At 60.3% G+C, this 66,962-nt stretch overlaps 4 protein-coding genes across 8 annotated transcripts; 1 reads left to right on the forward strand and 3 right to left on the reverse strand.

The window, feature by feature from the left end:
- Window positions 1-744: 744 nt before the first annotated feature.
- On the reverse strand, window positions 745-23,890 carry OCRL (OCRL inositol polyphosphate-5-phosphatase). 4 transcript variants are annotated; one of them, XM_072877451.1, is made up of 24 exons: window positions 23,735-23,890; window positions 23,537-23,616; window positions 22,681-22,760; window positions 21,719-21,757; window positions 20,923-21,030; window positions 20,751-20,846; window positions 20,231-20,351; window positions 19,981-20,142; window positions 19,307-19,408; window positions 18,722-18,836; window positions 16,719-16,835; window positions 16,380-16,567; window positions 14,701-14,812; window positions 13,490-13,599; window positions 12,362-12,497; window positions 11,315-11,425; window positions 10,843-11,008; window positions 10,389-10,624; window positions 6,950-6,973; window positions 4,340-4,459; window positions 4,032-4,116; window positions 3,356-3,483; window positions 2,414-2,525; window positions 745-2,296 (listed from the first exon to the last, which is right to left on the reverse strand). In XM_072877451.1, exons 1-24 carry the CDS (start codon window positions 23,765-23,767, stop codon window positions 2,172-2,174), a joined length of 2,706 nt encoding a protein of 901 aa, XP_072733552.1. In that variant the 5' UTR covers window positions 23,768-23,890; the 3' UTR covers window positions 745-2,171. The 4 variants fall into 4 exon arrangements, with proteins under 4 accessions (XP_072733552.1, XP_072733555.1, XP_072733551.1 ...); XM_072877454.1 differs by having other exon boundaries at window positions 20,775-20,846; window positions 20,923-21,033; XM_072877450.1 differs by having other exon boundaries at window positions 20,923-21,033.
- ERCC6L (ERCC excision repair 6 like, spindle assembly checkpoint helicase) lies at window positions 23,766-28,544 on the forward strand. Its single transcript, XM_072877447.1, has 2 exons — window positions 23,766-24,349; window positions 24,494-28,544. The coding sequence occupies exons 1-2, from the start codon at window positions 23,766-23,768 to the stop codon at window positions 28,329-28,331; spliced, it is 4,422 nt and encodes a 1,473-aa protein (XP_072733548.1). The 3' UTR covers window positions 28,332-28,544.
- A 2,497-nt stretch (window positions 28,545-31,041) lies between these two features.
- On the reverse strand, window positions 31,042-32,461 carry PIN4 (peptidylprolyl cis/trans isomerase, NIMA-interacting 4). The gene is made up of 4 exons (XM_072877455.1): window positions 32,215-32,461; window positions 32,037-32,101; window positions 31,775-31,894; window positions 31,042-31,241 (listed from the first exon to the last, which is right to left on the reverse strand). Exons 1-4 carry the CDS (start codon window positions 32,252-32,254, stop codon window positions 31,083-31,085), a joined length of 384 nt encoding a protein of 127 aa, XP_072733556.1. The 5' UTR covers window positions 32,255-32,461; the 3' UTR covers window positions 31,042-31,082.
- A 1,038-nt stretch (window positions 32,462-33,499) lies between these two features.
- On the reverse strand, window positions 33,500-53,927 carry NHSL2 (NHS like 2). Of its 2 annotated transcripts, XM_072877448.1 has the most exons (8): window positions 53,792-53,927; window positions 42,803-42,955; window positions 41,815-41,951; window positions 41,458-41,662; window positions 40,321-40,452; window positions 36,769-38,967; window positions 36,532-36,664; window positions 33,500-36,074 (listed from the first exon to the last, which is right to left on the reverse strand). In XM_072877448.1, exons 1-8 carry the CDS (start codon window positions 53,853-53,855, stop codon window positions 35,762-35,764), a joined length of 3,336 nt encoding a protein of 1,111 aa, XP_072733549.1. In that variant the 5' UTR covers window positions 53,856-53,927; the 3' UTR covers window positions 33,500-35,761. The 2 variants fall into 2 exon arrangements, with proteins under 2 accessions (XP_072733549.1, XP_072733550.1); XM_072877449.1 differs by lacking the exon at window positions 40,321-40,452.
- Between the last annotated feature and the right edge of the window lie 13,035 nt (window positions 53,928-66,962).

Genomic DNA, 66,962 nt, shown 5'->3' on the forward strand with positions numbered 1-66,962 from the left:
CGCCGGCAATGACAGGAATGTGGTGGCCGCGGGAACAATGCCGGCACCTTGCACCGGTCCCCTCCGTGACAGCGCTGGGAGCAGCTGCCCAGGCACAGCCCTGCTCTCAAGGAGCCGGCAGGAAGCAGATGGAGATGACACCGGCGGCCGTTTCCTGTGGCAGGACGCGCTGGCTTTCTCCAGTGCTGCCCCGGTTGCCAAGCCAGCAGGGCCGGAGGGGCCCGGGGTCCACAGGCATCGCTGCCCAGGCCTGCAAAAGCTCTGTGCCACACGCTGGCACCAGCACCCTGCTGCGCCCGCTCTCCGCAGGCCCTGCTCCGTGCCGACTCCCCTGGCTGCACCATCCCCGGCGTGGCGTGTGCCAGGCCACTCCGCCGAAGAGGCGACCGGCGCTGGGCTGCACGTTGCCTGCATCTCGGGAGCCTGCAAGCTGCTGCCCAGGAGCAGGAGCTAAGCCAGCAGGAACGGGGATCGCTGCCGCCGTCCCCCGGCTCTGCCCGGCGTGCTGCCAGGGTGGCGGTGGGAGAGCCCGAGGAAGGACTCGGCTGCCTTTGGAAGGCTCCAGCCCCCCAGGCAGAGCCCCGGAGCCCCGGGCAGGGAGGACGGCGGAGCTGAGTCGCAGCTCTGCATCACGGGATGCTGCAGCCCGGCAGCAGCCACCCCCCAGCCACACGGCGTGGAGCTACGTGAGGGACAGCAGGCTCAGTGGGAGCACCCAGCGCAGCCCTGCAAAACCTTGCACAACAGAGGTTTATTTGGAATGAACAGTTTCCCAATAAATTATGTAATTTAAAAATTTTAAAGAAAAGGAAAAAAAAAAAAAAAAAAAGAGCCACAAGGTAGGGGAGCCCCCAGCAGCTCAGCCAGTGCGCAGGGACCACGGAGCCACACGGACACCCGTGGGCTGAGCACAGGCACCGGTGGGGGCTCCGGGACCACAGCCTCCCTCAGCCAAGGCCTCGCAGCCCCTGGCCCAAGCTGGCAGGACTCTGCTTAGTGTTTCAGTGGGACACTGACCTCCCTCTTGCACCCATCAGTCGCCAGCCCCCAGGGCTGCCCCCTCCCCAGCTGCCTGTGACCCTGGCACTACGGCCCCCGCCTCAGCACAACACCCCCACACGCCGTCCAGCCGCCCCTCTGGGCCTTGAGGTGGATTTCTGGCTCATTTCCCCCCCTCACCTTCTCTCCCCAGCCCGTACCCTCTGGCAGCACCTGGGGGAGGAGGGGAAGGACAGCATCCATCGCCACCCCGGTCACCCAGCCCCGCTCCTACCCCCGCGGCTCTGCCAGCAGGGCTGGGAGGAACAGGACGTCCTGCTCCACGCCACGCACAGGGAGAGCCCTGGAGAAGCCGAGCGCAGCTCCCTGCCCTACCTGACCTGGGCCCCTCCGAGCCACCCCCCATCCCTTGCATCCCAGAAGGAAGCTGGGGCACAGGGGAAGGGAGAGAGGAGAGCAAGGCCCAGGTGACAGTGGCAGAGGGCTGGGAGTGCACAGAGCGAGCTGCGTGTCAGAGCCTTACACGCCAGGAGGGAGGGGAGAGGACAACGCGCGGCTGAAGGGAAGAGGCCAAACGTCCAGATAACCCTCCTGGGACAGCCACGGTCCAGCTTTCGTAGCACAGTGATGGGGCATCAGGGTTGGCTTGGTCTGCTGTGTGGCAGAGGGTGACACGTGCCCAACGCCAGTCTGGGGCAGAGCGCAGGGCTCTCACCGGTACAGTCAGTACACACCAGCACGCAGAGCACAGCGCGCGGGCCGAGCACCGGCCAGCCGTGCCACGGCCCTCCAAGAGCACCGGCAGTCTCCACCCTTCCCCGCAACAGCTCCAGGGAGATGGGGGCGAAAAGGAGAGAGAAGCGTGACTCGGGAAACTGGTGACACTGTCATGGGACGATCAGGCTGCTGGCACAGTGCTTGGGTATCAACAGGTCCACCCAGCTCCCAGGGAGAAAGCAGGAGGTTCCTGTCGTGGATGGCAGTGCAATGAGCGTGCAGGTCCTCTGCAGCGTAGGGTACAGCAGCGGGAAGGAGAGGGGAACACGTCCCTTCCAACTGTAAACACGGCACTTGGAGTAGCTTAGAGCCTTTTACCCTTCTGGAGCTGTCAGAGGCCCGGCCTCAGTGCAAGGCTGGCGGCACGGGCCTCAGCTTTGGCACACGGGCAGGAGTCACTCATCATCCCCGGCGAGTAGGAAGCTGTAGAGGAAATTGATGGCACGCTGACGGTCCTGCTGAGTCTGCTTTACCATCAGATTGGGTGGAGGGCGCAGGAGGAGGCTGGAGAACAAGGCGGCTGCAGAGGCAGGCAAAATTAAGTTATTGGTCAGGAATGGAGACCTTGAAAGGTGCCGGGAAGGGGTTATGTTTCGGTGAGGGCAGCAGGAGCGGAGCAGAGAAACAACACGCTTACCAATCATGGCGACACTGACGTTGTTGTCTTCTGAGTATTTGAGCAGCTCTCGGAGGAACAACATCAGGTACCGAAACACGCTGCGATGGCAACGAGGCAGCTGAAAAATCACCTGGAAAGAAAACAGAGACGGGAAGCTCTCCGAGCTCACATCGCTGCAGCCTGGGCACGCTGTGGCACGCTGGACTCCAGACGGGCAACCTTCCCCCTTCCGCTGCCTGGAGGCTTCTGCGTGACCACTGGCGCGAGCCACGGGCCCAGAAAGAAAGCAACAAGCCACCAGCTGTAGCCTAGTGCTGATGGCTCTCATGGGCTTTGGCTCCTGGTAACGCTGCCTCTAGGATAACGGTGTCACCAGGCAAAACCTACTGCTGCCCTGGGGATGCTTCCTGCTCGTTTCCAGTCGGATCCCAGCTCTCACCCCCCGGCACAGCAGCAGCACGAGGACCAGGACAAGAGGTTTCCTGACACCACTACTGAAAACGTGCCCCAAAACTTCTTCCTCTGCCCAAGGACATGCTTGGCCTTGCTTGCTGGCCCACCAGATATTTTTAAGAGCCACTCAGTCATAGTCCTGAAGGGAAGCACAGGAACTGCAGCTCTGAGCTCTCAAGCCCTCAAGACCAGTGGAGGCTCTTCCACTCCCCGGGGCCACTATTCCCCATGTGCTCAGGGTGACACAGGGCACACTTGGGGCCTCTTTGGAAGCCACCAGGACTGCTAGGAGACACTGCAGTGCCGACCCTGGGGCAGGAAAGCACTGCCAGAGCACCCAGGTCATCCTGCCCACAGCAAAGAACCTCCAAGTGCCTGCTCCCAAAGCCCATCACCAGCTCACGGGAAGAGAGCGGGACCCGGCAAGCCCCAGGACCAAGGCAGAGCTCACAGCAGCCGGGGGAGCTGCCCTGAGCCTGCGGCGAGCGGACAGGGGCAGCACGGCACCTGTCGGCACAGCCGGCTGTTGTGCGACCAGTCGAGGCACCGCTGATACAGCTCGTAGCAGATCACTGGCTCTGGCAGAGCCTCCAGGAAGATGAGGAGTGCTTCAGCCACAGAGTGGTTACTGCCCGCTGGACCGGTGGGAATCAAGGGGCATGCAGAGCAGAGGGACCACCTCCCTCCCCAGTCTGCTCCCTGCCTCTCCTCCTTCCCAGGTGCTTCCTTGCAGGTCTCTGCTTCCTCCTTGCAGGTCTTGCAAGTTCTCTGCCTGCCTAACCGCTCCCTGACACCAAAGCCCTCCTCCTCCTCCGCTGTCCCCCATCCACGGCAAATGCTGTTCCATCCACCCTGTGCTGCATTTGCCCACCCTCCAGCCCCCCAGAAGTCCTCTGCTCCGTTAGCCCCTTCTCCAGATCATGCTCCCCAGTGTTCACCCTCATCAGCTCTTGCGCTTGGCACAGCCTTGCAGAAGCTTCCAGAGCTCTGGCCCTGTGGCTGCTTTAGCCAGCATACATTCAGCTTCAAGAGCGGTTATCTCTGGGGGGACAGAGGGGAGCCAACCCCCCAGCAGGGACCCTGCCAGCTAACGGTCGCAGACAAGCTCTGCGGAGAGTAAGCTCTCCCAGGAGAGCTGAGATCCAGCAGGCTCCTGGGAAAGTCACAGGCACAGCAAGGATACGGATTGTCTCGGGGATACTGGTGTCCAGGCAGTCGATGATCTGCTCCAACTCTTCTTGCATGCCTGGAGTCTGGAACAGGTCCTCCTGCCAAAAGCAGCACAGGGATGGACAAAGTCACCTTCCTCACAAAGGCCGAGGCACATAGCAACAGCGGGGTGAAAGCTGGTACCCCCAGCCAGTGCCGCAAGCACAGGGAAAAGCCCTGCCCTATAAATACCAAATTGGAGTTGACCTCCAGGTGCTAGCGATGAATCAGGTCACCAAGCTCTCCAGAGCTTTCTGGCATGGCAGAGGCCCTCTCCCTCACCTGGTGGCAGGCATGCTTGAACAAGTGGTCCACCAAGAGCCAGATCTCCTTTGGCACCTGCAGCGGCATCCCGCTTGCCTCCTCGCTGTCCGGGGAGCCCAACGGCAGAACAGATTTCTCCTGGTGGCAAAGAGCACACAAGGTTTCAGGGAAACCTCCGTCCCTCTGGAAGGGCCTTGGTAAAGAAAGCCTGGAGAGGGGAAGAAGCAGGACCCAGCACCCATCTGGCCCTTCCTTGCTTTTCCAGCACAGAGCCATCGCTCCGTAGGTCCCAGCTCCGCTCCCTCCTGCTGCCCCACAGAACAACCTTGCCCGGTCCACCGTGAAACTGCAGAAGACAGCCTCGGCCACACCAGCTCCCACAGGATGGGTCTCTCGCTGGCCAAGGTGGCCTGTCCAAATCACAGCTCCCACCCCGCACCCCACACTCCGGAGGACCGGGGCATGACGAGTCCTTCTGCCGCATCAGCTTCCACGTTTTAGGTTAAATCCAGCCGCCGCGCCCCGCTCATCCAGCCGATCTCCTCTGCACGCAGAGTCAAGGACGTGCCTTTCCTGACTCCTGTGTGCTCTGACCACGTCTGCCCTCTGGGCTCTCAAACGGTCCCGTTTTCTAAGGTTTCTTTCCTCATTTTCCTAAGGAGAGGCCTCTGCTGAACACGGACTACCCTGACACCATTGTCACATTTTCCCACTTACTCATGCAAAGCAGCTGACAAGCTCAACTGCTCAGAAATCTCCATCACACCAATCTTCAACGGGATCAAGGTTTTTTGCTTGGTTTTACTCTCACTTTATGATCGTTCATGTTCCTGTGTGCTCCCAAGGAGGACGCCATGCACAGCTCTCCCAAAGCACATTCAGCAGAAGCACCCAGAAGAGACCAGCACAAGCAGGAACACAACCCGAGGACGCCAGCAGAGAGGAGTGCCATAAGCCAAACGCAAAGCACTTCATTTCAGCTGTCAGCTTACGTGACAACCGCGATCGCTGTCCCTCTGCAGCACGCACAATCACTCACAGCCAGCTGGGGCTGGGTTCGGCTTCCCCCGGTGCACCCAGAGACACCTCAGGTTGGCACGAGCCCCGCTGGCACAGACAATAGCCACGCTTGCCACACAGCACAGTATAGCTTTGCTCCGCACACCACTAGATTTTACGCAGCTGGCAGACGCTGGGTCACGGCTACACGTCTGCCTCGCTCATCCAAGCACACAGGGAAGGTTTGGAAGCAGCATGTTAGGCAAGCGCGTTACAACTTTCCTCTAAGGGAAAAGGTGAGAGCTGTGGACCCCCTCTGAGAGCTAAGGGCTCTTCAACAGAAAATCCCCACGCCAGGACATCGCAGCACTGCAGCAAATGCCAGAGCAGCACTTGACTCGGCCAGGCTGCCCTTGGCATGACTTGGAGAGCTGCGGAGACCCCCAAGGTAGGAGACCCCAGCTGCTTAGAGCAGAGGAGGAGAAGGAGGAGAAGGAGGAGAAGGAGGAGAAGGAGGAGAAGGAGGAGAAGGAGGAGAAGGAGGAGAAGGAGGAGAAGGAGGAGAAGGAGGAGAAGGAGGAGAAGGAGGAGAAGGAGGAGAAGGAGGAGAAGGAGGAGGCGGTGGCGCTGGGCCCTCGGTGTTCCTTGTGCCTTGGCCAGGCACCGAGCGCCCTCTCCTGCCCTGTGCAAGGAAGGCAGGGCACGTCCGTGTGCTCCCCGAGGGAAGGAAGATGCTCTGCAAAAGGATGTTCCCAGGAGGCAGGCACCAAACTCCTCCCTTCCCCGCTGCTAGGAGGGAGCCTGGAAGCTTTAGCTGGTCCAGCACCCGAGTTCGATCCCCTCCTGGAGAGGGGACATCCATTCCCTCTCCTGTTTTGCCCTGTCACTGCACTGACAGCCTGCAGAGGGACCAGTCACCCAGCCCAGGGAGCCTGCACAGCTCAAACAAGTTACCAAACGTCCGAGCCGGCGCAGGGAGAGCAGGAACAACGCTGCCACACGCACACCAGCATCTCCCTCTTGCTCTCGGAATGATGGATGTGACTCGCTTGGCCTCCAGTGCAGAGCACGAGTGCAAAGTAAAGCAGCGATCCTGCTCAGGCATCGGGGGCTAAGAGAGCCAGCAGCCCAAGCTCTGCGGCTCAAGGAGGCAGAGGAACGTCGGTCTCCCATGCGAGGCCCTCCCTCAGCCCCCATAAGGACACACCAAGATGGAAAGAGCAAAAGACTTCAGTTTTCTAATTCAGCCCGTTCCCCACATGTCTGAAGAGGGTGCTGTGGGGAACCCCATCTTAGGTGCATGGTTAGAGCTAATTCAGATATGTCAAAGGTTGCCAATGTTTTCTGGAAATATCTATCATTGCTCCTAGGACCAGGAGAGTATTTTTTTTCCCCAAAGCAAATTTGGTGAGCTTTAAGCAGCTCAGCTGGGCTGGCCCATCTTGGCTACAGGGTCACTTTGTGCTCCTACACATTCTCATCTAGCCCACAGCTGTGCTAAGAGGCTTTGCTGGAAGAAGTGCTCCCTCTGGACCCACCTCCCCTTCCCTCCAGCAGAAAACAAGGGGAAAATTCTCATTCTTTACAGACAAGTCATCGAGAAGCAGACTTCCCCAGCAATTGTGTTACCTTTTCTAAGAAGCTGTCTTCTCCCTGAGAGCAGTGGGAAAGAGAGAAGAGGAAAAAGTATCGTTAAGAGAATGCACTCTCAGATTAAGCAGAAACCTAATTTGCATTACAAGAACCCACTGAATGCCAGGTCCTTCACACATTTTGCTGACATGGCCAAAGTTAAACCTGGGGTGAGAGATTTGCGGGCCAATTAGCAAAAATCCTGCTCACATGATGCACAACCTTGTCAGGATTTCTACAAACTCCTCAAAGGGGCCTTGCAGCAGCACTGTTCACGATCTAGCTAACAGTCAGGCCAGAGGCAGATGAGAGTTGTCTGTCAGGGAGAAGTTCCCCTTCTTGAATCCTCCTGGTCAGAAATAAATATCCCTGTATTATTTCAGCCATCTTCCCTTGTGACCAGGCCAGAGATAAAACATTCACTAGGCTAAATCTGTATTTCTGAGTGTGTGGCAGCTGTGGAGCTAACAGGCCCCCTAAGCAGCTTTGTGTATAGTCAGGGAAATGAGTGTTTGCGCTCAAAACCCCAGGCTGCTCGTCTGTCTCAACCTAATAGCATTAACACACTGCAAGGAGGAGCATGCCAAAGCCCCCTCCAGGCTGCATGTCCAATCCCTCAAGCGATCCCGAAACACAGCATCCGTTTACCAGCACAGTGCAGGCTGGCAGCGTAAGACACTCTTTAGAGGAGTTTGCAGGAGGAAATAGAAGCAGGTTGCCCAAGCTGAGTTTCGGCAGATTGACCTTTCAGGGTGGGAGCAACCAAAATGCATTCAAGGGCTGAGCTGGAAACATAGCTGCAGCCGCCACGGCACAGGGCATGCCTGGGAGGGAGCAGCATCTCGGGCTCCCCTGCGACTTCTGCAGTGCCTGCTTCCTTTGGAGGCTCACTGAGTTTTAACACAGCCACGACAGACCGGCCTCTTGCAGAGAACAGCTTGCTCCAAACGCGAGCTGGCGCGGGTCCTTCTTCCGAGGCACAGGGGGAGGGACCGCAGTCACAGGTTTGGGATGCCAGATAGCCACGCTGCACAGGAGAGAGGCTCGTTTCGTAACTGGGTGAGTCATCTCAACAGTCTCACTGCCACCTACCTGACTGCTTGCCCTGCTGTTCACCTCTCTTCCTGTAGCGTTCAGCACGATTAGCTCCGTGAGACTAACCTGCTCCTGACAAAGATTCTTCAAGAGGCTTTTTAAAGCCCGCAGTAGGATCCCAGGAAAAAACAGAATGAGACACTAATACTGAAATCCCAAAGGCGAGATGCTCAAGTGTCAGCAGCTTCTCCCAGAAGTAGGAGAGCCATTTTCAAACAAGCTCCCGCCTACACTTTGCTATCCTGCATCAAACTGCCTCTCAGACCCTTACTGACCTGCATTCTCCAGACCTCCCTCTGCTGAAGACAACAGATACAGTCTAGCCAGGCTGAGAAAAACGCTTGATGCAGTGAATGACAAGCCCTAACGCTACGTAAGTGCAGGAGGGAAAATGATTCTTCATACGCAAACACACTGCCTTCCTCGCACACAGCCTGCACATCAGCTAAATACACATAACTAGACCAAAACGCTTCGGGGCTGCAGAGCGGTTAGCACGTGCACCACTCTCCCTTGCAGAAAGCACTCAGCTTGTCCTGTCTCCAAGAATTTCTCAACTCACAGGTATGATCAAAACCAACAGACCTAAAATAGCTCTAACATGACAGTAGCTTTATAATCCAAGTGACTAAATTTTGCTTTGGGCCGTTACACATTGTGTATTCCTTGAGCTTGCTTAACATGCTCCAGTTGAAGTACTGCAGTCGCACTGACCTCACTGACACAAGAGACTGTTCCTTTGCTGCAGATACTGGGACAGGGTGCTCTTCTCCGATTGTTTTGCTTCTACCTCTATATGTTTCACTGAATAACAGAAGAAGGAAACCTATAGCTAAAGGAAGCAGAAAAAGCCTCAAAGTACACTTAGAAAAGCAGTAGTGTGTGTCTGTGAGGGCAGAAGCTAAAAGTCTAGGCCCGAGTTCCCATCTATCAAGCAAGAAGTCAGTGCTGAGCACTGAGCAGGAAAAAGCAGGTGGAAAAGCCACCAAGACTGATGAAACGCTCCAGACCAAGTTCAACACATTTCTAGAACAAGACTGACTTTCAGTTGAATCCTGAAAAGTATGAGGAGCCTGAGGCCTGGATTAGCTGCTTGAAGTGAGGAGGCAAACACTGTATCTTGCCACCTGGATTCTGCTTAGCCTGATCTTGTGGTTACAAAATCAAAATTCTGGTATAAAAATGGCCTTTCTGTATGTTGGGCCTGTGAGAAAAGTAGACACCTACAACAAAAGGTGGGAACTGGGAGAGGCAGCAAGAGGCATGTTGCAACTGCTAAAGGGAAGAGAAAGAAGTGTAAGCGGATGGGAGTGGAAGCTGTCAAATCTACAGATGTGAAAAAGCAGCAGCTCGCTGGACAAAAAAAATGCATGTAAGGATGAGACTGCAAGATATGAGAAGAGAGGAAAGGTATCATATGTCAGAGAGACTAAAAGAACTGGGCTAGTCTTTCAGGTGAACAAAAAGAAAAGGCTTTCCTGGCTAAACAAGAATGGGTAAATAGACTAAAACTCAGGAACTGCTAAACCTCACTGAAGCAAGGCCAGGAAAGGCCATCAGAAGAGAGGAATGAACGCAGGCCGAAAACAAGAATTAAGATCCCCAAAATAGGGCTTAATCTCAGAAACAGCCATGAGATGCCAAAAAGACAAAAGGTGACTAGGGCACGATCGCACCCCCTCACTTGCACACAAGTGGCTTCAGAAGGATGAACATTGATGCTAGGGGCCGGTGAAGCTTGGGGAGAGGAACAGTTATCTCTGCACCACGGAAGAGCTTGCTCACTGTGGTCAGCGTGAGAGGAACTGGCCAGAGAGGCTGTGAGACTGGCCATTTGCTGAGCTGTACTCATCGGTACACCTAACAGCATCAAAGTCCTTTCTTCGGTCCTCCTGTTCCTGCTTGTTCCTTCCCCTGAGCAGTGCGAATGCCACACGCGTCCAGAAGGAAAAGGATCCTGGAGGCCTCGTCACTGCAGAAGCAGCCTAGGCAGCTTGGAGGAGAGCATTTCAACCACACCTCTTACGACACACCAGTGGCACCCAGCGGAGCCCACCAGCACCAACATGACAGTAACACAAAACACAAGGTGCTGGGATCATTTTTTTGTCCCACCAAACAATATTTATCCCCTATTTCTGAGTAGGTTCTAAAGTACAGGCTGTCAAAAGCCATTGGCTGTGGTGAAGGGAAATAATAAAAGAGCTCTAAAAAAAGTGAATCAGCTCAGAGCCTGCACAGCTGACCCAAGCTGAAGGCATTACTCCTGCTTTTAGGAGTAAGCAGAAGGGAATATGCTCTCTCCCTTTTAAGAGAGCTGCTCCAGAACACTGCTACTCACCAGGTCAATGAGTTTGGTGACTGGAACTTCTCGGATCGGTCGTCTCATTCGGCATAAGGCCTCCAGGGAGGTGCCAAAGCAGCTGGGCAGGTAGGTCCCACTGATGGTAAGGAAATAGTCCTTCCCTCGGTCCAAGTGAAGGACAAGAATATCCTCAATTTTATCCTCGCCAGAGTTCAGAAGGGTTACTGAGTCCTTACTGACGTACACGTCCAGGGAGATGTCCATGCTCTCATCTGCAACAGACAGGAGCTCTCAAGAACACACAGACACTCTCCAAAAGGGATGACAAGGACAAACAAACAGTGGCAGGGACAAAGGCCACAAAACTGAGAAGACAAAAGACAAGGATGATGGCAAGAAAGGTGAGACACAGGAAAGATGGGAAGGACTGAATGGAGATGGGGTGACAGTCTACACCAGTACACACCCTAGAAACTGCGGTAAAGCTCACCTGGCTCCAGGTAACCTTCACAAGGCTCGGCCCGAAGCCATGGCTTACAGTAGTGGCTATCGTTGAGCTTTGGGATGAAGGAGAAGTGACAGGTGACCTGCCCGTTATTGGTGATCTGGAACTTCTGCTTCTGCAGCTGACGGAACTTCACATTCTCAAATTCAAACTGCAGAGAAAAGAGAAAACACAAATCACATTAGTGGCCACGATGGGACACACAGCTAGGCACCCAGACCCTGCAGTGGCAACCCATGACTGAGAAGTGCCCATACAATGCAGAACTCCTAACAGAAGGCCTGCCGAGAAGCCAAGACAAGATGTCCCTTCTAATCCAATTCCTGATCAATAGATAATGGATGAAGTTCAATTTCCTATAATCCTGTTTACTGAATCAAAGTCTTTAAAAGTAGTTCTAGCACTTCTAAGGCTGCCGTGTTTGGGAAGTGGACAATGATTCAGGTTTCATCCTCACTTCTCTCCTGCTTAGCTCCAGCGAAGGAAGGAAGTCATTCTCCATTCTGTCCATTATACGAACGATGTCTTCAAACAACTTCCGATACTTCTGCTCATCCACAACCTTTACCTGTGGAAGATCAGAAAACACTTAGCAAAGTTTCTGACCAGCTTCACAAGAACTCTTTTGATCATGAGTAAACGGCAGAAGTGAAATATTTCTCTAAGCACTTGCTATGCGCAGCTGAAAGGCTAAGAGAATTTGCACACGTGGGTGCACCTCCAAGCTGCACATGCAACTTTACACATATTTTACCCCTACAGATGTTACTAGGGTCTTTCTGGCCACTGATCACACTACTGGGAGATTACTGGGGGTGATCTCTGTGGGACAGCATTGGCATCCCATAGCGTTACTCGTGATTCTCCAGAGGAAGAGGAGAAGGGCTCTCCTTTAAGGAGACTTGAGGTACCTAGGCAGCAGGAGGTAGCAAAAATGGACATGGACTGTCTCTATTCAGTACGCTAGGAAACCCAAATCTGCTGCCAGCCATTCACCACCAAAGAAATTCAGATGTGAACCAGTGACACACTCTCTTAACACATCAGAGGCAACATTGCAACAGCAGGCACAACTATTGACAGGTTCCTGCTGTGTCTCCTTGCGGAGGAGAGAGAACAGTAGCTCACCCATTCTAGTACTAGATACCATGGGTTATACCCCAGGAGCTAAGCAGCATCATTAAAGCAGTCAGTGGGAATGCCTTTCTGTTCACTACATGACCGCGCCTGCTCGGGTAAACTCTTGCATTACTGTGGCATAACACCGTCCAGTGCTACACAGCTCAGCTGCATTGCACACGAAGACCACGGCTGCCGAGTTGTTTGCTGAGCAGAGGCTGCACGGCTGCCAAACAGCAGCACACCTACACAGTGGACACACCTTATTTTTATTTACTCTGTCCTCTTGCAACAGCTTTAGCAGAGGTGCCTTGACTATACAACCACCTCTCAAAGGAATGCATGACAACATTGTGATCCTACCCTAGCATATAAAAAAAGTTACCCCGATGCGGAAAAGTGCGCTGACTGGCTTGTGGTCACTAGTCTTCAGGTCCATATGACTGCAATACCGGAGCTGATTTATGTTCCCTCCTCTCCAAAGGATTCGATCACACCATGCTGGCACACGACACTTTCCACTACAAAGAATAACAGGTTACCAGGGAAGTCCAACGATCCCAATAAACCATTCAAGCTGTTCCTCTTCCCAGCCAGGCAGCTCCCTCCACCCCCACTGTCAATGACTGCATCAGCAGGGATGGGATGAACTCCTATTGCTTCCCTCAACTTGAATACTATGTCATTTCTTCTGCTCTCTTCACTTCTCCCTATACAGTAGCTAAAATTCCTGTCCTTTCCAGCATCAGGGAACAAAATAAACTCAAACAAGACTGTTTCCACAGCCTGAAGCCATGTGTACTGTGACCCAAGCTGCACTAGTTTCTTTTGCTGCCAGATCTTTCTGCGCATTACAATCTGATCCATCTCTTATTGTTTCCACTACGGAAAGTCTACTCAGCTATTACTATTATGTTAGGAAGTCTGAATCCTGGGTTATCCTCCAGATTAACTACTGTGCTGATTCATAAATACAGGCAGAGTAAAATCCAAGCGCTGTATGGTTTGAAACTCCTTCTTGGGAGTTCCTCCATTTAGAGCAAGCTTCTGCAGCAGATGCATAAATGTCTGTGGGAGGCACCAAGCAAAGAGCAGCAAGCAGGAACCACTGCTGCTATCGCAGCATAGCCACCCCTGTGGGTGTGCAAGTCAGGGGACAGGATGACTCAGAGACAACATTTCCTTATCTCTTCAATCCCTTTTATACCGTTTGTCTGTCCCTGGTAGCAGAGAAAACCCTCCAGTGCAGGGCCACCTGCGAGTCCACGCTTTACCCACCTTCATCTGTTGGAGTCAGCAGCAACCCAGGTTTAAGGCATGTGCCTGGTCAACCTATACAGGGTCTGCTTATTTCAGAAAGTAGGGGAAACAAAGGAGTACAAACTTGTCTGTGCACTCCAGCCATCACCATAACACTGAGAGGTACTTCCAGCTCTAGGAAGCAGGAAATCAAGTTTTGTGAGAAAATGCTTTTTATGTCATAGGTAAATATGTCCATTGGCAGCTGATTTACCTGGAGTCCCAGCGATCTGTTTTAGAGTCATATTTATATGTGGGGATGAATTTAATCTCTCCCTCGGTGAAATCTGCAAATGCTTTCTTCTGAGTGCGTTGAATATTCAGCTAAAGTAGGAAAAGAACACTTTTTTTCAAAAAAGGCAAAACCAACAAACCACCCCAAACATCCCCCCCCGCCCCCCAGCAGAGTGTCAGAGAGCAGATCTATAGGCAGAGCAACTGCAACCGGTGGCCCTGGGATTCACCAGACATCCCCCAAACTGCCTCTCAGACCTTATACCTTTAACTAAGGTAGAAATTCAATACATCAGTGGAATGTTTTCTAAACAGACTGAATATAAATTGCCACAACGCTGCTTACCAGACCATGCAGACAGCATAAAACAATAGTTAAGGGAAACACTAATTGCTCCACTTGTGCTAAATGCCTTCATCAGTTTTCAGGCTTAAGCATCAATATCATTAATTCTTCACTGCCAATCATTTGAGCAAAAGCCTCCAGGAGCGTGCTTGGTTGACAACCTGACACTACTTTCTTTTTCTCATTTACTCTTCCGAAAAATTTCGTAGTAGTTTTCTTCACAAAAATCTAAGCTATAGTTGTTTTCTGCATGAAGCTCCGCAGTACAGTGAAAATGAGCTACAGAACAGAATCAATCAGATTTACTGTTAAATTGTGTGTCAGAGATGATATTACACTATTTCTGTTCGTGTTTCACAGGTACAATCCTTCATCTTAAAAGGCACATCTGGTGCTGTCTCGGTTTTCAGTGTGCTGCAAGGAAATGCTGAGCGGGGAAGACCACAGCACAGAATTTAGGTCAAACTGGCTGAGCAGAGAGCCTTGGCTACAAGCGCTGGTCTCTAAATCAATACCTCTTCCAGAACACTGATTACAGCAGCCTTTGTTGCTGTTACAAACTCCTGTGTTCTAGCTTGTAGTTTGTCTGTAAGAGAGAACTCCTCCAATGAGATGCAAAGACACTTCTACCGTGACTGCCCGAGTCATCCAATTAACCCCGGTATCACGTACAATCTATTTTTGTTTAGGGGGTTGATGTCACCAGGACACCCGGAGCTCTGTCTAGGCGTCTATGTCTATAGACACTTATCGCAGAGTGTCTGCCAGCTCCTCTCAAGCATAGGCACATCTTAAACCAAGATGACCTCACAAGTACGGAGCAAACGTAAGCGGAGTTCACTGACCTGGTCGTACGTCAGCAATTTCTGAAGCTCATTCTTACTGATAAGACTTTTCACCTCACTGGCATCAGGGAGACAGAGCCTGTAGTTCAAGTCTCCTAGCCAGATGACAACACTGAAAACAAAGACAAACATGGAAAAGAAGAGGCAGTGGTTAGTATCGCAGGCCACACGGGGAAGAAGGGGCGCAGGAGAATAGATGGTTGGTTGCTGGTGATTAAGGTTGAGACACATGGAAGACAAAAGGAGACATGAAAGACTGAGTCTAACAGCAGAAATTTCTAGTGGCAGCAGGTACTACAGTCCTAAGTCCATCTCCTTTGGAATCCCACATAGGAATGAAGACAGCTTAATGGGAGATACTTGAGTTTGCCTCAGTCTGAAAAAAACCTGAGAACACTACCAACTCTTTAATGAGGTGAAACCAGTGTATCTCACCAAGCTGCATAACCTCTCAAGCTGCACAAAATCCATCTAATCCATTCCAGCTCTTCTTGTGTACAGAAGAGGGCAACGGAGAGGGAAACGGCAGAGCTCGTTAAGCAGAGCCTGCTTGTCAACCAGTTTGGCAGGCTGATGCGCGTGTATCTGCACGCTCATACCTCCTGTGATACCATGGTCTTACCAGTGCGTTTTCCACTGCCTTTCTTTCAGCCAGATCAGGCCGCTACTGTATCATCTACCTAGCAAAGACTGACTGATGCAAAATTGGCAAAAGCAGAGTTAGGTCCCTGTTGAGTTTATGACCTCCAGAACGTTGTTGTCCTGTCTCACCCATCAGCCACACCTCATCAGCACCTGCTCTTACTCTGCTCCTCTCTGGGCTTTCAAACAGACCTACAACCTTCTCATTACCAGCAGCTAAAGAAACGCTTGTGGCATTCACTCTTTACTCCATAAAGGTTTAATTTAAAGATTAAAATCTAAACCCCTCTCTAGTATCAAACCTCCTCCTGTTTATAGCCAAACCTCAAAACTTCCATTAATGGATTACCAAGGATACTCTAATATTTGAAGTTCTTTCTGTACTAATCCACTCTACATTTTATTTTCAGTTTTTAAATGGTTTAAATATTAACTACAGAAGTATTAATCATTTGTATCAGGTTTAAGAAAACTTAATTTACATGCTTTGTTGTACACATGTTTGAGTTTGAGTTGGAATATTCAGCACCAGTGTCACCTCATTAAAAATAATAATAGTTAAAAAAAGAAAATCAAGTATTGCCTGCGTATCATACAACTCATTTAAAAAGAAACTGAAACAGCAATCGTAAGCACTTGTTACTCAAAAAAGCCTAAACAGCATAGCCTCTGCCTATCCTGCTATCCCTTTTCGTCCCCTACTCAAACTCACATTTCCCATCACAAAAACCCCCTCAGTTTCTTCCAGCCCCGTAACATTCAGCCATTGACTCAGGAACGGTGCCTGCTGAAATGGAAGTATTATACACGACATGCAACGAAAGGGCCGTTAGAGACAGGCTGCACAAGTCACCGCAGTGAGAAGGTGACCACGTATTTTGACTGCAGGAGCTCTAGCACACCAGAGGCCTTGGCATTTTCAGTTATATTATTAAGCCAGAAAAGTTATCTGCACAAAATCTCCTGTTGCTGTGATTCTGACTTGATTTGGATTATCCAACACTACTTCAAAAGGGAAAACAGCAAAATAAACTTACTCGTGTTTCATGATGTTGAGCTGAGGTAGGCTATCATCAGGGGTTACAAAACTCATCCGAGCACAGATATCCTTATAATCCTGATTTCGCCGCTCGAAGTCCTCCACGTGAGCAGCGAGGTGAGAATTGACAATGCAGAAGGTCGTGTTGTGGAACACGAACCTCACCGCCACACCGCCCTTGTTGCCCTGGGGAGAGCAGGTATCAGCGGTCGTTAGAGAAGGCCGCAGATGAGGCACCAGGGAGGAGACGGGGATGGCACGGACAGGTGAACAGAACCAGACTGTGCCGTTTCTTGCATGGATACACGGAAGCAACAAATTGGCCTAGGTGACTCACCATCTTTCCCATGATTCCCGTGCCCACAGACTCCGTCATGATCTCTCTGATATTGCTCAGCTGATCCTTCTTAGCAAATAAGAGCAACATCATCCCAACTAGACGGACCATCTGCACCTGCAAAAATAAAAGTGATCCTGAGTTCCCAGAAAGGCAGCGGAAGTGCAGTTCCGATTTGCCTGATCCACCTGGTGTCCTGCTTCTCTGGCTCTCCCCGTCCCTCATCATGTTTTGTACTCAATCCCTGCTTGCAACACCACCCAAAGGACCTCCTCTCCCAAAGCAAGCTTCTGGAGGACAATCTGTCATCCCCCAGTAGCCATCAGCTATGCTGAGCTCGCTACATTCCCCACTCTGGTGCTTCCCTACAAACAGGGCTGTCTTGTGAGGTAACAGAAATTTAATAAACACGTAGCAGATCTGCTTGTGAAGTCTCAGCCTTTTAGGCTAAGCTGTGCTCTAGTCAGCAAAACAACCAGAGGAAGATGCCAAGTGCTCTAGTCAGGCATGTCGCAGAGAGCTGCTGGCTACGGCTGTCTCCCAGGGCTGCAGGTCCAGCTGGGAGTCGGTGCTCACCTTTGCTTAGTCAGAACTACAGCGGAGCCAGTGACACGCACCAGAGGGGAATGGACAGAAAAGTTCCTATTTCCCGAGGCAAACGTGCCTGACACATGGGGTATCAAGAGGCAGCCACCTCCGAGCTATACCAACTGTTTGCTTTTCAGAAAACACTTGTCCTCTAGTGCAAAGAGTCTCTTTCTGGAGCTAAGAGGTTCTCCTCTGCTGCAGAGCTCAACCCACAGGTGTTAACACAGTGCTGACATGCACTGTCCCCGCAGGGATCTCGGGTCTGCCGCTGATTCTTTTACACATGCTAAGCCAAGGCACATCCCAGTCCATGACCTCCCTGTACCTTCAAAACGGTGGGGTCACAACTTTGAAAGCCAGCGACAAGGCCTAATCTTGTTGAGCACAGTCTGCACACTCACTTTAGAGGCATAAAAACATTAAGATGAGTTGGGATTAAGTCTACGTAGCGAGGGAAGAAGCTGAAATCAGAGAATTCAACTGGAAGAGCCCAAGTACTCAGTCCACTGTGCAGGAGTGGAAGTTGCATGCAACCGCAAGTCTTATCTACGGTTTCAGTCACTTCCCCCTGCCTGCGGCCATGCCCTGTTCTCTCCCTTTCATGAAGGTGGGAGGAATTCACCTAAAACTCAGGTAAAGCAAAGGGACAGAAACATGAGCCTCTCCGCAGTTCAGGTCATGACCCCTGGCTCCGTCTCGATGAATCTCAGTTCAACAAGGTGCTCTGATTTTCTGCTGTGATTACCTGTAACATGCCACTGAGCTCAACTCAAAGCAAGCAGGACAGGGGTGTGACAGCAAACACATGGGCTAAGGAGGAAGGGGAAACTAGTTAATGTATTTAGGGCTGGTATCTACAGCAGAAAGTTTTGCTACAGCAGTGATAAAAAACAACGGCTTGCTCTAAACCAGCCAGAATAAAGTTCTGCTATCACAACTGAAGCAATTCTGTCCCAAGGCAGCAGCCTCTGGAAGATTTTGCCTCATAGATTATCCCATTCCTTCAAGGAAAAGCTACTAATTTAATTTACCGGCTCAAGACACACCTTGCTTCTATAATACAAGGGTGAGAGGGTAACACAGATAAAGAATTTGAACCCGCTGCTATGATTTTATTGAGCATACTACTTCCCTGACACCTACCTCATATTTTATAAAGTTATTTTGATCCCTATCTTTATAAATTTATACTTCAAAGTACAATATCCCGCTACAACTGTGGGGCAGAAATAGACTCTCCAGATTTAGTTAGGCATACTTGACACATGCACAGGTACGCACATGCCAAGTATACATCCTTGGTTTCTCCAGTCACCGCTCCTTGGGGCAGGTGAGGAAAGGGGAAGCCCATTTCTCTTTTCCCCCCAGTCATGCCAACTCTATGACAAGACCCCACAACACCGAACAGAACTCACTTTCTTATACTTAGCCTGAGGGTGCAGGGACTTCTCCACAGCAGCCAGCCATTCTTGCTCCTTTGCAGAATCAAAGTAGAAAAAAGCCTCCGTGCTGAGGTCCAGCTCCTGAAACCTAAAAAACCAAGCCAACATAGCACATCCCACCTCTCCTGCAGATCACCCTCTTTCTACAGGAAGGTCCAACATGAAACCTCTAGCAACAGCTCTTCTTGGAAGAGAAGCTCCTTATTCCCACTTGCTAAATAAAGCAGCAGAATTTCACCACCGTGCCTCTGAGACCCTATTGCAATACACCCCAGCAACCATCTCTCTGAGAAGTATTACTTCAGGCGGAGGACAGCCGGAGAGCTCTGTGGGTGCCTCAAGGAAAATCTATTTTGTTATGTCATGCCAGCCTCGTTAACCTGATACTCTGCCTCTTCCAAATGGCTCCTTCCCCTCCGCTCTTCTGAGACCCAGCTCAGCTTTGTGGAACCTCAGAGAACATGACAGGAACTTAAAACAAATACAGCCCAGCAGTATCCAAGCAAGAGCAACAAGAAACCCAGCACCGTAAGTAAATACAAGGTCATTGCTATTCACCCGATGCAATAGAAGTCTGGAGGCTCTGTGTCGCACACCAGCCAGGGTTCCAAGCCGCTGTCTGGAGATTGCCCGTTCACATTCCACGTTCCCACAAAAAATCTACAACACAAAAGCAGCTGAACTGTTAGAAAACACAGTAACAACCGCACCAGCCCAGCCTCTCCAGCGCATGCACAGCAGTATTCAGGCTGGGAGCAGGCACAACACGTGAGCTGTCCACGTGCAGGGCCGTGCCAGCTATGGGGTAAATGAAAATTCTTCTAGGCTTGGCTCATTTTCAGCAACACTCATCTCGGGGATTTTGCAGAATGCTACGAAATTAAAGACATTTCACTGGGGCCAGCGAACATCTGGCTCTTTTAACATCAGGTCATGTGGGGCAACACTAAGACAGTGCGGTAGGACAGCTGCCTTTATCCTCTTTCTGCCCAACTGCTTCAGTCTTACTTGAGGGTCAAGAGATCTGACACACATATAGGGGAAAGACGCAAACGGAGAAGCTGCACCGCAGGCACTTATCGACTTTCAGTCTGCACCGATGCTCGCTGAGCCACCCAAGCTGGCCACACATCAGCACTCCTCAGATTTCAAACCTGGGCTAGATTTGAGTTCGCAGAAGAGATTAAACAGCTTTGTCTCTACGCACACTGTTCCGCAGTCACAGCTCTAACCTGAAGTTGTGAAGGTTGACGTATGCCTTCTCTCTCTTGGCAAGCACGTGTTTGATGAGGCCTTCTCTTTGTCCCGACTGGGTGCTGGGTAAAAACATTTTGCGCATGGTGTTGGTTACTTTTGGCTGGTCTCTTGATGTACCTTCTCTCTCTCGGTGAAATCTAGGAAGGAACCAAGAGTAGAATTAAAACTGGGTCTGCTGTCCAGGAAGAGAAAGAAAAAAGGGAACAGATTCACCACGTTACTTACTGCCTGCTTTGAGGCACAGGAGGAGGTGGGGGTTCCCGGCGAGATCCCGTTTGGTGGTTTTGCATGTTTCTTTTCTCTTCTAGGCTTAGAGAGTTGAAGTCATCCTCAAACCCCAGAGCTCCTATAATGAAAAAAACAAGCACAATGCCCTGAGAAACAATTTAAAACAGCTCAGATCAAGAAGGAAAAAATATAACTCCACAGAAAGTGAAAAAGCAAATGATAGCAATGTATCAACTCTGACGACACAGGGAACGAGAGAAAGGGGTAGAGTCAAGGCAGGAGGGAGCTTAACATACACAAAGCAAGGCACTAGGCAGACGACAGCTCTCAAGAACGAATGAACGGTCCAGGGCAACAGAACCCAAGGACCGAGATGTTTTACTTTGTGCAGGGTGACGAGAAGTGAGGAAATGGGGCAGAGGCCAGACTGCTGAGTGCAGGGTCAGACACAGCTCCCCATCCCCGAGCGCCCCATTGCAGACCACAGAGCATACAAAGGCGACAGTCCGTTCAGTACCCGAAGAAGAGGCCTGGGATAGACCTGGGAGGTTCTTCTCCACCTGGTGCCAGCTGGCTGAGTCCTTAGGTTCAGGAAGAGAAGCTTTCAGGTGGGCTGGAAAAAAAATCAGCCCCGTCAGAAACTGCTGGCAGTCAGAGGATTTCGCAAACACAACTATAGCTCTGCTTACCTTCCTGTATGCTCTGCACCTCTGAAAGGAATCCTAAGCAACGCTCCTCATCAGGGATTTCAAAGAGCCGCTCCGCTGTCTCGTCACCTTGTATCCGGACCTTACAGCCTGCTTCAGGCATAAACACAGACTCACAGAGTCAGTCAAGGCTGGTTCACAGATATTATGCCCTGAGAGTGACCAGGCTTTCTCGGTATCCTTTGAGCCCATCAACGAAAGCCAACTTCCAGCTACTGTTTCCGATGGAAATCTGCACCTAAGCTAGTTTCCCTGTGCTTCTGAGATCTGCCCCCCCCGCTTGGGGTATCATCAGTCGTGTTTTCCTGGTTTTAGGAATACTTCTCCCTACTGTGATCTCGCAGAGAAGAGCTCTAAAAGTAGTAAGAAAAATTTCTTGAAAGGGAAAACAGAATTGGTGACTAGACAGAGCGTTGTCAACGCTGAAAAAGGCAGATAGTAACCTAGGCTCAGGTACAGGTCAAAGAAACGGAAGGGAGATGAGAATGGTTCAGAGTGCAATGCAGGGCCTTGAGAAACGATTCAAGAAGTTAAAGTTTGACCGATTGCCAGTACTTCAATCTGGGCATCTAAGACCATGTCTGTCATGGCAACTGACTCTCTAAAAGAGACAGACAACAACGTTAGAGGAAATACAATCCCTGCGTGATCAAAGACAAACACAAAGTATGGAGGAAGGTTATGAAGTGGTAGGTAAAATAAGCATGCGTCCGTGCCCAACAGGGAGCCTGCTTCCCAAAAGGAGCTTTAGCCGCGTGACTGCAGTTATAAAACTTACTGTTTGTAGCTATATCAATCAGTAGAGTTTCTTCTGCCTCTGGAAAAGAGAAAAACAGGATCAAGAGTTCACAGTGAATGCTGCAGTAATTGAGTACTCAAAAAAGCACGCTGCCTGCTACTAGCCACAAAAAGAGTCCTGACAAAGGAACAAACAGCTTTAATTTACATCTGCACTATTAATAATGGCTGCACTATTAATAATGTGACCAGAAAGACTGGTCACGTCTGGCCAGCCTGGACAGTCATTTCCCACAATCAAAGTGCCACAGGGGAGACTCCTGATATTCAGAGTTCTCACACACCTGATGGTTCCACATCAGCGTAGCTCCTTTGGGAAAGACCAACCTGACAATGAACTTCAGAGCTTGTCTACACAGCAAAAATGATGGGCAGAACCACGCTGAATTACACAGAAGGGTATAAGCTAATCCAGGAAGAGGTGCTTTTATTCCTGAACAAGCATTCGCCCCAGGGACACACGCTGCTGTTTAAGCTCTTCCAAGACAAGGCCTAAAGCTCTTTCCTGTTCCATGGGTGGCTCTTCGGACCTGACAGCTTGCCAGACCTTACAGAAGTTTTGATCTAAACATGCAGGAATCAGACTAAAGCTCCCAACTCTTGCCCTTATGGAGAAGACAGACAGACAGACATCAGCAGCCACCAAACGTCAGCCATGGCAGACGAGCACTGAAGGTGCTGGCTCTGTATGACGTGAAGCCCCCCACCCATCTGAACCGGCCGAGTTCCTCACAACTGTATGCTGACACGGATAGACTACCCACTCGGACGAGGAAGAAGCAGGATTCCATAAACTGCGAGTTTTACTTTCACGGGAAAGCATTCAATCTATATGGGTGCTCAGGAGGCAGGTCAAGAAACGCCACAAAAATTCCAGTTTTGCCGACGAACAGCAGTGGATTGCTGCCAGCACAAGAGAGCCCGCTCCAGGAGAGTCAGTACCTTGTACGCATTTAAAGCGGCTGTTGATGGGAATATAATCCGGATCAGAGTTTTCTTTCTCCTGTGAATGGATAACTATCCTGGAGACAGAAAAAAAGGCTTATATAAACACAGAAACAAGTCCCTCCTCACACCCAGACAAACGTTAATATAGTCACAAGAGCTGTATTTACAGAGAAACGCAATGTTTGATTGCTATTGCCGTACCACGGGGATCGGAGACGAGAAAGGGAAAAAAAGCCCAGAGCCGTACAGGATGTGGGTGCAAACATACGAGCGTGCGGTGAGAAAGTAAGCGCCGCGCAGCTTTCACTGCTGCAGGGCAGATTCGGCGTCGGGGTGGCAGCGGCCGCGGCTGCCGGAGAAGGCCCGCGGAGCCGGGGAGCGCGGGGGGAAGCGCCCAAAGCTTCTCCCGCCCTGTTCGCAGGGTTCCGCCTCCCCCGCCGGAGGGAGAACGCCGGGGGCAGACGCGGCCGCCCGCGCCCGCTCTGCCTCCCGGCCCCCTCCCGCACGGCAGCCCCGCGGCTTTTCAGCTTCCCGAGGCGGTGGCGGCGGCCGCGGCCAGCTCGGTGCAGGCTCGGCGACCCGCGGCCTCGGCGGAAGAGAAACGAGCCGTTCCGGCACAAGGCGCCCGCACCCCCGAGCCCCCCTCAGCGGCAGCACCAGCCTGACTCACCGGCACAAGCGGCCAGACCGGCCTCGGCGCCGGCGCCTCCGCCCGGCAGGCAACCGGAGCCGGGCCGGGCCCTCGCGTCCCGCTACCGGGACGAGCGACCCAGACCCGAGCTGCCCCGGCCCCTCCCCGCGAGGCGCGGCCGCTAGCGGCCCCCAGCCCCCGCCGCGGCCCGGCACTCACCCGTAGCGGCCGCTCCGCCGGCCCAGGCTGAGCACGCACGGCTCCCGCCGCCCGGCCCGCACCTCCGTGCCGGCAACGCTCTGCGCCGCAGCTAAGGAAACCGCCGCGACTGCCCTCCTCCTCCTCCCCCCCACCGGCCCCCCCGCCTGCCCGGTCCCTCCCACCCCTCCCCGGCCCCGGGCAGGTCCCGGCGGATACGAGGAGGCCCCAGGCCGCGGCGGGCGGCTCCATGGCGGCGCCTCGGTCTCCCGGCGACTTCGCGCTGATCACCGGCGCGGCGCAGAGAGGCGCCCGCCGCCCGCCACACTGCCCCCTGCCGGCAGGCGGACTGCCCCCACGCGCGCCTGTGGCGGAGGAGGCGAGCCCGGGGCGGGGAAGGGGCGGGGCTGCACCGGGGGGCGGGGCTTCGTGGACTCGGGCGTGCACCGGCGGGGCCCTCGCGCGGGCGTGGGGGACCGCGGACCTGGCTGTGGGCCCGCCGCGCTCCGGGCAGGCTCCCCCCGGGGTGCCGCCGTCCCGGGCTGCCCGCGCCTCGTCTCCGGCCACGCGTGGGGGGCAGGGCCGGTGCTGGCCCCTTGTGTCCCCTTCGCTGCCGGCAAAAGGCAGGGGCGGAGCAGCGCGGCCCCGCCCCGCGCTGTCACTTGCCCCGAGGCCCCGCCCCTCCCACGCGCTGATTGGCTGTCGGCCGCGTTATTTGCATGTCCCCGGGGTAGCGCGGGGCAGGACGGGAAGGCTGGTGTTTGAAGCGCAGGGCGGCAGCGGCAGCGCGGGCGCCATGGCGGCCCCGGAGGAGGAGGAGCAGCGGTACCGGCGGTGAGCGGCGGGGCCGGGCCGGGGAGGGGGGGATCGGTGGGCCCGAGGGCGGAGTGGGGTGGCGGAGGCCCCGGGGGTGGCGGTGCGGGCCGGGCCGGGGGGAGGCAGCCCCGGCGTGGTCGGTGCTCACGGTGGCTCTTGCAGGCTGGTGAGCGGCGCGAAGGCGGCGGCGGGCGGCGGGGAGCTGGAGGAGGCGCTGCGGCTGTTCCGGCTGGCGGCCGCCATCCGCCCCAGCGAGAAGCTGCGGGGCCGCATGCAGCGGGTGGAGGAGGCGCTGGCCGCGGCGGCGGCGGCGGAGGAGGAGGAAGAGGAAGGCTTCGTGGACGTGTGCGGCAGCGGCCTGCTGATCTACGGGGAGATGCACGGGAAGCTCTTCCAGCACCAGCGGGAAGGCGTTGCCTTCCTGTACCGCCTGCACCGGGAGGGCAGGCCCGGCGGCATTCTGGCAGATGACATGGGCCTGGGTAAGACCGTCCAGGTCATCGCCTTTCTCTCGGGCATGTTCGACGCCGAGCTCATCCGGCACGTCCTGCTCATCATGCCCACCACCCTGGTCAGCAGCTGGCTGGCGGAGTTTGCTCGCTGGACCCCCGGCCTGCGCGTCAAGGAGTTCTACGGCGCCAGCAAGATGGAGCGCACCAGGAACCTGGACAGGGTCCAGAGGAAGAACGGCATCATCATCACGAGCTACCAGATGCTCATTAACAACTGGAAGCAGCTTGCCAGCAGCCATGAGCAGGAGTTTGTCTGGGACTACATCATTCTCGATGAAGCGCATAAAATCAAGTGCCCGTCTAACAAAACGACCAAGTGTGTCTATGCGATTCCTGCAAAGCATCGCCTCCTCCTCACGGGCACCCCAGTGCAGAACAACCTGCGGGAAATGTGGTCCCTATTTGACTTTGCATGCCAAGGCGCTCTCTTGGGAACAGCCAAAACTTTTAGAATGGAATATGAGAATCCTATTACTAGGGCAAGGGAGAAGGATGCAACTCCAGGCGAGAAAGCACTGGGGCTAAAGATATCTGAGAATCTAATGACAATTATAAAGCCATATTTCCTCAGAAGAACCAAACAAGATATCAAAAACAATCACGCTGACAAACCAGACGCTCCTCTTCCTGAGGATCCACGTGAGAACAGTGCTCCTGTCATGCCATCTCTCACTAGGAAAAATGACTTTGTTGTGTGGGTGTACTTGGCACCAGTGCAGGAAGAAATCTACAGGAACTTTCTCTCTCTGGATCATGTGAAAGAAGTGCTGATGACAACCCGATCCCCTTTGGCTGAGCTGACTGTCTTGAAGAAGCTGTGTGACCACCCCAGGCTTCTGTCCGCAAGAGCATGTATCCAGCTGGGCTTGGAAGAACAGGAGTACTCCGAGGCGGATCACGGGAGTGAAGCAGGTATGCTTTCAGGCACCAATAAAATAGATCATATCTCTGATGAGACTCTAATTCAGGAGTCTGGGAAAATCCTGTTCCTTGTAGGACTTCTAGAAAGACTGCGAGAGGAGGGACACCAAACCCTGGTGTTCTCGCAGTCGAGGAAGATGCTGGATATCATAGAGCATGTCTTGTCTCGCAGACAATTCAAGATCATGCGTATTGACGGAACGGTAACCCACCTAACAGAGCGGGAGAAGCGCATTAATGCCTTTCAGAGTAACAAGGACTACTCCGTCTTCCTGCTCACTACGCAAGTTGGTGGTGTTGGTATAACCTTAACAGCAGCCAGTCGAGTGGTGATCTTTGATCCCAGCTGGAACCCAGCTACAGATGCTCAGGCTGTAGACAGGGCTTATAGGATCGGGCAAAAAGAGAATGTCATAATTTATAGACTGATTACCTGCGGTACAGTGGAAGAGAAAATATACAGGCGACAAGTATTTAAGGATTCGTTAATAAGACAGACTACCGGTGACAAAAAGAACCCATTTAGATATTTCTCCAAACAGGAACTAAGGGAGCTTTTCACATTAGAAGATACTCGAACATCTGCAACTCAGATCCAGCTGCAGTCTTTGCACGCCACACAAAGAAAGACTGACCTGCAGCTGGATGAACATATTGCTTATTTGCACTCTCTGGAAATGTTTGGCATTTCTGATCATGACTTGATATATACGAGGGAAATGGCTCATGAGGAGCAGGTTGAGAGTGAAGAAGCCTATCAGTACATTCAACGGAGGGTACAGAAAGCCCACGAGCTAGTTCAGTTAGAGTCTCAGCTTAGAGACCAGAGGATGGAGGGGATCAGAAATGCTTGTGAAGAGATGTGGCAAAGACCACCAGAATTGGTTTCCGAGCCAAAGAAGTTGTCTCCAGGGCTGAACAATATAAATCACTTTGTTTCACCACCAGTAGCTGATAAACATGAAAATGATGAAGTTCTTGATCTTACAGAGGACAAGGAGGTCGAGGTTCTGAATGTCAGCTCCAAAATAACAAGTCTGACTATTGATGACTCGGATGAAGAGAAACTGGCACAAGATGTGCCTAGTATGGATACAGAGCTGCTTAATACCAGCAAGACAGTGAAACAATCCAACGTACAAGAATCTGAGCAAAATCTTGACTCCAGCATTATACCATTATCACCTGGACTTCATCCACCTGATAAAGAGCGTCAGAGTCTTGAACAGAAACAGTGTTCCCATGTAAATTCGGTTAGCTTGACTGAGGCAGGGAACAGCCTGTCTGGGCATCCTCAGCATTCCTCTAATGAGTCTGGTATGGCTGATGATCCCAGAAGGTTCGGAGATGCAGAAATGTCAGATCAGGTACTTGACCCACATGCTGCCTTGGGGACAGATAAGAATGACGTTCCTGAGCTAGCTTTGGCTGCTGCAGAGCCAAGTTTATCAAATGTTACACCAGAAATCCATGCTGGGCTCCAGAAGTCTCATGTGCTGGAAACCAGCTTGGAGGATATGTCTGTGTCTTCTCTCCAGGATCAAGTTGACTTCAATCTGGTCTTGGAAGAGTCTGAAGACAGATGGCAAGATGCCTCAAATAAGGAAAGATCACTGGAGCACCCAGAAAAGGAGGGCTTCCAACTAAAAGCAGAAAGTTTTTATGAATCTCCAACCAAAAAATCTCCAACAAAAACTCGGCTAAGTGAGAACGGTAACTGCGGAACACCCTGTCACACAGCTGAAGAAGAGCCAAATAACTCCCTGCATGGGAGTGAAGCATCAGAGGAAAGCATTGGTACCTTTGTTTCTGGTAGAAAGAAACACTTAAGAAGAATTGTTTCAGACAGTGAGGATGAAGACAATTCCATTATTATCTTGGAGGAAAACCAGTCTGAAAAAAGGCCCTCTGCCTTGGACAGCCCTCTGCATCAATTTCTGGAAGGAATTAGCGCATCCACTCCTAAATGTGACAGAAGTCTAGCAAAAGCCATCTTTTCTCCCCAACTAACTAACAGTGGTAACAGGTCTACTGCTTCCAGGCGATCTCTGATCAACAAGGTGGTAGATGAGGTTGAGGATATTGTAGAAATCATGGGAACCACTCATGAAGATGATGATGATGACAGTGATGAGGAGCAAGACGACCTTGTGGAGGAAGCTGAAGAGTGTAGTGAGGAATCTGCCAAGCCTGAAGAAGAACCTGCTGGAGAAACGCTTGACACAGCTGAAGAATCCTTCCATCTAGACAGTATGTCCTCTGAGCCGTCTGGAGCAGATGAGACTGAGTCATCTCAGGAGGAATCCACTGGTGATGCTGAGCTTCAGTCAGGTGAGCAGATAGACTACTTCACCCAGGAAAGCATCTCCGAAAAAGAGGTTGGCCAGAGTTCCTCTCCTGCCGTAGGTGATTACAATACGTTGGTAGACAGTGGGAAGAAACTTAAGGATGATGGAAAACTACAGGAGGCATTGAACTGTTTCCTGCAAGCTCTTGACATAAAAAGTGGAGATCCTGAAGTTATGCTTATGACGTTAAACTTGTATAGACAGCTAGCCCAGAAATGAAATGTATATACCTTTATTAAGTAGTGTCTTACTTTTTCCTCATTAAATGTTTGTCTGAACTACATCACTGTGATTTTTTTTTTTTAACTAGCTTAAGACTGATGGCTGCAATATACACTTCTTTCATCGTGACTGAAAACATTTATCATCTCCTGCGTGAGGAAACAGTGTTAAGAATCTAGTTGTTAGGTGCTGGGGAAGGGACTTCGCTGTGGACTCAGTTCACAAAGATGAAAACAGTTCATGCTCCTGTCTGATTATTTAATAAAAAAGTTGTCTTTATGTCTAAACCCCTCTCCAAGCTTGCAGCCCTGGCTTCATCTTTCTGCCCTTCAGATTCTGCCACTGCCTCTCTCCTGAGAGGATGCAGAGAGTGTGGTTCCATGGCAGCCGCATGCAGTCTAAACTCAAGCGGCTGTAGTTCCTCTCTCCTTGACTGGAAAGAAGCCGATTTGTTTGCCTGAACGTCACCTACCATTTGGGTGAGCTGGATGCTGGTGCAAAGGAGAGAACAGAACTACTGCAACCTGGTTTTAAGTTGGTATGAGAATGTACTTGCTGTGGAGGAGAGAAAAAGGTGGTTGCTGCTATAAATCCTCCAAGCAATGGAGGGCAACACACCATCTGCCTGGTGCCAGGTCTAACACCGAATGTGGTACTGCAGAAACCCTTCTGCTCAACTCCCTGCCAGGCTGCCCTTGCTGTAGAAGGGGCGTGTAGGTGGGGGGGTTGCAGAAGGACGGGAATAGCAATTAGATCTTGACTGCTGCAAGGTGCTGAACACCTCAAAGCTTTTGGTATTGCTGGAGGAGTCGAGGAATTCAAAGGAGTCTCTAGTCTGACCTTGTTTGCTGCCCCCCCCCCCCCCCCTTATTTCCCTCTGAGTAGTACAGTAGAAGCCTGCTCTTGCACAAAGGCAGCAGGAGGGGGAAATACTGGTTTTAAAGTTTTGAGCTGCTTTTCCTCTAGTAAGGAAGTCCTCTAACCCTCTTCACATACACAGTTTAGCTGTGGTAGATTAAATATTTCTCTCTGGTACTGTAGGCATGATGAACCGGGTTTGTAGTTCAGAACCATGCAAGCTTAAAGTCAGAAGAACCTTGTTCCAGCTCTTAGCAATGCTCTGCCTATCTGACTTGGCCCTCTGCCACCACACCGAGATAAACTTGGCTGGGCTACGCTCATCACTGTGACCATCTTCTGTATGGTCTTTCCTTGTGACAATATGGCAGCGAATTTTGATGCTTTCCTCATGCTGTGTCCATGTTTAGTGCCTAGCAAGTTTGCCTGCTATATTACAGTGTGCTAGCAAGGGACACTTTCACACCTTGCTGAGTTTTGCAGTTTTTGGAGAAGAACCAGGTCTGCTGAATTTGAATCCTTTGTACTAGGAGACATGACAAACACAAACAATGATCCTGTTGGTACAGGAGATGTGCCAAAGTGCTTTTGCTAATAGGCAGAACAAAGCTCTGGTAGCCTGGAAACAAGTAGTTTATTAATAGAGCATTCCTTAAATGAGGCCACATCTGCGCTTGTACTGTAGAAAGGCCTGTCTGCCTTTCGTAACAAAATATTAATGAGCTAGAGCTTTGTTAATCGTTCGTTGGCCTCTCTGAGTTTTCCATTCTCTTAACAAAACAAACACCCGAAAAGCGCGTCCCAAAGGAGGGAGGAGAAGGACCTGTCCCGGTTTTGGTCTCACCTCTTCCTGGATCTTGGGAAAGGCCTTTTGTTCTCTTTTTCTCCCCAGCTCTGAGCCCTCTGACACTGCACAATGCTTGTCTGCAAACAAAGCCGGTGTCTGTTGCTAGAGATGTGCCTAGTTTCAGTGCCGTCCTTCAGCAGGAAGGGGATCACTGCACTGGGATATTTATCCCCAAGATCCCAGAGGTAGGAGCTGTCTCATTCGCATCAATCACGCTGTCCTTCAGGCAGTTTTACCAGGATGAGGCGCAGCCTGCTAGGCTTGAGACAGGTACTGCACGCCTAGCAGTAGGGGAGGGAATGCAGGAAGCGGCAAGCAAGCACTTAGTGGCTTTTCTCTCATTCAAGCCTTAGTTACACAATTTCTTCCCCCAGCTTCGAGTGGATCAGCTGTAGCGTAGGTGTGGGTAACTCTGTATGCAGGAGGACTCCTTTCCCCAACTCCCCCACTACTGCTCAGCTGGGGTGCCTCCAGCCCTGGCCTGACCTACACCTCTGCTGGGTAACCTCAAGAACAAGCCGCCTGCCCGGGGCAGTGACCACGAGCTCTAGCTGTAGCGTTACCCACCCTCTACCAAAGGGACTGTCCTCCCAGTCCAAGTCAGAGCTCTGGAGCAGAAGCAGTAGCGCAGAAGCTGTAGCATAGGAGCTGTCTGCATCCGCACTGGCGAGGATGGGGATAAAGATCAAGGCCCTGGGGAACCCCTCTTTCCCCTTCTGGATCACTTATGTTTGCAGATAAAAGCCTGAGCACCTTACTCAGGTGGACAGATCATTGTCTCCACAACAGGAAAAGCAAGAGGCTGGCCTGCCAGATAAAGCAGATTTCAACAACTGTGAAAAGCTCTTATTTCACCTTTTCCAGGGAAGGCTTTACCTCTCCAGGCAGGGCTCTGTTCTCTGCCAGCTGTCACCTGTGCATCCTGCCACAACGGCAGGGACGGCCGGCTGCCTCCAAGCATGCTGACCGACTTGCTCCAAGGTCAAGGTGTCTGGGAAGCTCTTGGGATTCAAGCAGTCAACAAGGTAATGGTCACTTATATTTTATTTTCTGCCTTCCACCATGATAATGTGGTACCCAAACTTTGTTTTGACAGGAGGGTCTGTATATACTGGCTTGTCCATGCTGCTCACGGGCAAGGCGAATGCTGCTTCCTGGAAAGGTCCCACCATGGAGCCTCTGGTCATCCAGCCCAAGTCTCCCTGGAAGAAGGAGCCATCAGGGTTAAGCTTTGAGAATCTCATTGCAACAGCGGCTTTATCAGCAGGGAGGGCGGGTGATGTGGCCATGGGACAAGAAACCTGTCCTGGCAGCATCTGTCTTGGCAGTGTGCACCACTGTGAGGGAGGACAGCACGCAGAGGAAGAGCTCCTCACGCGGGGCTGCCTCTCAGCAAGCGCTGGCTGGCTAAAGCCACGGCAGGCTTGGGCTCTGCCCTCCCTGAGTGTTGGCCCTGCTGCCATGCAGGGCTCGTGTGCCTCAGCTCTGCTGCAAAGAAGTACTTACGGCTCAGATACTGGCACCTACTTGGCGGTTAAGGCTACCCCTGACCAGCTTGCCAGCCCTGCTGGGGGTGCGGTGCTTGAAGCTAGCGAAGGCAGCTTTTTGAAGGCTCCCGGGAAGGAGTTCCCCACAGCAGCGTCCGTCAGGCAGCGAGGGCCAGCCGGAGAGCAGGTTCCCCCGAAGGCCGCTGCCCGCTCCCCTGCCCCGAGCGGCCCGCCGGCACGGCACCTACCCCTTGCCTGGCTTTGTCCTCGCTGTACTGCGAGGCCACCTCGCTGAAGCGCTGGCCGGCCTTCAGCTTCTCCATGGCCTCCATGGCTTTGCCGTGCTTCTCGCAGAGGATATGCCGCACCTGGGGGGGGGGGGAGGCGAAGCGGGGCCGTGGCAGGCGGGCCGGGCCGGCCGCTGGCTGCCCCGGTGCCGGGGGTGAGCGGGGAGACCCCCCCCGCCGCCCCGAGGGGCCCTGCCCGGCCCCCGCCGCCCCCCGGGCTCACCTTCACGGCGCTGCCGCCTCCCTTCGGGCCCTGGGCTTTGCCCTCGCCGCTGCCGCCGTCGCCGCCTGTGAACGCAGCGCCCTGAGACCGGCCCGGCCCTCGCCGCCCCCGGTGCCCCCCGCCCGGGCCGCCCCAGCCCCCGCCGCCCCGGTTGCTGCCGGCCCGCGGCCCCGCTCACCCTTGCCCGCCTTGCCGCCGCCTTTCGCTTTGGGAGCCATCTTGCCGCCCTCAGGCCGCGCCGAGGCCCCCGGGCTGCCCGCGGCGCGCCGGGCTGGGGCTGGGGCTGCCCCTGCTCCTGCCCCTGCCCCTGCCCTTCACCTCCGCCCGGTGCCCCGCACCCGCCCCTGGCCCAGGACCCCGCGCCGGGCCCGGCACCGGCACCGGCAGTGCCCGAAGGCCGCTGCGGCCTGGGCCCGGCGACCGCCGCGGGCTGTCCCCGGAACCCGCCCCGGCTGTGCCCTGCGCCCTCCCGGCACCCCGGGCTGTGCTCAGCACCCGGGGCTGTCCCCGGCGCCCACCCCGGGCTGTCCCCGGCGCCCAGGGCTGTTCCTGGCACCCACCCTGCCTACCCCCAGGACCCCATATCGGACCCCAGCCCCCCCCTCCATCCCCAGCACCCACCCAGCACCCTGGGCTGGCCCCAGCACTCTGCCACCCTGGGCTGTCCCTGCCACCCGTCCCACCTGCACCCAGGACCCCAAGCCTGTCCCCAGCCCTCCATGCCATCCCAGCACCCACCCTGGCCTGTCCCCAGCACCCACCCCGGGCTGTCCCCGACACCCTGCAGTGTCCCTGCGCTCACCCGGGGACACACGGGTGCGTGGCAGACGCTGTGAGGGGCCCCGGCGGATGGGGCTGCGTGGGCCCCACGCTTGCCAGCGTCCCCTGGAGCCACCCGGGAGGTGTCAGGGGGTGCCCATCCCACCCCTCCCCAGCACCCTTCCCCGGGGCCCCGGCCCCCTCGGCAGCCGCAAGAACCAGCACGCACAGGCAGCCTTCAGCAGGGAGCAGTTTACCAAGCTGGCGAGATTAAAAAGTACAACATTCAGAAGTACGCACCATGGCGGGCCGGCCCCCGCCCCGCAGGACCAGGGGATGCCGCCGCCGGCCGGGCTCTCCCCGGGGACCGCGAGCTGCTTTTCCCACAGTGAAGCAGCTGCAGAAATGGTTCTGCGTCCGCAGCCGGAGGGAGGAGGAAGCAAGAGGCAAGGGACGAGCTCTCAACCCGGAGCCGGCCGCCTCCGCCTGGAAGCGCCCGCTCCTCCGGCCGGGGAAATGAGGATATCCGTCCCACGGCCCGACCCGCGGCTCAGCAGCCAGGATTCACCCCGGGCCTCCCAGACATTTCTTATCCGGTAGCGGACGACCGCTTTCGCTGCCAACGGTGCTGGGTTTTTGCAGGGGTGTCCCCCCCGTGCTTGTCCCCAGCCCGCTTTGCCGGCTGCCGTCCCCCGGCCACCACCTCCACCACCACCAGTTTCCTGAGCAGTCATGTGCAAAATGTACCCGTCCCCAGAGCTTCCCTCTCCCGTCCCCAGGGCCCCATCCCCGCCACGCCAGCACCCTTCCGCTGGGCCCGGGAGCAGCGGGACGGCTGGGTGCTGTGGGATGGAGACGAAGCATGGAAATTTGTTAGAGCTTTTTTTTTTTTTTTTTTTTTTTCCTGAGTTTCTCAGCCTGGATCTTAATTACAGGCTTTAAATCTGCAACCCCGGGAGAGGGAAGGGAGCAATGTGCAAGTAACGGGAGGGAGGGGAGGGGGGACCAACCGCAAGGAGAGCAGAGCCTCTTTTAGGGTCACATCTGGACGGGGAGCTGTCTGCGGAGGGCTGTGCTCCCCGCGGGCCCAGGCAGCGTGCAGAGCTCCCGGGGGGCAGAGACCCCCCCAGACCAGCCCGGGCCCCTCGGAGGGGCAGCTGTAGTGCTGCCGTGGTGCCTTCCTTTCCCCACCGCTGCCCAGACCCAGCCGCATCGCTCTCCCCCACGCACAGGAGGCCTGGGGCACGCCGGAGCTTGCAGAAATATATCAAGAAATAAAGCGGAAATTTTCCTAAACACCCTGTTTCTCTGTCAGCCGCAGTCTGGCCCTTTCTCTCTTGCTACGGGCGCGCGGCCACGCTCGTGCTCTGAGCTGGGGCTGGCATTTCCTCCCCGTCCTGCCCTCCTCCCGAGCTCTGGCTGCCCCTGCCCCGCTGCCCCTCACCGTGGCCTCCGTCACTGACAGCTGGGGCTCCCATGCTGGAGCCAAGCCAGGAAGAAGCAGCTGGGGGCGAGGGGGACAAATCCCACCCTGTGCCCCGGGCAAGGGCTGGCACCGCAGCCAGGGACGTGCAAACCACCCCTTTGGCAGGGCTGGGCAAGGCGGCGGTGCCAGCACTGCACCCCCCTGCGCCGCCGCGGCACGTGCCACCGCCTCGCAGCACCCACACGGACGGGGCGCGGGGTCTGCTGCATGCCTCGGCAGCACGTCCCAGCCCACGGGACGCTCAGGGGAACGCAGTCTGGCTGGCTTGGGGACCTGCGGGTGCCAGGGGGACGGTGGCACTGCCAACAGCGCTCTCTGGACAGCGGTGGGGTGCAGCCCCTGCTTTGCCGATGGTGCTGGCACGCATCCTGCTCGGCCTCGCACAGCTCCCCTGCAGCCAGCAGGCACGGGCGGAGCGGTGGGTAACCCCGGAGGGACCCCAGGAGTCACCTGGGAGGTGGCTCAGGTGACATCTGGCTGGGTTTGCCCAACAGCTCGGCGGCAACCTAGGACCTCCAGCGGCTGACGCGGCAGGCGTTTGCAGGAGACGCTGTCGCAGGGTACTTCGGTGCGATGCAAGAGGCAGAGCTGGAGAAGGGCTTCTCCGGGCAGCGCTGGCCTGCCGCAGCCCGCCCTTCCCACGGCGGCAAGGCCACCCGCACCCCACGTCACCCGAAGTCGGCAGCCCGGTGCAGGACCCGCTCGCGTGGGGAGGCTGGCGGGGAGCGGGGAGGCTGGCAGACCTCTGCGTGTGGTGCGGCCGGCGGAGCAAGGCTCCCCGGGGCTGGCGGCAGAGGCAACCCTGGGGTTTGCTTTTGGACCGAGAGCTGAGGAGCTCTGAAATGCAGCATTTTGGGGGCTTTCGAGGGGCCAGGTTTTGGCTTGAGGTCGTCGCGCTGGCTGCGGACGCCGGGGTGCCCATTCCCCGTGTGGTGGGGAGGATGCTCAGGACGACGAGAGGGAACTGCTTGGGGCTCTTCCAAAGCAACCTCAATTCCAGCTGGCCCCCTTACGTCTTCCCAAAGTACATCGTGTATCCAGCCGAACTCAAACCCGGGATCTTTGCCTGGGAAACTCAAGGTACAATGTCAAATGAAAGAGAATAAAACATCATCACCACAGTGCATTAGAAAAGCCATTTAAAGTACCACATGCCGAAGTGACCAAACAGTTTCAAGCTAGCTTCGCTGCGGGCACTGAGCGACGCCGGGGGCTGCAGTCCCGCTCTGCTTCCCGAGCAGGCGCCTTCGGTCCCGGGAGCCGGCTCAGCCGGGGATGGTCCCAGCCATGGTGCTGCCTCTTCCCTCCCGGAAAGGGCCCAGCTCCGCCACAGACACGGGGCCTTGGGCTCCGAATGCTGCCCCTCCGCCGCCGGCTCTCCAAGGAAGAAACAAAAGCAGAAGAAAACCCCTGGCAGGACACATGGACTCAGTCAGGCAGCCATCTCCAGCCCTTCACGGCCAGAAGGGACCATACAAGGTTAGGGCTGGCTCTTGGTGCTGTTTGCACCGTCTAGCTCAGGGGCGAACTCCGTAATGACCCTCCGAGCCAGCGGGTTTGTGGTCTTGAGCAGTTCGGCAGCAGATGGCCGGGTACCGGGGCTGGTTTTGCTGCTCTTCTTCTGGAGCAGGGCTTTAAAGTCTTCATTCCTGCTGGAAGACTTCCCGGTGCTGCCCGCTGCTGCCGGGGACTCGCCGGTTGGGGAGCCCGAAGTCTTTACGGGCGAGTGGGAGTTGGGCCGGCTGCCAAAGGTGTCACCAGGCTCTTTCCGCCCCAAGACCTTCCTCTTCGACCTAGGCACCAAAGAGACATGCGGTGGGAGCAGCCCCGGGCGGGAGCTGCCACCGCTCTGGATGGGGCGAGGTCTTGCAGCAAGGGGCACGATGCCTGCCCGGCTGTGGCCGTGCCTGCTCCGCTGGGGCAAGAAGACAACTCGTGCGTGGCAGGTGATGGACCTAGCTACTGGCAAACGCTCTCCTGGCAGCTAGGTCCAACTTGCCCCGAGGCCGATGGAGCCGTGGACCCCCCCCGCAAGCTGGTGACCCAGCCTGGCTGCAGGCTCAGGGTGCTAAGCTCCGAAGCGCTTGAGGCAGCAACAGCCAGGTTGTCCCCCAGTGTGAGCATCGGCCCCGGGGTGTGGAAAATTTAAGGTGTCGTGGCGGGGCGGACGCTGCGCCCGGCCCCGTGACCGCGGCAGGATGCAGGAGGTGCGGGGGGCTGTGCCCACCCGGTGCCATGAACCAGCCCTACCTGTGGATCACGGTGAAGAGATCCTCAGTGGTGCGGGATGTCACGAACACGTCGTCGTCCTCCTCCACGATGGAGTCGGCCGTCTTGTCGCTGGCGAAGCTCTTCTCCTCCGTGCCGGCCTCCGCCGAGCTGCCTGTGGACGGGGAGGAGAAGGCAGCCGTGAACCGCCCTGTGCGGGTGCAGGGGGACCCCCCGTCCCCGGCGTGGAACCCACCATAGGAGCAGGGAGAACCTCACCTCGCTCCCAGGCGGGGTCGCCAGCTTGTGCTGTGCCCTGGGCCTCTGGGGACGGCAGGTCCTCGGCGTCGGGGTTGCAGCAGGCGGGGTCAGCGTCCAGCGTGATGATGGGGCTGGGGGTGGGTGCCTGGTCCCCCACGCCAGCTCCCAGCTGCGCCGGGGCCGGGGCGAGCGGCAGGTAGAGCACGCTGGGTTTTTTGGGCACCGGCGGCGGCACCTTGGCCTTCCTCCGCTCCCCCTCGCCAGCTCCGCTCCGCTCTGGCCGCGGCTCGTCCTCCAGGCTGCCCTGCGAGAGCCGCCGGGGTCCCGCCGGGGTCGGGGGCAAGGGGGACTCCCCCGGACCCCTCCTCAGCTCCCCTTTCCGCAGCACCACGAAGCCGTCCTGCAGCAGCCCCTTCTCCTTGGTGGCGGCGCCCGGCGGGGACGTGGGGGACAGGGGACCCTCCTCCCGCAGAGCTGGGGGCTTGGGCAGGATGCTCGGGGGCCGCTTGGCCAGTGGTGGCTTCTCTGCCACGGGCGGCTTCACCTTCCTCTCCGGCCCCAGGCAGGGGCCACGTGCCGGCTCCTCGGCATGCTCTGGGCCGTCGGCGTTGTCCTCCAGCTCCGAGCGGCTGACGGAGCGGAGGCGGACGGAGCGCAGGTCGGACTGCGTGACCACCGGCATGATGGGCGTGATGGGGCTGGTCTTCTGGGCCAGCTTGGTGCCGAAGGTGGAGTCGGAGTGGTGCCGGCTGACCTTCGTCTTCCCCTTCAGGGAGATCTTCAGCCCCGAGAGGTCAAGGTGGGCAGGCGGCGTGAGCGGCAGGTCGAAGGACAGCCTGGACTTGGGGCTCTTCTCCATGGGGGACGTGGGGGGCAGCGAGGATTTCCTCTCGGGGACCAGCGGCCTCACCCGCACCTGGTGCGGGGAGTGCCCGAGGATGGCGGAGGTGGGAATGGTGGGGGTCGGGGTCTCCGACTGGCTGGAGTACCCGCTGGATGGGGACATCAGCCCTGTGGGCCTGCCCGGGGAGGAGGTCTTGAGGTCTGCCTCGGCGGAGAGCTGGGAGGGTGTCGTGGCCCTGGAGACGGAGGGGGACGTGAGGGACTCGGAGCTGCCCCGTGCCTTGGCGCACTCGATGGCCGTGGTCCCTGTGGTCGTGCTCGAGCTGGAGAGGGACCGGTAGGGATCGCCGGCCTTCCAGTCCGTGAGGTGCCACTGGTGGGGGGTGGCCGTGCCATCGGGCTCCCTCCCCACGCTCCCCTGGGGGTCGGCGTGCACCAGCCGGTGGCCCTGGGGCTCCGGCGGGATGCAGAGGCTCTTGGGTCGCTGATCCTTGGGCAGCACCGAGCTGGGTCCCGTGGTGGCATCCTGCCCCTCTTTAATCAGAGAGACGCTGCGCGTGGGCGGCGAGGGCTTCTTCTTCGCCTTCTTGAGGGAGATGCTCTTGGATCGCCGCCGCCGCTGGCCCTCCTGCTCCAGCCCCAGGGAGACGTTGTCGGTGCTGGTGCTGCCCTCGGAGCTGGCGCTGGGGTAGCCCAGGGCGTAGTTGGCGCTGCCGCGCCGGGTCTCGGCGTACGCGATGTCCACGGAGCAGAGGGAGCCCGAGTCGGTGGGCACCGACAGCGACCGCTCACGGAACCGGCACCCTGCCCGCTCCACCTCCAGCCGCACCGGCTCTGCCGCCGGCTCTGGCTCCTCTTGGCTTCCCGGCAAGAAGTTCACCTTGGCTTCTTGGCCCTCGCACCTCTGGCCACCTCTGGCGGTGCCGGGGGACTCGGGCACCGTGCCGGAGAAGGAGCTGGGCCCGTTGCGCTCCTCCGCGGCGATGAAGAAGGAGGCGGTGGCGGCGGGCGAGCCAGGGCTGGGCGACAGGCTGGAGCTGCCCGGCGAGGCGCAGGCGGGCCCCTTGCCCTGGCCAGCGGCAGGGCTGGGGGGACTCGTGTAGCCCAGGGCACTCCAGGGCGGGGGGAAGGGGGTGCCCTGTGGCCCGTTGCAGGTGCCGGCGCAGGGGGTGGCCGCGTTGTCCATGGCAGCGGGCGGCTGGCAGCAGCGGGCCCCGAGGTCACTGAAGGTCTTCCTCAGCGGGGCAGAGAGGGGCTGGTGGGGGCTGATCTCCTGGGGTGCCTTCTCCCCGCTCGCGGCCTCGGGCACGAAGCTGCAGGAGAGGGACTCGGCGATGGGCGCGCGGGTGTTGAACGTGGGGCCGTTGGCGTTGCCTGCGAGGAGAGACACAGCCTGGGTGAGCATCGTCCCGCTTCTCGCTCTGCCAGTGGGTCGGTGGCACGGTCCTGCCCCGTGTGCCGTGGGGCCAGGACTGGTCCCGCCCCACGGCCGATCTCTGCGGCTACATCTCTCCCCAGGCATGAAACGTGCCCGGGTGGACTGGAGGGGACGGGTCAACGCCCTCTTACCAGATGCTCTCCTAGCCCCTGCATTGGCGTGGCCATAACCCAACCGGGGACAGTCCCTGGCCTGTGTTAACCCTCGAGCCTGGAATCTGTTGGCTGGGACGTGCCGTGGACAACTTAGCAGCCATGGCAGGTGTCTCCATCCATGGGGACATCGGCCCCACGGCGACCAAAGTGCTGCCGCAGTGGTGCCCCGTGGTGGGGACACAGATGGAGACCAGGAAGAGCAGAGCAAGGCATCGCCGCCCGGGTCGGGGAGGGACGCGATGGCTCACGGTGCCACCTCACCTCAGGACAGCCTGGGCGGGGAAGGGCCTGGGGACCCCGCTCAGAGCACGCCCAGCAGACCAGGATGCTCGAGGCTGCAGCGACTTGAGGCCTGAGCGTCTCCAAGGGAGGAGCCGTGACAACCTTTCGGAGGTTTGACCACTGTCATGGGGAAGAACCTTCCTCATGGGAAGAACCTTCCTGACGATTCCCCCTGGTGCAGCTGGTGCCATGGCTTCTCCTCCTCCTGTCCCTACCTGCCTCCAAGAAGAGGCTGGCTCTGGTTTCTCTACACCTCCCATAGGGGACGGCACGACAAGGCCTCTGAGCTGGGATGGCTGCTGTCCCCATAGGGTCCAACACGGGTCCCTGGCCGTGCCAGGAGTGCTACCGGCACCCTCAGCCGTGCGGGTGCCCTTGGCCGCCAGCGCAGGCCAGCTCGCCAGCCCCAGCAAAGACGCAGGCAGGGTGCGTGCCCTGCAGCTCCGGCACCCTGCGTGCGAGGTCTGCCCGCAGCTGGGGAGGGTGGGCACGGGGCAGGAGCTGCCAGAGCTGAGGCTGGGTGACTAGGAGAAATTTCGGTGGCCTTCCCGCCCCATAAGTGTGCAGGACCCCGACTTGGGGTGAAGGGGCTGTCCCCGATGCCATGCCAGCCCCGGGGCCAGCCCGGCATCACCAGCGTGCCCAGCACCTCGGTGCCCCAGGAGGGAGCAGAGCCAGCGCGGTGGCCTTTGCCTCCCCAAGGCCAGGACGTCCCTGGGGAGCCCACGTGTGCGCGGGCTGGCTGCCAGCCCTCGGGGCGGCTCTGCCCACTGTCAGGGCAGCTCCGGTGGGTGCCAGCCCTGCCCTGGCACTGCCAGGGCATGAAAGTGGCTGCGCGGTTCTTGCCGTCACCTTGGTCTCGCAGGGACAGGTTAGGGAATCCGATAATGGTCCGTCTACGCCGCAGGGTGGACTTGGGGTTCATCGCGGTCTCTGTGTTAAACAGGGAGTGACGAGCACTCGCGTGCCTAGCAAAGTGCTGCCCTGTAGCCAAAACAAACACGCTGTACGTGGTGGTGCCGGGAGGGGCTGCCGGGGCAGGGGCTTGGCCCCCCTCCATCGCCGTGTGTCCCCTGGGTGTCCCCCGGCCTGGGATGGCGACTGCAGGCAGGAGCGTGGGATGGCAGGAGGGTGGTGAGCCATGCGGGGTGAGCTGCACGGGAGATGGAGGCATGGCGGGCGCTGCCGGCCGGTGGGAAGACGGAGATGCCGCACATGGAGGTGGGATGCACGGAAAGCTGTGGAGACCGGCCCCGCTCTGCGCGACAGGCTCCGGTCTGTGTCGGTGAGGCCGGACCCCGCACCGCTGGGCTTCGTCGTTAAAGGGGCCGGCGGCGCTGAGCCGCTCTGGGGACACGGACACGAGGAACAGCGGGGCGGGGAGAGGGACCAGCGTGGTCCCGGCACATCTCTCCGTCGTGGAGGGAAAGGGTGGAAAGACATCTTTTGCCTTCAGAAGGTGCACCTTGCTCAGCCGCCGGCCCCAGGCTCCTACCTGGGGGCAGAGCGCGGCACTCCTGCCTGCAAGGATCGGGCAGGACCGCGCTGCTGGGAGCTGCAGCCCCGTGAGGATGGACAGATGGACGGACAGACGGACAGACAGGTGAGACAGGCTGGCCGCATGGAGCGTGGCGAGAGCCAAGGTGACCACAGAACTGGCTGGCTGGACAGCACGGTGGAAACAAGAGACCGGACGGCGGCATGGCCGGTGGATCAGACGCACAAAGCGGAGGATGGCAGGCGAGATGGCTGGGAATGTCGGACGCCAGCGTGGCCCTGCCGTCCCCTGCTCTGCCCCCGGCGCCCGCCTGGCTCGCAGGGACACGGGCTCGCAGCCCAGCCCCCCCTCCCACCGCCGCGCACCCCGCCACAGCCGGATGCTGGGGCGCATCCTTGCCTGCATCCCGCATCCTCCCCCCGGTGCCGGCTCAGCGCCGGGGCTGCCTCTCGCACCTCTCCCCGGCCCGCGCTGTGGGGGTGCCGCCCTACCCGAGACGTTGATGGGGACGATGTTGGTTTGGACGGAGCAGGACTGATGCCACTGCTTCTCCTCCACGGTGGGCAGTGGGAAGGCCCTGGTCCAGGCCGGCTGCTTGTCCGGGCTGGTGGGGAGGCTCAGGGAGGCGTCGGGCAGCCGAGCACCGAGCGCGGTCGTGCCAGCAGTCTCCTCTTCGGCTGCTCGCCGGCTCGAGGGCTGCGGGGGAAAAGGCACGTGACGCACCGAAGGGACGAGGGTGGGACGCAAACGGCTCCCCCCCGGCCTCGCTGCCTGACCAGCCACACCAACCCCTCTCCTCCGGGCGATGCTGGGGCTGTGCCCCCCTGCCCCGCCGCCCCGGCACTCACCATAAGCACAAACTCGAGGCGCTTGGCAGGCGGGGGTCGGGGCGACGGCTCGGGGGGGTTGTCAGGGGGCAGGTGACCGGCGGCGCGGAAGGTCTGCCCGGTGACCCTGCTCTCGGCGTACTGCTCCTCATACTCCTCTGCAAGAGAAACGGCACCTGGGACCCTGCTCCAGCTGCCGGCTGGGGGTGACAGCTTTGCCCCCAGGGCAGGAGGAACACCAAGGTGTGCAGCTGTCCGGCTGTCTGTGCCTGGGCTGGCTTGCTGTCCCTGCTCAACACGGGCAGCTCAGGAGGCGGGGAAGGGAGACCCCAAGGAGGAATGCCGGGGTGGGGGGGGACCCCGGCAGCCCGTCCCGCTCCTCCCAGGGGGCTGCCAGGGGACGCGGCGGGTCCCGCGGGGAAGCAGAGCCCCGCTGGGGACAGCCAGGAGGGAACTCAGTGTCTCCCCATCCTGTAATTGTTGAGTTAATTAATGCCGGTTGTTATGGCCTGGCAGAAACCAGGTCTGCTCGGGCTGACTTAATGAGATTACAAGCCGGGGGAAGGCTGGGCTGCTGATCTAATCGATGCCTGCAAAGCATCCGAGCCGAGGCTGCGTGATGGCTTAGTTAAGAAATTGGAAGGAAACAAAATCAACGGCCACGCTGATCTGGTTAGACAGATCGGCAGCTGGGTCTCCAAGGCTCTCGTGGGCAGAACCGCGCCGCGGTGGGGCTGGTCTGCGCCCCGGCAGCCCCGGCGGCTGGTCTTGGCCCCAGGTGCTTTGCCACACGCAGCAGCGACCTGGGAGCAGAGATCAGACAGGGGCTGCTGGAAGCTGGGACCCCCCGGGGACCCAACTTCTACAGCTTGGTGAGGTCCGAGGAGGGGCTCGGACACGTGCATGTGGGAGATGACCTCGCCGCTTGCACGGCGGCCGCGTACCCAGGGCAGTGCCCGTCCCTGCCACGCTCACTCAGCCCGCCGCCGGCCCCTCTTTGCCCCGCTACCTTGCAGCAAGCTCTGGAGGTTGAGCTGGGCCTCCTGGTGCAGCTGCTCCATGCCCGGCGGGCGCCCGGCCGCCAGGAAGACGTTCACCGGCTGCTGCCATGACAGCTTGGCGTGGGCGGCTTTCTTGCTCTCGAGGTCCAGGTTAGAGGTGGCTGTGAGCGGGAGGGAGCAGAGTGAGAGGGAGGCGGGCAGGCGGCTTCCCCGCAAGCGCTGCTGCGGGCTGCCGGCCGATGCCACACCGGCACAGCACGCTCATCCTGTCCTGGGTCTCTCCAGGAACGCGGGGACTGGGACGTGGCCGTGTCCTGCCCCAGCGAAGCCGCCCAGGCAGGCTGCTGCCGGGCGGGACCAGACCCCATCGCCGCCACCGCTGCTGCTCTGGGGGCTGGACGCCGTCCCCACGGGCGGCCAGAACAAGCCAGGAAGGGAGCAGGGTGAAATTGGGGAAGGAAGCAGCCCTGTTGCCCTGGGTGACTGCCCGGCTGCTCCTGGGCACAGGAAACGCCTCACGCTCCGGTGAAGCAACCTCCTGGCTGCAGAAGAGCAGAAGTTGCAACCGAAAAGGAGGGAGCGAAGGGGACATGGTGCCTTTCATCACACTGGTTTCAGCCTGCTCGGCAAGGTTAACGCGCCCTGCCCCATCCGTGGACGCCCCGCAAAGGTCTCCTGGGAAGGAAACCTGTGGGGATGGGCCAGGTGCTCGCCCAGACCCTCTGAAACACCCATACGTGTGGGAAAGTCCTCGGGAGAAGGATTTGGGCTTGCCGGGGAGCTGGCCGTGCCGGGAGCTGAGCAGCGGTCCGGCAAAGAGGCTTTGCCGTGGGAAGCCCTGCAGCCCTGGCACCTCCGCTCCGGAGCAGCGCTGGCCCCGAGCGGATGTGGGTTTCCTACCCAGTGCGGTTTTGCGCCAGAGCCAAGGGAGTGCCGCTGCCGGCACGCTGCCTGCCGAGCGCATCCGAGCCCCGACCCGGGCAGTGAAGGCAGAGAGCGGGTTTGTGAGCTTTCAACAGGGGGCTCATGGATGACCAGGGTCTCACCCCTGGGGATTTAGGGCTAATCCTTCTCCAGCTGCCCCTGCTGTGGGCGGAGGGACAGCCGCTGTCAGCACCGGGCGCTGCACGAGGTCCTGTGCCTGGTGCCACCCACCGGGCTGGGCATCACCCCTGGAGACCGGGCTCTGACGTCCCTTCGCCCTGTCTGGTAGCCAGGACGTTCCCGCTCAGCAGCCAGCGCCGCTTCGTCCGCCTGGCCAGGGGGATGCGCATCCCCAGCTTGGCTCACGCGTTGCAGGGAAGGAAGGGCGGCAAGCGCGGGGTGCCAGGGGGCTGAGGGCTCTGCCCGCGTGCCCCTCCCCATCCCCATCGGTCGAGGCACTCCTGTTACCCGTGTGACAAACACTTCCCCTCTGCCACCCGCAGCGCGCGGGGCCGCAGGGTGCCCGTCCCCAGCGAGCACGCCACCGCCCCAGCTGCCAAAGCATCCTGCTTCGTGCCAGAGCCCAGCCGAGGTAGCGACAGCGATCCCGCTTGCCTGGGCGAAGGCTGACGGCCCAAAATGGGGTCGGGCTCCCCGGCACCCCCTGCACAAGCCACGTCCTCCTCTTCCTCACCGTTGGGTCAGCCGTGCCTTGGCCTGCCCAGCACTGCACCCCGAGCATTAGCCCTGCCGCCCATGGGTGCCGTCCTGCCCGCGGGTGCCGTCCTGCCCACCCTTCCCCCCGCTCCGGCTGACGGAGCAGCAGAGCCTGCACAACGCCCAGCACCCGAAAGCAAGGTGCCACGTCCCTAGCCTAGTTACTTTTATAATTTGTGTTACCATAACGACATGCCTTAACACCAGGCTTTTTTTTTTTCCCCTCCTTTAAATAATTTGACTCGTTTCCATATCAACCAAGAGGTGTCGGGGCGTGTGTGTGTGTGTGTGTGTGTGTGTGTGTAAACCACACTGAGGCTTCGCCCGGCTGCGGAGCCCCATCCCGGAGGGCAGTGCCATGCAGCCGGGGATGAAGTTTTCCCTGCTGCAGGGGAACGCAGCCCCCTTTTCTCACACAGGAATGTGGCTTTTCCTCCTCTCGCCGCCCAGTTTGGTGCCTGCCAGGTGGCGATGCCCGGAGGGGCCGGGGGTCCTGGCAGAGGTGACGACGGCAGAAGGAGCCCCGTGCCCTGGCCTCTGGCTTGCCCCGTGTGGCCGGTCGTCCCCCGGGGATGGGAGCTGGGAGCCTGGCTGGGCACGGGGCAGGGTCGGGGCATCTCCCTGAAAACCTGGCCCACAGGGCTGCAGGAAGGGCGGCGGGGGCACGGGGGGGCCAGGGCCCATATGTTCACCTCTGCAGACCCCGGCCCCCCAACCCACTCTCTTTGGCGAGGTGGGGGCTCCACTGCTGCCCCCTCCATTTCTGAGCACACCCCAAGGGCGGACCCACACCCCGGCTCGCTGCACCCCTCCGCCTGGCTCGCACAGACCCAGCCTTCGGCCTCAGCGGGTGCTGATGCTCCTCGCCTTCCACCCACGCGTTCCCCGGCGGCCACCCACGCGGACCCCGCGGAGCTACGCAGCGTCCCCCCGAGGCTCAGGGACACCCCCAAAGCACAGACCCCTGCTGTGCCCCCCCCTCCCCGAGCCGCCCCGCACCAGCATCCTGCCGGGGGGCAGCCCCCCTCCGCCCTCCCCGGAGCCGCAGTACGGGGGCTTACCTCCGCAGCCTTGGCCCCGCTGCCGGGGCACCCCCGGGCACCCACCCCACGGGCTCCAACCACGTGGGCAAACTGCAGCACCGAAACCCGGGGCCACCCTGGGCGAAGCGGAAGCGTGCGGAGGCAGCTGGCGAGGGGGGGCCCAGTGCCCTGCCCTGCCCATGCGAGCTGCAGGCAGGGAAGAGAGGGCAGCAGGGCCAGCGGGCACGGGGCAAAGGGGGGTCCCTGCCCTACAGCGCTTTCCACCCTCTGCAGACACACGCTCATTTGGGAATGCAAGCGAGCCGGTGCCGTCCCGAGCTGACGCAGGCAGCGGCGCAGGCATCGCTGAGGCGCCGGCAGGGCTGGTTTCATCTTCCCAGCAGAAGCAGCAGCTGAGGAGAAGGGGTGGGAAAGGGCGGATGAGCCAAGCATCCCTCCGGCGGCCCAGGCCCCCCAAACCCGCGCCCCGAGGGCTGCACCGTGCTTGCACTACCCTGCGCGCAAGAGCAAGCGGAACACCCTGATGCTTTGGCTTTTGCTCCTTGGGAGCAGTCGCTCAGAGGGTTTTTTGGGCACAGCCCCGGCAGCCACTCGTGGCCCAGCATCACGCGGCGGCTCCGCGATGTGGTGCGAGGAGCCAGCGGCCCGGCTTGCGGCAGGGGTGATAAAGCGGTGCTGCTGCCAGCGCTCCCGAGGGCCGGGCTGTTTTCGGAAGTGGCCCAGTGCAGGCTTGACGCAAGAGCAGGTTTGGGGTGTCCGTGCAAGCCGCAGCTGCCACCTGCATCCGTGGGGCTCGGGACGCCCCAGGCAAGCCGGAGCGCCTGGCTGGAGGACACGGCAGCCGGCGGGAATGGTGCAGCCGTAGCAGAGCCTGCTGCCCTTGGCAGTGACCCTCCTGCCAAGCTTATCGGTGACAGGCTCAAAACACGAAATGCCTCCGAGGGGGCCCCCGCCCCATGGCAAATGCCTGCGGGAGGCGAAGGGTGTCCTGGGAGAGCAGAGCTGGAGGGCCGGCTCCATCCCACACCCCCCCAGCGCTCTTGGCCTGAGCCTGGCCAGCCTCGCTGCTGGGGGGAAACTGAGGCACAGCTGGCGGGGGGGCTCACCCCGCACGCAGCTGGCCCCAGCTCCCTGCCGGCGTCAGTGCCCACTCCCTGCCCCGGGGCTCGCAGAGGGGAGCAGGCAGCAGCCCCGGCTCTGCCTGCAGACAGGCGCAGGCACGGGCAGAGGTGGTAGGACAGGCGGCTGGAGGCCAGGGCTGCCGGAAGCTGCTCCCCGCGTGTCCCCGTGTCTCCCAAGGGCCCTGTCCCCTCTCGGGGCTGCAGGCCGGCAGCAGCGAGCTCTGCCCCTCGCCCTGGGGCTGGAAGCAGGGGCAGCGCCGGTGGGCAGGGCCACGGCAGCGTCCCGCTGGGACCGTCCCTGCCAGGCTGCCCCGGGCAGGGGTGCGAGCCAGCGCCATCAGCCGCAGCGGGTGCTGCTACCTCTGGAACAGCTTGCAGAGTCTTACCGAGCGTGAGCGAGTGGTCAGGCTTGGGATGCCGCGGCCGCTGAGGGTGTATAAGGACCGGGGCTGAAGCCAAGGGGAGTTTGCTCCAAGGGCTTCACTCTCTCCTGGGAGAAAAGCGTCCCTGCAGGACGGCCAGCCGCAGAGCGCAGAATACATGCCCTCCGTGAGCATCTCCCCGAGTCACCCCCACTCCACACCAGCATCCCTATTTACCTACTGCCCAGGCATCCCGAATCCACAGGGAGATATTCGACAGAGCCATCAGGAGTTGTTTCAGTTCAGGCCGAAGCTCCCGTGAGATGATGCCTCTTGCTTGAGCTCACCGCCAAACTTTTCCTTCTCAAGCTCGCTCCAAGCGAGCGGGAAGCGCTGGCAGCGCAGACGGTGCCGCTCGGCTCCTCGCTGCCGATGCAGAGGTACCAGAGGAGTGATGTAACGGCAGCAGCAGGCGATGCACCATTAGCAGAGCAGCCATGGCAACGGGTATCGGCACAGCGGCAAGCCAGCCGCCGGCGCCGCCGGTCCTAGCACACCGGAGGATGAGGACTGCAAACTTGGAGGCTGAGACTGATCCCGACAGCAACCCAAACCCCACCGGCAGGAGCCGATGCGTCGCAGTGCCAGCAACATATGCTGCCGGCTTCGAGCAAGTGTCCCGGCCTGCCGCCGGCACCGCGACTGCTCGCTCCCGGCGCGTGCGGCTTGATGACATTCCCTGTGGTATGGAGCCAAAGCGCACGCTGCTCTGCGACGAGCGGAGAGGAAGAGAAAAGAGCAAACAGCGGGAGCTGGCAGCGGCCGCAGAAAGCACCTCCTGTCCCAACTCACCCCCCGCTGAACTCGGACCCGCCGGTCCAGCTGCCCCGCTGGGACTGGTCCTGCCTGCCTTGCCACAAGCGCTCGCCACGCGCGGGCTGGAGCGTGCCCCTGTCCAAATCCGGACCCTCCCCGGGACGTCGTCCCTCTGTTACGCGTCTCGTGGACGCATCTCCGAGCCCTCAGCGAGGCAGGGCCATCCTTACAGCCATTTGACCTTCTGGTGGTTGAGGCCGGAGGGGCTGGAAGCTTTTTAGTGGGGTGCCCATGCCAGGATGCCAATGTTGCCTGGCACAGCGAGTCTGTGTGCTCCTGCACAGGTGCCTAGCAGGACCGTGGGGCACTGAAGAATAACACCACCCTGCTGCACCGAATCTGCCGGAGGCTCTCAGCTGTTCTCACTCTCCCTGTTTAACGTGCAATCAGCTGGTTTTTGGACTGACGAGATAACGGCACGGCAGAAGTTGCTGGCAGGGTGGTGGGTTTGGCAGCTGTGAGGATCACTCAGCTCGTGGGGAGAAGGTTTCTATTAAAACCACCAGCAGCAAAACAGTCAATAATGTCACTGTCCACCAGTAGGGCTCAGAGTTAACAGTGTGCTAGGGCACTCTGCCTGCCTGGCCCTGTGATGAGATCCGGTACAAGAGATAAAAGCCCTCTTTCTCCAGCCAGATCCCAACTGATCCGTCACCTTCGCCTCAGGCCTTGCATAGGGCAGGAGCGGAGGGGACGCGTGCGCTCCCCACAGATGGTGTCAGCTGTGACCCCATACAGACAGGCCAGGGGAGCCTCCTGCGGTGGGGTGCCCTGCCACGGTGGCAGCAGGGTGACAGGGGAAGAGCTGACGCTGGTCAAAGTCCCCGCGAGCTGCGGCACCGCTGGTTTGGTGACCGCCCTTGAGCCTGGCAGGTGGAGAGGCCGGGTGGCAGGTGGGGGTCACCGGTGAAAAGCCGCGCCGGGTACATTTGGCTCCAGCAACACGAGCCGGGACCCTGTCAGGGAGTTTTGGCAGGCAGGGGAGGTGCGTGTGCTGCGGGGAGGACTTGGCCGGTGAGCCCGGCACAGGAGGAGCCCCGGCACACCATCCGCCCGTGCTGCAGGGACGGGAACTGCCCGTGGCCGGGCTCGCAGCGGGGCTTGGCCTGGTACCGCAGCCGGCCAAGATGAACTCAGGCCGCTCCCTGCCAAGGTGCCGAGAGCCGCCGCTCCCGAGGACGGAGCAGCAGCCCCAGCACTGGCGGGGGCTCCTCTGGGCTTGGCCACGGTTGCTCTCATCGCTCTGCCTTTGCCATGCCAGAGCCTGGCCAGACCCGGTTCCCTGCAGCAAGCCATCAGCCACGGGTGGCAGGACCAGACCCCTCGGAGCCCTCCTCCCAGCCCCGCTGCAGCTCCCTAGCAGCCTGGCTTCCTCCTCGTATCGCAACCCTCGCTCTCGCGTGCTTCCCGGCCGAAAAAACAGGCGCGAGCCTTTCCCGAGAGCCTCAGGAAACGCGGCACGGCAACCTGCCAGCCCCAGCCCCAGCCAGTCCTTGGCACCCCGGCACAGTATCGCCACGTACCGCGGCCAAGGGCACCCCCAGGCACAGGACGGCTGAGGCCAGCTGCCCGCTAGCTTTCCCTGGTGATGTCCCCAGCCTGGCCAGGACGGTTTGGCAGCACGTGGATGCCCAGGGCAGCGCTCGCAGCTCTCCCAGGTGCATGGGCTGCCTGTACCGGAGAGGCTGCAGCCCCTTGCCGGGCAGGGGTGCTTCCAGGAAAGCACCGTTTCCCCTGTGCCCGGCTGGTTTTACACTCCGCGGGGCCGGGACAATGCGAGGAAGTCGCCTGAGAGGGGAACGTGGCCAGGCCCCAGGACAAAGGGGCCCGAGACGTGAAATCAGCCACAGCAGGAGCGACGGCGAGAGCGGCAAGAGCAGTGAGAGCGGTGAGAGCAGCGAGGGCCCCGGCTGACTGCGACGGGGGCTGACCCATGCTCCCGCGGTCCTCACTCCTGCCTCCACCAGCAAGCAAGAGCTGCCGGGAGGGTACGGCACCAGAGGGCCGGGCAGGACCTGTCCCAGCGGGGCTCAGCCCCAGCCTGAGGAGTGGTTGGTGGGATGCGCGGGCTCTGCGCTTCTCTTGCTTTGTCAGAGAACAAGGACACCCCAACGGGCTGGGGAACGGGAGCAAGGATTTACCAGGGAAGGGGACACACCACAGTCGAGGCCAGGCTGGGAAAGGCGGGACAAGACCCACACTGCCGGACAGCTCCGGCCCCGTGGCTATCGCACGGCCTCCGGAGATGAAAGCCTCCGCATCCCCGTGCCCGACAGGTCACGCCAACCCGGGGTCTTGCCCTGCAGAGTGAGGACACCTGCAAACTGCGCCGCCCTCGCTGCCCGCTCCTCTTGGAGGAGGCTGCCCCGCTGCCTGCCCCTGCCCGCGCTGCCTGACTTACCTCCCCGGTGCCAGGGTGCCAGGAGCCACTCTGCCTTGGCCATGGCTGCGGGCGCAGGCGGGAGGGTGCTCGCTCCTGCCGCCCGGGAGCCCTTGCTTCAAAAACAGGCCGAGAGAAGTGAGCTTCCTCTGCCTTCCCCGCCTGCGGCCGGCTCCAGCCCGGGGGGGAGAGGAAGCGACCAGGAACTGGCTGTTTGAGTCAGCGCCACAGCCCATTGTCCCGGCCCCGGCCCCTCTTCCTTCCCTGCCACCGGCCAGGGGGAGGGATGGCGGAGGGGCCGTGGCTTCGCGCAGCCCATCCTCCGTCCACCCACCCCGTCGGTCGGCAGTTCGCCCGGGGGTCCTGCAACGGCGGTGGGTCGGGGCAGAGGGGCTCGTCCCTGCTGCAGTGCCCGGAGAGGGGACGGGGTCCCGGGGGCTCGCCCTGGCTGAGCAGAGTCATGGAGCCAAAACATCCCCCAGCCACGGCCAGAGCAGCAACCGGCACCGTCTGAAAGCCACGAGTGACTTGGGGGGCACCAGCGCATGCTGGCTCGTCCCCCCAGCAGAGTACGGCTGTTCCTGCACGTCCCAGCTGCAGCAGCCACCAGCGTCCTCACCTGGAAATCAGCGCCCCGGAGCCTGCCGCTGCCTGCTGGCTGGGTCGAGCTGCCTTCTCCCCCCAGGCTCCCTACACTTATTAGCTAAAAAATGTGGGGGGCCTTTCTGAATTCACCTGACTTTGCCCTGGAAGCTGCAAGAACCCCCAGAACTTCCTCTCGCTTTGGCTCCTTCCAAAAGCCGCGAGCAAAGGCTCCTTGGGGAACACTTTCCCAGCGCCCCAGGGGTTTGTAAAGCTGCGCCTGCTTTTCCCGGAGGACGGAGGCCTCTGGGAGCCAAGACTGCAGCAGAGATGGGAATGCAGCCCCGGGCCCTGGCTTACTTCGGGAAGTGGCTTTGGGGCCGCTGGGACAGCGCGGGGAGCACGTGCCTTGCCGGGGGCTGGTACCACCCACCCCTGTGCCCGGCACCCAGCGACGCCGCAGACCCAAGTGACGGGGTGCGTAAAAGACGGCAGATACCAGCGGAGTTCATTTTCCCCCTGGCAACCCAGGCAGCACTTGCACGTGGCTCCGACAAACGGGGGGACAAGGAGACCCACCCCAACGGCCGGTGCTTCTTCGGGGACCCTCTTCTGTGGTTATCGTGCCAGCTGAGGACAGACGCAATAACTGGAGAGCTGCCTCCCAGCCCCACCAGGCCATCGGGCACAGAGACCTGCCAACTCATCACATCAGTTCCAGCAGCCTACGAGCACGCTGCCTTCTCCGACGGGCCCCTCCAAACACTGCCACGCTTGCGAGCAAGCATCCTGGGCTCAAGAGCAGCCTGCTCGGCTCTTCTGACGCGCGAGGAAGGGGTGCACGGGAATGCGAGCCCCCACCAGCGTTAAGAGGAGCATCAAAGATACGTTTTGGCCAAGCGGGCAGAGCTGAGGTTAACATGCCCCAGGTTCATGGAGCCTTGCCCAGCCTGTCGGGACATGAGGAAGGCTGGATTTTAATGATCAGGGACACCAATGTAAAGACCCCTCCCGGCGTTGCCCTGTGCACGGGGCAGAAGAATGATCCTGCCTGAGATGAGCCAAGGTACCTCCTGGTACCGCAGGTCCCTGCCCTCCTCTCGCAGCCGGCGGGTGTCCCACCCTGCCAGCGATCCAGACCCACCGCAGGGCTGCTTCTTATCAAGTTTCAGCTCCCTCCCCTCGGCAGATAAGCTCCAGCCTGAACCCGACGTCGCCTCTCTACAAGGAAGCCTGCGTGTAGCTGCTCAGGAACGCCCAAGCCATTGAGGTCCTAGCAGCCCCAAGCCTCAACGGCCTGGGAGCATCCAAGTATTTGCCCGGCTTCATGCCTGAGATGAGTTTTGAGCTGACCAGTGCCAAATCCCATTCCTCCCTGCCCCCAGCAGCCAGGCGCAGCCCTGTCATCTCCCCAGGGGAGGCCAGGCACCAGGAGGAAGATCTGCGGGAGATCTCCGGGCTGGCGGGGAGACGCGCCCTGCGCCCGAGGACAGAGATGAACCAGCTTCGGCGCAAAGCCTGGCCTCGCAAACCTCCCCTTGGGCCCTTCCCGGCAGCGCGGGGAAGGCTATTTGCAGCTCCCAAGAATCCCTTTGAAGATGCAGAAGTGCAATTAGCTCCTGTCCCACTCCAAGCCGCACCGGACAGTTGCAAGGGTGGGAGAAGCAAGCAGGGAGCAGGCTGGCATCCCGTGGCCCCCTCGGAGCCCAGCAGCCCAGTTGCTGCCCACCTCCTGTGCCCCGTGAGACAGGAGCCGAGGGCGATGTGCTGGGCACCGACTGGCGCAGCATCCTTCATCCCTCAGGACCCGCCAGATCAGCGTCCCTCCTGATCCCCCTATGCAACCCGAAGCTCTTTTGCCCCGTTTCAGTCCTTTGCAACAATCGCTACAACGGCGGCTGCAAAATTAGACAGAGACAGGCTGTACTTCCACCCCCTCTGCCCGCTAATTATTAAGCTGTGATAGTCACTTGGGCTGTGACAATCACTCCCCATTTTCTTGCGGCTTCTATGCAATTTCCCTGAGGTCTCTCCCAGGGCTGGCAGCTCCCTGCTGCTGCCTGCACCTCTGTGTCCCGGCTCTCAAGCCAGGCAAAGGGCAGCGGGCACGGGAGCCGGGGCCGGCGGAGCCCGGCACGCAGCGTTCCGGGGCACACGGGGAAACAGACCTCAGGTGGGCCGCTGAGCTAGGAGCCGTGGCAGACCCCAGCATCCCGGGTCTTCTGGCGTTTCCAGGAGCTGGGCTGGGTCAGGGAGGGGAGCCCGAGTCCCGGGTGTCTGGAAAGGGCTGCTGAACTGCCTGGGCCAGCCAGGTGGGGACAACGGAGTGACCGGACAGGTCCTGCCTGCTTGTTCGACCCAGCTTTTTCAGAGGGCACCTGCGCTCGGCTGCCCGCTCCCGGCTCAGAGCGAGCCCTCCGCTCGCCCTGCTCCCCCCAAATGCCCCCTGCAGATTTGCAGGGCTTTCTCCCTGCCTTAGCTCATTTGTGGTACGAGGTCCCTCCGAGACACCCACCGCCTCCGCCGCCGGTGGGAGAAGGGGGCTGGGGGCGCGGGGGGCTATGCAGGCAGGGGCTCCCCGCCTGGGCAGGACCCGGCTCCAGGGCCAGCAAGCGCAAGGCCTCCCCGCTGCCCGGGGCCGGCTCCCGCTGCCCGGGGCCGGCTCCCCGTCGTCGGAGCCGGCTCCCCGCTGCCCGGGGCCGCGGGTCAGCACCTGTTCCACACGCCGGGGACCGCGGAGGGCCCCACGGCGAGCCCCATCCCTCGCCGCCCCTGCCAGCGAGGCCGAGCCTCAGCTGGAGGTGACCTCTCCCCGCGTCCTCCAGGCGACCCAAAGGGGCCGGCTAGCCGGGGGCCGCGGCAGAGGCCTCCCCTCGCCTGCCCTCCCCTCCCGCCGCAGCCGCAGCCGGCCCCATCCCGGCCCGCGCGGCCGGGGGGCGGCGGGGGCGGCGGGGGCCGCGGGCCCGCTCCCGCCCCGTCCCGTCCCCGGTACCTGTTGCTGAGCGCATCCTGCCCCGCCGCTGGCTGCGCGGCGCCTTCCGCTGCGCGTTGCCCATCCTCCGCGCCGCTCGCCCGGCCCGGGCGGTCAGAGCGCCGCCGCCCCCGGGCCGCTCCCCGCCGGCTCCATGCCTCCCCCGCCGCCGGGCCCGCCGCGCCGCGCCGCCCCGCCGCGCCGAGCGGGGAGGAGCCGCCGGGCCGGGCCGGGCCGAGCCCCGCCGGGCCGCATCGCATCGCGCCGCACCGGGCCGCCCGCCCCCCCAGCTCCCCGCCGCAGCGGCGCGGCGGCCGCCGGCCCGACCGCCCCCTCGGAGCCCGCCCGCCGCGCCGGGGCCGCCGAGCGGGCGCCCAATGGCGGCTGCCGCGGGGGGCGGCCGGGGGCAGCGGGGCGGGGGGCGGCGGGGGCCGCGGGGCTGGGCAGCGCCCGGGGGCGATGGGGCTGGGTGGGGGGCACCGGGGCTGGGCAGCACCTGTGGGGCGATGGGGCTGGGTGGGGGGCACCGGGGCTGGGCAGCACCCGTGGGGGGGATGGGGCTGGGTGGGGGCACCGGGGCTGGGCAGCACCCGTGGGGCGATGGGGCTGGGTGGGGGGCACCGGGGCTGGGCAGCTGCCCGGGGGGGATGGGGCTGGGTGGGGGGCACCGGGGCTGGGCAGCACCCGTGGGGCGATGGGGCTGGGTGGGGGGCACCGGGGCTGAGAAGCATCAGTTGGGCGATGGGGCTGGGTGGGGGGCACTGGGGCTGGGCAGCCCCCGGGGGTGATGGGGCTGGGTGGGGGGCACTGGGGCTGGGCAGCCCCCGTGGGGTGATGGGGCTGGGGCTGGGTGGGGGACCCAGGGCTGGCCCTGCGGGGTGACAGGCTGAGCAGGGCATGGATGGATGAAGAGGGCAGGGAGCATGGCAGCTCCGAGAGCAGCCTGAGCCATGCACGGGTGCTGTGGGAGACAGGAGGGTGTGGGGTGAGCTCTTGGGGCTGGTGCCCCGTGAGAGCCATGGGACACTGCAAGAGCCAGGCCTGTGGGTAGCGGGGGTCTCTGGTAGCAGAACCGGGGGGGTCTCTGGCTGGCAGCACCTCCAGCAGCCCCATCCCTGACACTGAGCATCCCGGGCAGTGCCACATCCGCACAAGGCTGAGCTGCGCTCGGGGCCCCCCCCATGAGAGGGCTGCACGCCTGCATCGACTATTGCCCTTGGGCTCCTTCTTCCTCCAGCCCAAACCTCACCATATCCCTCTGATGGGGAAAAACCCACTCCCCAGTCGGGGGAAACTTGCTCAGCGTGCCCCGGCTGCCAGCAAGTGAATGGCCCTTTGCACCCAGGAGCCGGAGGCGCTCGGTGACGGCTCAGCCCAGCCGCTCCGTCCCAGGCTGGAGCATCCCTTACACGCCGAAGCTCGGCATCCGCGTAGCGACAGAAAGGACCAGAAAGCGCTGGGAGGTTGTTATGGAAACAGCCACAAATTGGATCAGTACTTGGCGCAAGGAGCGGTTTGTGTGACTGATGTGGGAGCAGGTGGGTGTGACAGCCGCAGTGGTGCGGGGGCCCCGCGGTGGCACCCCCGGCTCCCGCAGCCCCGTGCCGTGCCCCCGTGCCGGGGCAGGGCTGTGGCAGCGCCTCGGCTCGTGGGGACAGCCCGCGATGGGGCCGCAGCAGGAGCTGTGGGCAGCGCAGGCATGCTCCCACCTCGTCCTGGCTTCCGCACGCTCTCTGGGAAGACGAAGGACCAAGGTGAGCCTGGGGTGGTTTGTAGAAATACCAGCGAGAAAATCTTTTCTCCCATTCCCCCAAGCCCCCAGCCGAGCCAAGGCACGCGCTGTCGAGCCAGGCTGCAGTGGCACCTCTGCAAACGGCCCCATTGTGGGTTGTGGGGTCCACGATCCGACAGCACGGCCGTCTTTCCGCACCCCGTCCCGGGGAGCCGAGCAAGCTCCCCATCGCTCCTAGCTACTCGTCATCTCTTGCGGTGAAGCCCTAGACCCCGAGTCCTCCTCCGAGCCCTGTGGGCGCATGCAGCTTGCCTGCGTGTTCCCAACTGCGCGCTTCTTGCAGCCCAAGCGAGCTCCCCGCGCGCTACGAAGTGGCTCCTGGACGGTCCTGCCCACCCGCAGCACCGGGGTCAGGGTGCTCCGTGACGGGGCCAGCGAAGGAGGAGGGTGCAAGCAGCCGGGTGCACCCTGGCGTGCCCCGGCCGCCCGCTGCGGGCGTGGGGCGGGGGAACAGCCCGTGCCGGTGGCTCCGTGGAGCGGCTCAGCTCCCCGCCCCTGAAGCAGCCCCTCTCCTGGCAGAGAAAGCAGCTTCTTTGAAGAAGCCATAAACACTCGCTAAGTGGACAAGCTGATTATTTTCTGGCCAAGAGACCACGTTAAAAAATCATAACCAGCAAAGCAGATGAGCTCACTGCAGAACAACGGCGCGGGGCCGGGGCCGCGCAGCCCCGCACGGGCACTGCGGCGGGCGCGTCGTGACGGCTCCCGGGGCTGTGTCGGACCCTGAGGGGGTCCCCCGTCCCGGGGGGGTCCCGGGGGGTCCCGGGGGGCACGGCCGCCGGCGGGGTCCCGGCCGAGCTGGACGGCAGAGCCCGGGCCGCGGAGCCCCGCGCCCGGCAGCCCCCCCCCCCCGCCCGCCCCGCCGAGCTGCCCCGGCGCGGCCTTGCCCGGCCCTGGCAGGGACTCTGCCTGCAGCGACCGAAAAGCCGGGCCGAAACTGCCGTGCCACCTCGTGTCCCCTCCGGGTTCTGCATTCCTGGCATTCCTCCGGCGCAGCAACCTATTTCCTTGCTCCGTGTCCCGGGAGCTGCCCCGGGCACTCGCCCGCCCTCCCCGGGCCGCGGTGTCGGTACCGCCCGCGCCGTCCCCCGCCCTCCTGCTCTGCCCACAGCCGGAGGAAGCAGCGGCCGGGCTCCCGCTGAGCAGCCGCGGCCCCAGCAGCCTGCCGGGGTCCGTCGCTCAGCCGTGCACGGGGTGGGCGTACGGGGGAGGCACGGCCTGCAAGCGCAGCGAGGGGCTGCACCAGCGTGCCGACCCCCTGCGCCCGAGCCGAGAGCTCGGCATCGCGGCCGTGACACAGCCAGGCTCTTCTCCAGGGTCAGGACCGCTGCTCTGGGCCCTCCCAGGGGGAAAAACACACGGTGGGCTCGGCACCGGGGTCCTCTGATGGCCACCGTGCCACCGGCGCAGGACAAGCTGCAAGGCCTCTTGCTGCCCAAGCAGAGGTCAGGCCCAGGGGACACGGGGACCCCGACCCTGATCACCTCAACAACCTGCACCCGCATCCCCGGTCACCCAGAGCTTCCTCCGGCTCGGGAAAACGGAACGCACCCCAAAACCGCTGCACGAGAGAACCAGCGCAGACCCGGGCTGCCGCTACGGGCCGTGATGCCATCACTAGTTTTTGTCATTTATGAGCCCATCCCGGGAGACACGGGGTGCAAGGCGTGGCACTGGTATCTCCCCCCGCATGGCCACCAGATCCCCCAGCACTTCTGCCCGCAGCGGCAGGAGGCGGGCAGCAGCGCAGGGGCACGCTGGGCACCTTCCTCCGCACGGGGTCCCTGGGGACGCTCCCTGCCCCAGCCCAAGCCAGTGGGGAGGAAGAGGAGGGACACATCCAGCCCTAGGGCCGGGCACGGGCACGGGCGCTGCCCAGGGAGCGGGGGGCACTGCATCCCCGCCACGGGCTCTGCCTGCTGTCACCGTCGGCGTGTCCCGGTGCTGCAAGCCCTCGCGTGAGGTGCCCAGCCGGTGAGGTGCCCAGCCGGCCCCCATCCTGCCATCGCCATCGCTCAGCGCATGAGGGTAGGAGCCAAGAGGAGCCAAGCAGGCGGCTTTGCCAGCCCCGGCCATGCGGGCAAGCCCTGGAGCTGCCCGCTGCCAGCACCCACCTCTGGAGACAGCCACCCGTCCTGTGCCGCGCACCCACTGTGCTCCCTGCCCTCATCCTGCGGCGCTGCCAGCCCCCTCCCTGGAGCGGGGCAGTGAGTCCAGCGGGCGGGGAGGAGGATAAAACTTCTACGTACCCAGCTCTGCCTCCTCCTCTTCCTCTCCTTGCAGGGACCGCGGCCACGGGGGATGAAAGCTGCCCCGTGCCCCACCGGCTGCTCTGAACCCCCATGGCCGCTCACGGGGTGAGCTGGCGGCTACCCCGGCCGGGAGCGGGGGAACGGCCATGGCGCCAACTCCGTCGCTCGCTCGCTCGCTAACGCTAACTCGATCCAGGTTTGCTGAGAGAAAGGCTGGATGGAAACGCTTCTCCCACCCCAGCCCAGGCCCTTCTTAAAGATATAGCTACACGTCCCTGCTGCGGATGCCGGAGCCATGGAGACAGAGCAGGGCCGGAGCGTCCCGCCAGCCTGCCCCGCACGGCACGGCTACCGGCTGGCATCCCTCCAGCAGGTCCCGGGAGCCGCAACGAGGGGCGCGATCGGTGGGAGCCTTGGAGAGGAGATGCCACCCCACCACCCACGCTGTCGCGCAGTGCCAGCCCGTGGGGCTGCTGTGGGCAGCGCCAGCCTCCCCTCTCCTGCCGTTAACAGGGATCAGGCAGCCGGGTGAAGGGCTTTGCTCCGGACTGCAGCCCGGAGCGGATCGAGCGGCCCCCCTCGCCTGTCTGCGGGGAGGGGCCGGCCCCACAGCACTCCCCACGCCTGCAGCAAGAGCAGCGGGCTTAAGCGCGCTCCTGGGAGGGCTTGGGGAAGGGCTTTAGGAGACCATCGCCAAAGCATGGGTGGCACAGGCTGATGGGCACCATGCGCAGCCTGGCACGACCCACCAACCTGCCCCTCGCTGCCTGCCCAGGGCTCCTGGGTCTGCCCAGAGGCTTCCCTTAACCGTGGTCCTTCCCTGGGGCTGGAGAAGTCCCGGAGAGGAGCAGGACAACGTGTGTGGCAGGCAAGGCATCCTGCCATCCTGCCCTCACCTCTTGCTATGCCTGTCCTGTGGGTGAGCAGAAGCCTGGGGCCAGCAGGCAGCTTTCACCAGCGCAAATCCCCCCCAGCCTTTTGCCTGACTTCTTCCAGCCGAGCCCCCTGCACCGGAAGCCCTCGGGCTTTCCACGCAAGCATGAAACAAGCCATTCCCATGCACACAGCGGAGGCATCCACAGCCTGTCCTGGGTTCGGCCGAACCTGGAAAAGAGGGTTTGCACATCCACAGGGGTGCACGGCCAGGCAGAGCTGGCGTGGGCTGCGGCAGGAACGGCACTGGTGCTGGCAGCGACCCTCCAACAGCTCTCGTCCCAAGGCACCTGCTGCCGACTCAGGTGTGCCATTAGCCTCACTTCATGCTCCTGCTGCCCGTTCTGCTTGCTGCAGCAGAAAATCCCTGTTAGCCTTTTTCTGCCACTTCAGGAAATGATCTGGCAGCTTCTGCCTGTCTGCCAGCTCCGGCAAACAACTCCTGGGCATCCGGGCCCACCGCTCAGGCAGCGATTTGGGCACGTTTGGAAAGGCTGCACGTGCCCACGATGTGATGTGCAAGCAGATCTGCTGTGTCCGAGATGCTGCCTGGCCGCTTGTGAGACAGCGGAGGGCGAAGGTGCCAGGCAGCAAGGCTGGTGCAGCCGAAATGCGTCGCGTGCATGGATGAACTGCTTGGGCGCAGGTGAAGGGGGTGTGCCAGCACTGCTGCGCAGAGCACGAGCTGACGTGCAGCTCGTGGGTCACGTGTGCGGTACGAGACGGACCTGCCACCTCCAGACCAGACGGTGCAGGCAGGTCTGGAGGATTTTGAGGAGCAAACACAGCTCCTTCCCACCACCACGCGTGCTTTCCTACGGCCAGACATCACCTCTAACCCCGGGCCCGGGGGGCAGAGCCTGCCAAGCAACTCCCTGGACGACCACACGCTGTCACCCCCCTTCCCATTAGCAACATCCCAGCTGCCTTGGAGGAGCTCGGAGACCCTCCCTCTGCTCCGGCTCACTGGGGTACCCACCGGTCAGCAGGGCCTCTGCCTTGTCCAGCTGCTGCCCAAACCTGGCCTGCCCGCAGCCAGCGGGTTGCTCTCCTAGTGTGGGTTGCAACGGGATGAGCTGGAGCAGCTCAGACTCCCAGCAGCCCTTTGCCAAAGCCATCGACCCCAGGGCTCGCTGGGGAGCAGCCTGAAGAAGCCCAAAGCCGGGCCCACAGCCCCCCCGAGGCTGGCTGCACCCCATGGCCTTTGGGGAGGCAGCCATCCAGGCCCCCCCCCTTGGCTGGGCTCCCGGCGGGGGCAGGAAGGGAGCCTGTCCTACGCCGGAAGCCCCTTGCAGGTGGCCCCGGCAGCCCACGCGCTGCCTGACAGCCGGGACCACCCGGGAGGCTGCTGGCCGCTGGCCACAGCTCTGGGGAGCGGGAACGCCCCGGGGGGCCGGCCGGAGCTGGGGACCCTCTCCGTGCGCTGGAGAAGGGTGCACCCACCAGCGGGGTCTGCAAAGAGAGATCAGCTCCCTCTGCTCGGCAGGATGCGGCCCTGCGAGAGCCCCCGGGATGGCGAAGGGGGAGCCCTGCTCTGCAGGGAGACGCCAGCGTCTGCTGGGAGGGCTGGGAAAGAGCCCTGGCACCCAGCGCGGCAGGCAGGGAAGGGGCCCGGGCAGCCCCTGCTCCACCGACGGGCTGGGGCTGGCAGCCGCGGGTGCAGCAAGCAAGATGAGAGGGACGGCGAAGGATGCTGGAGCGGGCATCCTGCAAATGCCTGGGGTTTGTCTCACAGCAGCAAAGACCCCACAATTTCACCGTGCACGGAGTAAGCGTGTCACGACAACTCATGAGCATCTCTCCAGGCACCGCCTTCCCCTCTCGGTGCCCAGGCAGTCAGGGGGCTGATAACTCTGCTGGCGCCTGCTGCGAGCTATGGGAACCCCTTTCCTTCGGGATTTCAGAGACCATGAGAGCCACGGACCTGCTGAGGCTCCTCCGAGAGCAGCCGGCGTGCAGTGCTGGCGGCACAGATCCCGACACCCATTGCGTGTGCAGGAGCCCCTCGCCTCTGCGGCAGGCACATGCATGCATGCTCAGACACGTATGGACACGTAAGCACACGTGTGAGGATGGTGTTTGCACTTCACAAAGGATGCGGGGTGCCCTGCTGTCCCCATCCTCCTGCCTGGCTACGGGGACACTGAGGCAGGATCCAAGCTCACACCGGGACCGTGCTGCTTGGTACGGAACGTGGCTGGTGACTGGAGGTGCCAGGAAGGGAGGAAAATTGCTGCTAAGAGCCATTGCCCGGTTAACTGGGGGAATTAGCGTGTTCCCCACATGGCTGCTTCGACCTGCCGTCACTGGATTAACTCGAGGGGCTAACGACCCGCTCCCGATCTCCATACTGCCCACCACGCTCAGCCTCCCCCCATCGCCGGGCAGATCCACTATGGCCCCTGGAGCTGCGACCAGCTGCCAGCTGTCGCACCGTGCCAGGCTGGCATCTGCACCGGGAGCCAGGGCTCCGGCGGCAGGGGGTCCGTCACCCCAGCGTGCCGGCAGGTACTCACCCAGAGCCGCGCGCGTGCCGCTGCCGGTGCCCGGAGCGCCAGCCTGCTCCCCTGCCAGCGGCATCTCGGTGGTGGCTGTGGTGGGTGGCTGTCCTCGCTGCCAGGCACGAGGGCAGGAGGAGGGTGGCGGAGCCCGCTGGCACGGGTGAGAAGAAGAAGAGCTGATTCTCCCCGCTAGCATACTCGGCCCGTTCAGCGCCACGCCAGCTCTCGCTCAATCCGGGCTTTGTGCTGCCAGAGAACGGCCCCTGTGCACGCGCAGTGGCCAGCATGCTGCCCGGCCCCGTGCCAGCAGCCGCGGGGTGCTGGGTATGGCCAGCGGGCACAATGCTGGGCACTAGGTACCCGGGGAGCACAGACCATGTTGGGAGCTGGATATAAGTCCCCAAGGGACTGATGGGTTCCCAAGCAGCCAGGAGAGGTCCCTGGTGGGTCCCTGTGTCCCCCCCATGCCTATCAGGAGCGAAGCAGTGGGTGCCCAGCATGCACAAGGTTGGCATGTGAGAGCCCTCGGTGGCATTTGGGCCACGCTGAGCAGTGCCAGGCACAGCCACAGCCCCCCATGGGTGGCAGTGAGGCCACAGGACATGCCTCGGGGGGATGCATGGGGCACCCCGCTGCACAGGGGTGCCAGGGTGGGGGTGCCATTGCCCTGCCTGGAGGCACAAGCTGCAGCCCTGGCACCCACAGCAGCACGCAGGGAGGCTGGCAGCTGGGGTGGGGGACAGGGCGGCATCCTCTGCCCTCAGCCCCAGTGCCGCGCAAGGGACAGGGCAGCACCCGCTGGGAGGTGGGGACAGCGAGGGCTGGGCGAGGAGGGACACTGGGACACGAGGCCACTGGTCGCTAGGGTGCTGCGGGGTCAGCTCGCGTTGGCATCCCTGCCCCACGCTGTGGCTGACCCCATGAGGCGGCTGGGGGCACGGGCAGGTGGGCAGCACAGAGCCAGCTGGCACCCACAGGTGCCAGAGCATTGCCAGCCGGGCGCCCCGCTTGCTTTGCCAGCCCTGCCATGCCCCAGCCCTGATGCCACAGCAGCCCAGTGCTGCCAGCAGTCCTGAAATCCCCGCTCGCTGGGAGCCAGGGCCTGGGCTTTGGGCGTGCGGCAGGGCTACAGGGTGCCCTGAGCGCCCCAGCACGTGGCCCTGTGCCCCACACTGGGTTGTGATGGGGCGACAACACACTGGCCCCATATATTTCACCCCTGGGAACAGGGGTAGAACCCTGGCCGTGCCTGCTGGATGCGTCCCAGTCCCGGCTGGTAGTGGGGAGTCCAGCCCTGGGGTGAGCGGCTCCTGCCTTTCAGTTATTACGGTCCCAAGACGACCTTTGCTGCGCTCAGGAGCTGCAACACACACTGCATGGAGATGGTCCATCGGCCTCGCACGTCACCTGGCACCAGCAAACTAGGAAAGTCCTACAAATGGCAGGCGCCGGGAGGACGAGACGCTGATCCGCAGCAGCGCGGGTGCTTGTGGCGTCACCCCTGGGTCCAGCGCCTGGCACCACCCAGCAGCGTCCTCTCGAGGTAGGACAGAGCCCTCCAGCCCGGCCCAGGGGGTCACCTGCTCTCCAAAACACAGCCCCACCAGCTACTGGTTCTTTACAAAGCAACTGGCTGAAGGAGAGAGCGGGAGGCCCTTCTGCGAGTCAGGGTGCTCCTTCGGGCGCTATCAGAAATCCAGCCAGTGAAAGGACCCCCCCGCTGCTCCTCGCTGCCCGGACAACCTGCACACGTGCCGCGGGGAGCAGTCCCGCCTGCACACTCACACCTTTCCCTTCTCTGGGCATCAAGGAGATCTCTGCAGCTGGAGAACGGGTTGCCAAAGCGAGCTCCAGCTCTTGCTTCCACATGGAGGCGAATGCATCCTTCAAACTGCTTTAAGATGGTGCAAGCTTCTGTGGAGACACGTAGTTGAAGCTAATCCATGTTCCCGTGCACCGTAACCGCTGCCATGTTTGCAGCCCATGTGATGTTTAAGTGCTTCCTAGGAAGCACTTTCTTTCCCACTGCAGAAATGCTGGTACTAAAGGAGTCTCTCTTCTAAGCTCACACCGCAGGGCTGGCCCAGGCAGGAGGGTGCGAGGCTGCAAGGGGACAGTGGTGGCCGCCTTCCCTCGTGACTCCGTGCACTTCTTGCTGGGTGACGGGGTCCCAAGGACCTGCTGCACCCAAGGGACCTGCTGCACCCAAGGGACCTGCTGCCTCCGAGGGACCTGCTGCCCCTGAGGGCAACAGCCCAGCTCCTGAGGAAAGACCACCAGCCAGATCAGCTCTCATGTACATCCTTTCAAAAGGGTGAAAATGCTTCCAGTTGGAAGCAGGATTTGGGTCCACCTGAGCAGGAATCCCAGCCCCAGCAAAACTCCAGCAGGGAGGGAGAGAGGTTGCGACAATAACTGGAGATGCCACCTTCAACGTCAGCTCCCAAGACGTCCCGAGCGTGTTTCCCCGAGCAGGGCCAGGGCACAGGCAGGGTGTGCTGGGGGGGGGGCTTGCAATCACGGAGGCTGGCAAAGTCCAGCCGGGGCTGCTCTTTCCTTGCAGCAACTTCAGCGGTGCAGGGAAGCTGCTGAGAGGCCGGATCGGTGTCGCCTCCTAACCACTGCACTGCCCGCAGCACGCGTTTTTAGAGAGCGGCTATCAGCCCACCGCTGAGGACGGCTATCAGCCAAAGCGGGTCTGGGTGGGAGACATGCGTTATTCATTTGTCCGCCTTTTCGCCGAGCCGCTCCTGCAGACGGTTCCTGTTAAGAGGGAGGGTGCGGCTCCCTGCTCCCCCTCCTCTGGCAGCCGAAGCCATCCATCCCAGCCTTGGTCAGCTTCCCACCTCCCACCCGCGCCAAGGCAGCCTTGGGGGGAGCTGCGCTCTCCCCTCCGACGCTGAAATCACCACTGGTTTAGAAAAAAGCAGGCGGAGAAAATATCTTGGAGGTCTGAGAGGCTTTTGGGAGCTGCTCTGCTCAGCAGAGGAGGCTGCGGCGGGTTGTGGCCAGGCTGAGCAGCGCTGGGCTCCCAGGGTGGGGATGTGTGCGAACTGCTCTGGCATCGCCATGGGGGCAAGCAGCCTTCACCCCACACTTGCCACTGCCTGTCCTGATGGCTGAGGAGATGCGGAGCTGCTCGGTGACCAGTGCCCCTTCCCGGCGGCGGTGCCGGCCGCAGCAGGCCAGGGCTGCCGGGGAGGAGAGCACTGCTCTCCCCGCGTCTGCGGACAGCGGTTGCTGGCAGGCGGGGACCGAAGCCACATCTCACTCCGAACCAACCTTTCTCATCCCCTGGGTTTGGGGTGTCTCCTTCCCCGTGGCTCTGCAGGGCGAGAGCCCTGCACCGCTCCCGGCATCTTCGCTCTGACTTGGAGGGCACTGACCCCACGGAGAGGAGCTGGCGAGGGCGGCTGCGGGGCCAGAGGGAGCGGGGCTCGGCTAGCCGGCCCCCAAAATGGAGCCGTGGGTCTCCGGTAGGTTCACATGGGTGCGTTCCTGGGGCTGTGGTCACGGCTGTGAGAGGTGGCTGCAGCTCTTGTCCCCAGCAGCAGCTCTGCCTGGGGCCGAGGGACAGCCCGGCCACTCCAGCCTGGCAGGACACTGAGCAAGTGAGCAAGGGGTTTCCTTCTTTCTTTTCTTTCTTTCTTTCTTGCTTGCTTTCTTGCTTTCTTTCTTTCTTTCCTTCCTTCTGTCTTTCTTTCCTTCTTTCTTTCCTTCGTTCCTTCTCTTTGTTTTTTTAAACCGCTGACAGGATCCTGGTGAAAACATCTGTGCCAGCCCTTACCCACCCAGCGAGGAGAGAGCCGGGCGGAGGGTGTGGGGGGGCAGCAGCCCCCAGGGCCGGCTGACGGCTCTGCCTATCTCGATGGCTTGTTTCAAGATGAAGGCTGGGAGGTCAGAGGACGGTGAACACTGCATATTTCGGCAAGAGCAGTAAACAGCTCCTCCTGCCAGCACAGCCCAGGGTTTCTTCCAGAGAACCATCCCCACAGCTCTTCAGGGACGATGGTTTAAATAGCTCTCGGCGCCGGGCCCCCATCCTCTTCTTTGCTGAGATATATTTCTAGAGCCGCTGGGTCCTGGGGGGAGAGGACTGAGCCAGGGAACGCTGGCTCGTGTCACCCCGCCGGTGCCCATGGAGCCGCGTCCCAGTCGGGGATCAGCATGAGAGCTGCCCGAGCGCCGGGGGCTTTCCTGGGCTGCAAAGTGGCCCTCGCCTTCAGCGCCAAGTGCTGGCAGGAGAGACGGGTTCAGCGTCACCCCTCGGGGACATGGCCGCGCCGAGGGGAGCGGGACGGGGAGCCTGGTCCCCGCTCTGCCCTCGGCCGCAGCGGGACCCCGCGCCAGCCCTGGCATCCTCGCCTCCGTGCGCCGAGGGAGGCAGCAGCGCGGAGCCGCTGCCAGCGGGCAGGATGCACCCAGCTCCCCGGGGACAGGCGTGCACCCTCCCCACTCTCACGCAACGGCCGATGAATAAGAGCAGAGGAATCTGACAGCCCTTGGCTGCCGTCTCGCACTGGAAACAACCATGCTGCCTCGTCGGATTAAGCGCTCTCCCGGCCCTTCGCAGTGCGATTCCTTCATCTGGCAGCAACGCTGCTACACCAGCATCTCCCCCTCCTGATGAGGAAGACAAGGCAGCTCCCACCAGCTCACAGCCTCCGGACAGACGGACGGACACGTCCTGCTGCACAGCAGTGACCCAAGCTCCCCAGCCATGGGGCTTCCCTTGCTGGCGAGGAGACCCATGGCTTTCGGATCCCTTTAACCTGTCTGGGAGGAACCAGAGCCAGGCAAAGGCTCCTGACCCAACTGAGGATCCCCAAACCTGGGAGCTGAAGCAGTGCGAGGACCATCCTTGGGAAGGGCAAACCACCACGTCCGGCCTGAGCTGGAGCGAGCTTGGCCGTTCAGGGCTGGGCAGCCGACCCCGCGCCTTGCCTCCTTCCCAGGCAGCACGGCTGCAGTTTCCTAGCTGGGGTTTGGCAATGCCTGGAGCGCTACCGCTCGCTGCAAAAGCCCCGCGAAGGCTCTGATCCCCACCATACGGTGTCAGCGAGGAGCCAGAGGAGGGGACTAACCCGGTCCAGGGGAGACTGCAGCGAGCAGGTGCTGCAGCCGGTGCCGCGCCGGGCTGGTGCCGGCTCCAGCCCTGCCTGGCAGGGATGGCACCCACTCGCTCCCAGGGCCTGATCCATCACCGTCCTTACAAGCTGGTCAGGCCAGCTGCGACATGTCGCCCAGACCCCACCGGCTGCGTGAAAGCTACGCCAGGGCGTGTTTGGTCCTGGGTGCTTTTCCCCTGCATCTCCCAGGGACAAGACGGGGTCTTATTCCAGTTTAAGAGGAGAAAAGTGATTTTTGCCATTGGATCCTCTTCAAGAAATGGAAACGAGGAGAAAAAAAAACCCCAGACCCTGAGCGGGGTGCTGTTAAGCATTTGCTCCTCGCTCAAGGGACTCCGCACGGTGCCACAGCTCGGTGCAAAGCGCTCTCACGCAGCCTCGGGCTGTCTCCGCGTTCCCCGCAGCGCCGGGGTGCTGGGGGCTTGCAAGGAGCTCCCGTCCTCCAGAGACATGAACCGTTCCCCCGCGACAGGCTGATGCTGGAGCTCTTACAAAAACAAACAGCAACGGAAACAGCAATCGGAATGTTGTTCTTCCCCTAAATAAAGAGTTCAGTAAAGCCGGAGGCTCCCGCATCCCTCTGGC

The sequence above is a fragment of the Ciconia boyciana genome, chromosome 12, assembly GCF_034638445.1.
Source record: "Ciconia boyciana chromosome 12, ASM3463844v1, whole genome shotgun sequence".
Taxonomy (NCBI): Eukaryota; Metazoa; Chordata; class Aves; order Ciconiiformes; family Ciconiidae; genus Ciconia; species Ciconia boyciana.

Excerpts from the sequence above, each read along its gene's own strand:
- ERCC6L (XM_072877447.1), top strand. The coding sequence starts at position 23,766 with ATGGCGGCGCCTCGGTCTCCCGGCGACTTCGCGCTGATCACCGGCGCG. Across the intron at positions 24,350-24,493 it reads GAGGAGCAGCGGTACCGGCG|GCTGGTGAGCGGCGCGAAGG; the intron begins GTGAGCGGCGGG and ends TGGCTCTTGCAG.
- OCRL (XM_072877450.1), bottom strand. The coding sequence starts at position 23,767 with ATGGAGCCGCCCGCCGCGGCCTGGGGCCTCCTC. Across the intron at positions 16,568-16,718 it reads CGGGAATCATGGGAAAGATG|GGCAACAAGGGCGGTGTGGC; the intron begins GTGAGTCACCTA and ends TGCTCTCCCCAG. Across the intron at positions 4,460-6,949 it reads AAGACAGCTTCTTAGAAAAG|GAGAAATCTGTTCTGCCGTT; the intron begins GTAACACAATTG and ends CTTTGCCACCAG.
- PIN4 (XM_072877455.1), bottom strand. The coding sequence starts at position 32,254 with ATGGCTCCCAAAGCGAAAGGCGGCGGCAAGGCGGGCAAGG. Across the intron at positions 32,102-32,214 it reads CGGCGGCAAGGCGGGCAAGG|GCGGCGACGGCGGCAGCGGC; the intron begins GTGAGCGGGGCC and ends CTGCGTTCACAG. Across the intron at positions 31,895-32,036 it reads GAGGCGGCAGCGCCGTGAAG|GTGCGGCATATCCTCTGCGA; the intron begins GTGAGCCCGGGG and ends CCCCCCCCCCAG.
- NHSL2 (XM_072877448.1), bottom strand. The coding sequence starts at position 53,855 with ATGGGCAACGCGCAGCGGAAGGCGCCGCGCAGCCAGCGGCGGGGCAGG. Across the intron at positions 41,952-42,802 it reads CCTCCAGAGCTTGCTGCAAG|AGGAGTATGAGGAGCAGTAC; the intron begins GTAGCGGGGCAA and ends TTTCTCTTGCAG. Across the intron at positions 40,453-41,457 it reads CGTCCCCATCAACGTCTCGG|GGCAGCACTTTGCTAGGCAC; the intron begins GTAGGGCGGCAC and ends TTTTGGCTACAG.